The 72,089-nt window shown below is 36.9% G+C and overlaps 5 protein-coding genes across 12 annotated transcripts in view; 3 read left to right on the top strand and 2 right to left on the bottom strand.

Annotated features, from left to right (window-relative positions):
- LOC131440532 (MOB kinase activator-like 1) overlaps positions 1 to 2,852 on the top strand; it is a 20,666-nt gene extending 17,814 nt beyond the window's left edge. Inside the window, exon 3 of the mRNA XM_058611890.1 lies at positions 1,679 to 2,852. Coding sequence (XP_058467873.1) covers positions 1,679 to 2,151 — 473 coding nt within the window. The 3' untranslated portion in view covers positions 2,152 to 2,852. The remainder of the gene's footprint in view (positions 1 to 1,678) is intronic.
- Positions 2,853 to 26,258: 23,406 nt separating this feature from the next.
- LOC131440533 (retinol-binding protein pinta) lies at positions 26,259 to 28,495 on the bottom strand. Of its 4 annotated transcripts, none has more exons than XM_058611895.1 (5): positions 28,299 to 28,495; positions 27,383 to 28,126; positions 26,706 to 27,032; positions 26,551 to 26,646; positions 26,259 to 26,496 (listed from the first exon to the last, which is right to left on the bottom strand). In XM_058611895.1, exons 2-5 carry the CDS (start codon positions 27,613 to 27,615, stop codon positions 26,298 to 26,300), a joined length of 855 nt encoding a protein of 284 aa, XP_058467878.1. In that variant the 5' UTR covers positions 27,616 to 28,126; positions 28,299 to 28,495; the 3' UTR covers positions 26,259 to 26,297. The 4 variants fall into 4 exon arrangements, with proteins under 4 accessions (XP_058467878.1, XP_058467877.1, XP_058467875.1 ...); XM_058611894.1 differs by having other exon boundaries at positions 28,228 to 28,495; XM_058611892.1 differs by having other exon boundaries at positions 28,210 to 28,495.
- Positions 28,496 to 34,106: 5,611 nt separating this feature from the next.
- LOC131440534 (abscission/NoCut checkpoint regulator) lies at positions 34,107 to 43,832 on the top strand. 3 transcript variants are annotated; one of them, XM_058611898.1, is made up of 4 exons: positions 34,107 to 34,366; positions 34,422 to 34,564; positions 42,995 to 43,169; positions 43,261 to 43,435. In XM_058611898.1, the coding sequence occupies exons 1-4, from the start codon at positions 34,319 to 34,321 to the stop codon at positions 43,285 to 43,287; spliced, it is 393 nt and encodes a 130-aa protein (XP_058467881.1). In that variant the 5' UTR covers positions 34,107 to 34,318; the 3' UTR covers positions 43,288 to 43,435. The 3 variants fall into 3 exon arrangements, with proteins under 3 accessions (XP_058467881.1, XP_058467880.1, XP_058467879.1); XM_058611897.1 differs by having other exon boundaries at positions 34,469 to 34,564; positions 42,995 to 43,832; XM_058611896.1 differs by having other exon boundaries at positions 34,113 to 34,366; positions 42,995 to 43,832.
- A 13,548-nt stretch (positions 43,833 to 57,380) lies between these two features.
- On the top strand, positions 57,381 to 58,811 carry LOC131440535 (26S proteasome non-ATPase regulatory subunit 6). Its single transcript, XM_058611899.1, has 2 exons — positions 57,381 to 57,463; positions 57,525 to 58,811. Exon 2 carries the CDS (start codon positions 57,572 to 57,574, stop codon positions 58,739 to 58,741), a length of 1,170 nt encoding a protein of 389 aa, XP_058467882.1. The 5' UTR covers positions 57,381 to 57,463; positions 57,525 to 57,571; the 3' UTR covers positions 58,742 to 58,811.
- Positions 58,812 to 60,238: 1,427 nt separating this feature from the next.
- The window catches only part of LOC131440541 (protein FAM50 homolog), a 347,038-nt gene continuing 335,187 nt past the window's right edge, over positions 60,239 to 72,089 (bottom strand). Inside the window, exons 2-4 of one of the 3 annotated variants that reach the window (XM_058611911.1) lie at positions 61,491 to 61,555; positions 60,541 to 61,420; positions 60,239 to 60,473 (exon numbers count right to left, since the gene is read on the bottom strand). In XM_058611911.1, coding sequence (XP_058467894.1) covers positions 60,290 to 60,473; positions 60,541 to 61,394 — 1,038 coding nt within the window. In that variant the 5' untranslated portion in view covers positions 61,395 to 61,420; positions 61,491 to 61,555 and the 3' untranslated portion in view covers positions 60,239 to 60,289. Of the gene's footprint in view, positions 60,487 to 60,540; positions 61,421 to 61,490; positions 61,652 to 72,089 lie in introns of those variants that run through there. The other 2 variants (XM_058611910.1, XM_058611912.1) reach the window with 2 other exon arrangements.

Here is a 72,089-nt window from a genome sequence, read left to right on the forward strand (position 1 = left end):
AATAATTTTTTTCAAAATTCTGTGTAAATTTCAAATCTGCTATACCCCCAATTGTTATTTGGAGTATCTCATTGGACAGTCACAGAATCCATTACGAGAATGGCGGACATTGTATACAACTATCCTTGCAAACCGTATTTAAAGAATGTACAAAGCAGGATGAAGTCACATTCAAGAACTTTCTGGAAGCATGGTAATGATTTTTAGAAAAGATCGCACAGATTTTTCAATTGAAATTTTATTTAACTAGAACGAGCAGTAATCAATGTTCCGGTATCTAATTGCTTATTGCACTCTATCGATATATGGTTATATATCGGCTAGCGTTGGAATAAAGTCTTCGATTTCTATCCTGAAAATATCTAGTTCTAAAATACTCGAAAAAGTAAAACTAACTCCAATCTTCAATCATCGTAAACCGTACGATTTGTGACACTCATTACGGGTTCATGTCGAAGCGCTTCACGCCCAGAGATATTGCAGACGTACGTTGTCTATATCGATCTTTCCTATATCCTCTTTCGGTAAAATCAATTATCGCATTACACTTGTCCTGGATTGTCGGTTTAATGCATAGGGCACTGGTCTTACAAACCAGTCCTTCGACTGGATGGACCTGGAATCCTCACTGGATGGATGGATGTTATTCGCCGCTCTGAAGATGCGACCTTCCTTCAACGGCAATTGGTGGTTTGTGCTGAATTTTGAAAAGTCAAGCATATGTTTTTTTTTAAATTCGACAAATGCTTAACCATTATCAGATAGTCTTCTGTAAACGATTTTGGTATCTTTCTTGTGAAACAGGTAATTCGTTCGATTTCTTCGCCAATTACCTTGGAATAATAATCCTCATCAGGAACGGAGCTTTGAAAATCGCGGATTACTAATTGATCTGGACAGATGTACAACGAGAGTTATCCCTTGCTATATGAACAAAAGATGTTTTGAAGGATAGGATTGTCTGTCCCGTATAGCTACGTCAGTTAATTATTAATGTTCGTCCTGCCAATGGCCCCTCAACCTATGGTGGATAGGAACGAGAGCAACTCTCCTCCGAGAAAAAGGGTTACAACGAGATCCAGTAAAAAAATTTACCTTGATTTTATTTGCAACTAATGTTATATGATGAACCGGCTCTGTTTAGTTTTAGGATCTTGAGCCGCATAAAATAAATGTATGAATAAAAAAAAAATCGTCCTAGAGCTCTAGGAACTACGCTTTACCTAGACTACGTCGCACCCACTATGGAGTAAATGGTACCGTTATCGACATACAAAGGTCATTCAAATATCTATTTGCATAACATAAGCCAACCTGTTACTTAGTATTAGAAATTATCATTAGAACCATATTGTGAATGGTGATATTAAAATAAATTACCGTGGTATCCGACTTGTAAAGAGGAGCACATTTTATACAGATCATAATTGTAAAGCAAAATTACAGTAGGAAAACGGATGTATTTTGGCTCCTCTTATATATTTTGGTCCGGTGCATATATGGTTGTAATATATAAGAGTGGTCGAAATACTTCCGTTACCCTATAGCTCAATAATTTCAGTACAATAAAATGTTCTTGAAATATTCTACATCTTTTTACTTGAATACTTTTTACGTCTTTCCCATCAACAACAAAAACTTTATCTGATTATAATATAACATTTTGTCTCTATTACAGCTGTAGACTTTTTCAACCAAATAAACATGTTATACGGAACCATCACGGAGTTTTGCACTGAAGACTCGTGTAGCATCATGTCAGCTGGGCCAAAATACGAATATCACTGGGCTGATGGTCAAACGGTAAAAAAACCAATCAAATGTAGCGCACCAAAATACATCGATTACTTAATGACCTGGGTGCAAGACCAACTGGACGACGAAACGTTGTTCCCATCTAAAATTGGAGTTCCTTTTCCGAAAAATTTCATTCAGATTGCTAAAACTATCCTGAAACGATTGTTCCGAGTGTATGCTCATATCTACCATCAGCACTTTTCGGAGGTAGTTCGGCTGAGCGAGGAGGCCCATCTAAACACCTCGTTCAAGCATTTTATTTACTTCGTTCAAGAATTTAACTTGATTGATCGGCGTGAGTTAGCTCCTTTACAAGATTTAATCGATAAACTCATTACTAAGGACGGTCGATAAGTCTACGATCAAAACAAAAAGCTAACGTTTTGTTTTATTTAGAGATAATATGCCTACAATACAGTAACATTAACGATTTTTACAATCTACTCATTTTCCCCCAATAGGTAATGTAGTCTCTATGTATAGAACGTTTGTTCCAAGATCTAGAAATTCAAATAATTCGTCCACAGTTTCTTATCTTATTTTAGTTATTTAATTTGTTAATTTTACAATACAATATATTTTAAGATTTAATGTTATTTTTGTCGAACAAGCCAGCTTAAACGATAATCAATTTAAAAATGCATATGTAAATATTTGTTTCAATCACACATGCAAAAGGTTAATTTTACTTTAAAAGTATAACGCGCGCAATATGTCTATACAGTGTGATTTACATCAATTAATTTCACCGCCTCTGTTTGGAGTATTCGAGCTTTGCTGCAACGTCTGTCGAAATCTCACGGACTCAACAAGGACTGATCGGCTACGTTGTTTCGCTTTGTAAAGTCGTTCAATTTAGTTGCCTCGAAATGTACAATAAATACCAAAAGCTTAATTCTCTAAATATGACAGCGCCACAGCACACAGACATTAAAGTTATCAAACGTCATATACAACCTTATATATAACGATCATATGAATGATTTGATATAAGACGACTGATCATTGAATTCTGAAATGAAAATATACATTTGTAAAAAATATAATTCAACAAAGTACTTGTTGAACTTTTTATACGAACATAAAAGAATTCTGCTATAAATGAAACTTCCATTTATCTTTCGTTTTTCTTTAATAGTAACTTATGACAAAAAGAGAACCGGAATTTTCATTTTAAAATTCCCGCGCTTGTCCAATCGGAAAACTTTTATTCTCCGATTTGCTTCGCCGATTCAATGTTTTCTTCAGTAACAGATGTTGTTGGGCGGCCAGGGATCTCATCATGATCCAAGCTTGTACGACCACCTTTGAAGCGTTTATACCACTCGTATGCCTGTGTTTTTCCTAGACACGATTCACCAAAGGCCTTTTCTAACATTTTCAACGTTTCGGAACACTTAAATCCATTTGCAACATAAAATTTGATGCACGCACGTTGTTCTAAATTTTCATCCATTATAAAAATCGCCACACGAAATTTTTTCAACTTCTTTGTATAGGGGCTGTCCATAAAAGACGTCACGCCGCCAGGGGGAGGGGGGTGTTTCATAAAACGTGACCTTTTGTGACAGGGGGAAGGGTGGGGGGGGGATGGGTAGGTTTTTGGAATGTGACGTCCACTATTTTCAATGAGCGCATTTTTAAATACCTAATTATATTACTGCTTTCCCCTATTTCCTGGAAATTGCCCATTCTACAGGAAAACGTGTATTTGTTGATATAAAAGCTTCTTCTTGTAAATTCGGAAATGAATGATGCAGGAAATCATTTCTGTTGTGATCAGCAAAAATGCACGGAGGAGCGAGTAAATTAGCGAAATTAATAAATTTTGCCTAATATGAGTAAAAAAGAAAAAGATGTTTAACTTATGTTATGCACTGACATATTTTTCAGTAATTTCTAGCATTGATAATAGTATATTATAAGAATTTCTCTTATCTGATTCTGATGCAGTTTATTCAATTGTACTCCATTTGATAAAGGGCGGGAGATCAACGATTTCAGACGTAGATCATGTCATGTCTTATCTTGATCATATGCGATTTTCCTCCACCAACATCAAAGCTTATCGAATCATCCAATGATTGAACTTACATAAATCAACTGATCTTGAAAAGATTCTTCGGCAGTGATCTCGTTTTTATGAGGTTTTGATCTTTATTTTCTCAGCCCTGTATGGTACACTAAGAAAATATTATTCCTTAGCTTAAGAAATTATATATCTATGTACCTCATAGAAGGATTGAAACAGATGATTTAAATGTTTCATCAATTCCAATCAAATACTTTTGTTAAATTATATAATTAACATTAATAAAATAATTCCGATGATTTTGAAGTTTTAGGGATATTTTTTAATCTAATGAGAGCATGTAATAAATCGATTTTTCCCTCATATTTGTATGGTTTGTCATACATATTGAGAATGTATTGAGATGAATTTTATTTATTTTGAATTCGTGACATGTGACATACGAGGGGGGGGGGGGTGGGGGTCTTTGCATCTGTGACAATTTGTGACAAAGGGGGGGTGGGGAGTCAAAAATCGTCAAAAAAGCGTGACGTCTTTTATGGACAGCCCTATAGACGCCAAACAAAAACTAATCGTACGATATGCATCAAAATTTGACAGAATGTGTATAAAAGTGTTGCCAACGTCGAGAGAATAAAAGTTTACCGATTGGACAAGCGTAAGAATTTTAAAATGAAAATTCCGGTTCTTTTTTGATCATAAGGTATATGTATTAAATAGGGTGTACGTTATTTGGCATAAATTTTTTTGGCATAAATTTTTTTGGCATAAATTTGACTGGCATAACTTTTGATTGGCATAAATTTGTTTGGCATAATGTCTTTTGACATAAAATAAAAAGACATACTGTTTCATTTGGCATAACTGTTGTTTGGCATAATTTTCGTCTGGCATAATTTCAATTGTGCATATTTTCTTTAGATATTCTATTTATTCTGGGAGTATTTCCGATTAGTGCTCGATCCTTACTCTCGATTTTAAAGTGAATATCTTTGTTATGTGTTTATCAATGTGGCGCAGCCACATAAACGAAGCCAAGGAGGCTCGGTGGCACTCAGCCACCGAGGCGACGCCGGCTGAGTCGGCCGCCGACCCGCCGTCGGAAGCGGCGGCCCCCGCACACAAACCTGTAATCCACTCGTTTGCCCGGTCTATTCAAAGCTAGGAGCTATCCCTTGGCCTCGCATTAAAAAACCGCAGTACCATTTACGTTTTGAATATATTTTCTAGTTTTAAACCACAACGAGGACAAGGCAACCTCGGCGGCGCCAAGCCGCCGAGGTAACGCAGTCTGAGTCGTCCAATCACTAATCGGAACACTAATCGGAAAACCTATAATCCAAGTGTTTCAGGCCGTTATGTATTTCAACCTTTTAAATCACTCCCAGAATAAAACGAATCAAAAGAAAATATGCACAATTGAAATTATGTCAAATGAAAATTATGCCAAACAACAATTATGCCAAATGAAACAGTATATATTATTTATTTTATGCCAAACGACAGTATGCCAAATAGATTTATGCCAAACAAAAGTTATGCCAAACAAATTTATGCCAAACAAAGTTATGCCAAACAAAATTCGGCCAAATAACGTACACCCATTAAATATTAGAGCTGTGCGCCGCTGCGCCACGCCGCCGCCGCCGATAATTTCGACACGCCGCCAATTTAAGAAAAAGATGATCAGCGCGCCGGTTATCCCATTTGAATCGTGCCGCCGATAATATTACATCAGCCGAAAAAATGATTTTATCAATGTGGAAAATTGTTTACAGTTTTCATGAAAATTCATTGAAAATTACAGTACAGTCACTTTCTTCCTACTTATACTGAAAATCAGTACTACCGTTGTCAACCGTCATTTGATTCAAAGTCTATTTTCTGTCTTTATTTAAAAGGTTTTGAGCTATTGGCACATTATCGCAACATTATCGGTCGCGACATCTGAAAATGAAAAATGGAACCAAGAAAAGGAGGGTTCTTCCGAAAAAAATAAATAATGTTAGGTTTTTTCGGATTAACATTTTTTCTAGAAACCAGTGTAGTGTTGATTTCTCGGGTACTAGAATGTTTAGCGATCGAGTACCATTTATTTTGGATACTTTATTTGTTATTTCTGGGCATTTGAAAAATGGTATTGAACAAAGTTTCATGCTCCATTCTAAGTAAACGTTAGTTTTCGCACAATAAATTAAGATCAACGTTACCAACTCAAAGTAAAAACACTTTCTTCTATTTCTACTATGACTTTTCAAATGAATTTACCCGTTTTTATAAGAAATCTTTACAAATGTGAAGTAATTAAAATTTGAATTTGTTGATTTGATATTATTTTTGATATCTGAATGAATTTGAGCGCCAAATCGATTTTATGTTAATTACATACGTACGAAAAAGATATACTTATTTTTTGAGTTGATTAAACAATTTTTATACATGATAATTATCAACTATGTAAAAAGCGATTTGAAAAATAGTTCCGAATAAAACTTCATATTTCTTGCTCATAATAAAAAAAACCCTTTGTATATGATTGAAATATTTATTTAAACAATAGTCAACCATCTCCAAATAATCGCACTTATACTCATCTCAATTTCTCTTCTAATTCGATGCATTCGAAACCATTTACCATCTCTATTCACTACGTTGGCTTTAATGGATCACATAAACATTAGGATCTTTGATTGTAGGTTGACAAAACAATAAGATAGAGAAATTGTCCTGTGTGAATCAATATTAAAATTTTTAATATGTTTATAATTAATTACGCCGAATCGCGCCGCCTCCGCCGCCGATGTTTTCAGGAAATAGCGTCACGCCGATTCGCCGCCGCCGCTGGTCAAAAAGACGTTCCAGCCGCCGATGTTGACAATTTTGATCGGCGCACAGCTCTATTAAATATCCCTTTTCATGGTTAAAAAATTTTCTGTTAGACATTTGAATATTGTTGGGAACAGCAATCTCATAAAGAGCTGAAATTTAAAACTTGAGTCTCGCCTGAATTCAAATATTTTCAAAGTTCCAGAATCGATTTTTCTCTAGGCTTTAGCATAACCTTGTGACATATTGAATTCTACTTCTAGTTCTATTCAATATTTTCTTAAAATATTTCAGCAACGCATTTGCACATGATGAAAGGATCAATGTACAATTCCTGGGCGATGCCAGTGTTCAGTTGGTCAACATAGACTAGTTCGTCTGGTGAGGGATTGAAATTGTATATCCTGGATCGATAAATTGGCCCGGCTTAGAATTTGCGCTGTTCAGCTGCACAAATGGTAAACCCATAAAAACAAAGTTCCAGAATAGATTTTTTTAAAACAAAAAATGTTTCGAGACAACGATGTTTCGTGAATTTCTAATACACCTGACATCTAGATTTTTTTGTTTTCGATTATAGAGTTTTAACCGTAATGTCTGTAACCTCTTCGGGCCTGGAAAACTTTTTAACCCTATATGCGGGGTTGAGAATCGAACCCAAGCGAACTTCGTGGAAGGAATCGACTTGCTCATCGCCTAGTCCAGCACGCTATGCCCGTCCTCTATGGTATACGGTCAATTCGGCGACGGTCAATAGGCATAAAGTCATTAGAAATACGGTCAATTAGCATAAGGATCATTCGGCATAAATGCCATTTGGCATAAATGCTATTTGGCATAAGATCAAATGGCATAAAATATTAAAATAATTCAGACGGATCACAATAAATTAACATAAATTGGCGTTTGAGTCGTGATTTCATTTATTATTGTAAAATCAACAGACACATTATAGTCCTAATGATAATTTCTAATGCTAAGTAAAAAGTTGGTTTGTATTGTTTTGCGTGGAAGGTTGAAGTCAAATTCAGATCATACACGATTAAACGGTCTTTGCAAACCTATAACGGCACCGTTATTTCCATAGTTGATGCGACGTAGGGATAGTCGAAGAAAGACGTTACGGAGAGCACGAGGACGAACATTGATATTAACCTCACGGAGCAAAGCGGGACAATCAATACTATCATTCAAAATATCAGCTATGATCAAAGCACGCGACAGCTCTCGTCGTACTTGTAGTGTGTCAAGACCAATCAGCAATCTGCGACTTTCATAGCTCGGCATTTGATGTGGATTATTCCAAGGTAATCGACGAAGAACAAAACGAACGAATCTATGTTATATCTATATCTATGAGCTCCATTGAGGAAAGAAGGTTCCAGACTACTGAGTAATATTCCAGAGTAGAACGGACGAGTACAGTAGAGAGACCTCAGGCTATAACTATCAGTGAAGTGCTTAGCCATTCTAAATATGAATCCCAAGCAGCGAGAAGCTCTCGCAACAATGTAGTTAATGTGCTGTTGAAACGATAACTGCTCATCGAGCAAGACACCAAAATCTTTGACGCGTGTCGATCTACTAATCATGAATCCTTCATGATAATATTCGAATTTGAACGATAACTTTTCCCTTGTGAACGTAATGATTGAGCATCGGGGCTCACTATCATATGATGGTTTTGCATCAATCCGCAAAGATTGCCTATTGCCATTGAAGGAATACCGCGTACAATAAGAACATTAACCCCGGTGAACGACCAAAAGGTTAAAGCCAGGGTAAAATAAATGATATTAATAATTAACATCAAATCAATTTCTGAGATGTGATAGTATCCATTGCATGTCGTTTGCACCAAAGCCGAGTCGATCTAGTTTTGCAATTGAAATTTGTTGTCGTGATTTTTTTAAAAATTAGCCATATGGAGGAATGAGCAGAACTTAATCGTGAATATCTCGACTTGTAATAATGACAGCAACATAATTCTTTCACTATTTCATCAAAAATATAAGGAATTTAGGATAATATTTTGAACAGTGTAAGATAAAAAGTTAAAGAAAATAAAGTTTTTCGCGCAAGGACGACGATTTTGAGGTAGTCAAGCACATATCTTCAACTGAACGTTATAAAAGGGAAACCGAAAATCGATAATTTCTTCTTGTGCGTTGGATGGAAGCAGATGTCGGGGCGAGAAGACGCATTCAAACAGCGGCATCGGAGAGCGCACCTTCTGCGTGGTTAAAAATCTCAAATGCTCAGGTCGTAGTTCTCATTTACCTTCCATTAAACCAGTTTCGTATCATTTGGGACTGCGAGCGGATGTGTTGCGGTTTATACGCAAAGCTAATTTCAACTCAAACAAGAGCAATTGCATCATACAACAGAGCTGCTGGTCGTTTGGATTGGAGGGAAAGAAAACGAAAAGTGGAGAACATTATATAAAATCAGCCGTTCTAATGGCTCTGAATGTTATCTAAAGAACTATTAAGATTACTTCTTTGCAAATCAAAGGTAAAAATCATCAGTTTAGTGAAAATCCAAAATAATTTGATTTGGTCCGTGCACTTATCGCTGTGCGAGAATCGATCGGGAAAAATGTTCCAAACTGTGCTAAATACCGTAGAGAATTCCACAATTTGATCCTTCTAAAAGGCAGAAATGAATCCTGAACATCATCTTGATAGTTTCTTTCAATGAAATATGCAAATCCGAAATTAAATAATGGCATCAAAATTCTATAAGTGCCTATATGTGTGGCCGTTGGAGCCGCCCATTTGTAAAAAAGCTACAAACGAAATCACGTAAAAAGAAACCTCGTAAGCAAAATTGATTCAGTTTGGCATAATTAGCCACTGCGAGCGAATGTGTTGCGATTGTTCGCAAAACTAGTTTCAATTCAAACAAAAGCGATTGCATCTCACAAAGCTACTGGTCGTTTGCATTGGGGAGAAAGAAAACGAAAAGTGGACAACATTATATAAAATCAAATAAAATAAATCGCCCTTTTAATGGCTCTAAATGTTATCTAAATAACTATAAAGATTGCTTCTTTGTAAATCGAAAATTGAAATTAGCAGTGTAGTGCAAATCTAAGATAATTTGATTAGCTTTTTTGCGATTTTCAGTGCTAAATTCGCAACAGAGTTTGAAATCATTTATATCCAATCAGTGTTTCATATCTTAGAGAATTATACAATTTGGCCCTTCTGGGATGCCAGAAATGAATCCCTTACAGCATTTTGATAGTTTCTTTTACTGAAATATTGAAATCCAAAATGAAATAATCGACATCAAAATTCTCTAAGGTGCCATTTAGAACAGTGCTGTAGTTGCGGTTAGTCACAGTTAGTCAGTGACTAACCAGTTCTTGGAACTGCAACCGAAAATTTTGTTTTTGGAAATTTTGATAATGACTGATTCAAGTAACCTGAGGGGTGCAAAAGGAATAATAATACAATTGAAAAAGGTGATTGCTCCCAGGGCGCAGGGTGAAAGTAATCTTGATTATAGTGAAATATCCTTCTGAGGGCGCAAATCATTATTTATTTTCAATCTAAATAAATAACATCTTGTATGGATAATTTGGAAGGGCGCCTTGGAAATGATTCCAGGGCGCAGACTCACGGTAGGAGAATTGGAAAAGGCGCCCAAATAATTGCTTCCAGGGCGCAGGATAAAAGTAATCTTGATTATAGTAAAATATCCTTCTGAGGGCGCAAATCATTATTTATTTTCAATCTAAATAAATAACATCTTGTATGGATAATTTGAAAGGATGCCTTGAAAATGATTCCAGGGCGCAGACTGACGGTAGGAGAATTGAAAAAAGGCGACCCCATAATTGCTTCCAGGACGCAGGATGAAAGTAATCTTGACTATAGTAAAATATCCTTCTGAGGGCGCAAATCATTATTTATTTTCAATCTAAATAAATAACATCTTGTATGGATAATTTGGAAGGGCGCCTTGGAAATGATTCCAGGGCGCAGACTCACGGTAGGAGAATTGGAAAAGGCGCCCACATAATTGCTTCCAGGGCGCAGGATGAAAGTAATCCTGATTATAGTAAAACATCCTTCTGAGGGCGCAAATCATTATTTATTTTCAATCTAAATAAATAACATCTTGTATGGATAATTTGAAAGGGTGCCTTGAAAATGATTCCAGGGCGCAGACTCACGGTAGGAGAATTGGAAAAGGCGCCCACATAATTGCTTCCAGGGCGCAGGATGAAAGTAATCCTGATTATAGTAAAATATCCTTCTGAGGGCGCAAATCAATATTTATTTTCAATCTAAATAAATAACATCTTGTATGGATTATTTGGAAGGGCGCCTTGGAAATGATTCCAGGGCGCAGACTCACGGTAGGAGAATTGAAAAAAGGCGACCACATAATTGCTTCCAGGGCGCAGGATGAAAGTAATCCTAACTATAGTAAAATATCCTTCTGAGGGCGCAAATCAATATTTATTTTCAATCTAAATAAATAACATCTTGTATGGATAATTTGGAAGGGAGCCTTGGAAATGATTCCAGGGCGCAGACTCACGGTAGGAGAATTGGAAAAGGCGCCCACATAATTGCTTCCAGGGCGCAGGATGAAAGTAATCCTGATTATAGTAAAATATCCTTCTGAGGGCGCAAATCAATATTTATTTTCAATCTAAATTAATAACATCTTGTATGGATAATTTGGAAGGGCGCAGACTCACGGTAGGAGAATTGAAAAAAGGCGACCACATAATTGCTTCCAGGGCGCAGGATGAAAGTAATCTTGACTATAGTAAAATATCCTTCTGAAGGCGCAAATCAATATTTATTTTCAATCTAAATAAATAACATCTTGTATGGATAATTTGAAAGGGCGTTTTGGGAATGATTCCAGGGCGCAGACTCACGGTAGAAGAATTGAAAAAAAACGCCCACATAATTCCTCCCAAGGCACAGGATGAAAGTAATCTTGACATAAAAAAATATCCTTCTGAGGGCGCAAATCATTATTTATTTTCAATCTAAATAAATAACATCTTGTATGGATAATTTGGAAGGGCGCCTTGGAAATGATTCCAGGGCGCAGACTCACGGTCGGAGAATTGAAAAAAGGCGACCACATAATTGCTTCCAGGGCGCAGGATGAAAGTAATCCTAACTATAGTAAAATATCCTTCTGAGGGCGCAAATCAATATTTATTTTCAATCTAAATAAATAACATCTTGTATGGATAATTTGGAAGGGCGCCTTGGAAATGATTCCAGGGCGCAGACTCACGGTAAGAGAATTGGAAAAGGCGCCCACATAATTGCTTCCAGGGCGCAGGATGAAAGTAATCCTGATTATAGTAAAATATCCTTCTGAGGGCGCAAATCAATATTTATTTTCAATCTAAATAAATAACATCTTGTATGGATAATTTGAAAGGGTGCCTTGAAAATGATTCCAGGGCGCAGACTCACGGTAGGAGAATTGGAAAAGGCGACCACATAATTGCTTCCAGGGCGCAGGATGAAAGTAATCCTAACTATAGTAAAATATCCTTCTGAGGGCGCAAATCAATATTTATTTTCAATCTAAATAAATAACATCTTGTATGGATAATTTGGAAGGGCGCCTTGGAAATGATTCCAGGGCGCAGACTCACGGTAGGAGAATTGGAAAAGGCGACCACATAATTGCTTCCAGGGCGCAGGATGAAAGTAATCCTAACTATAGTAAAATATCCTTCTGAGGGCGCAAATCAATATTTATTTTCAATCTAAATAAATAACATCTTGTATGGATAATTTGGAAGGGCGCCTTGGAAATGATTCCAGGGCGCAGACTCACGGTAGGAGAATTGGAAAAGGCGCCCACATAATTGCTTCCAGGGCGCAGGATGAAAGTAATCCTGATTATAGTAAAATATTCTTCTGAGGGCGCAAATCAATATTTATTTTCAATCTAAATAAATAACATCTTGTAAGGATAATTTGGACGAGCGCAATAGGAATGATTCTAGGGCGCAGAATCACGGTAAGAGAATTGAAAAGGGAGCCAATATAATTAATTCCAGGGCGCAGGATTAATGTATTTTAAATACATTAAATAATCGTAGTATAACTTATTTTCCAGCTAAAAATATCTTGTAAGGATAATTTGGATGGGCGCCTTAGTAATAGTTCCAGGGCACAGAATCACGAGAGGAAAATGGAAATAGATTTCAGGGCGTAGAATGAGAGTATTTTTGAATACATAAAATAATCCCAGTGAGGGCGAAAGATTTTGTTTGTTTTCAAGCTTAATAAATAACATCTTGTAAGGACAATTTGGACGGGCGCACTAGGAATGATTCTAGGGCGCAGAATCACGGTAAGAGAATTGAAAAAGGCGCCCATATAATTATTTCCAGGGCGCAGGATGAATGTAGTTTAAATACATTAAATAATTGTAAGAAGGGGGTACAAATTATTACTTATTTTCAAGCTAAAAAATAACATATTGTAAGGATAATTTGGAAGATTGACTTAGTAATAGTTTCAGGGCGCAGGAAATGGGAAAAGGGCGACCTATACAATAGATTACAGGGTGCAAAATGAAAGTATTTTTGAAAACATTAATTGATCCAACCGAATGCGTTACTTATTACTTATTCTTAAATACATTAATTGATCCAACTGAGGGCGCAACTTATTACTTATTTTCAAGCTTAATACATAACATCTTGTAAAGATAATCTGAAAGGGCACCTCAGGAATTATTCCAAGGCGCAGAATCACGATAGGAAAATGAAGGAGTGAAGGATGAAAGTATTTTTAAATACATTAAATAATCCTAGTGAGGGCGCAAGTTTTCATTTGTTTTCACGCTAAATAAATAACATCTTGTAAAGATAATTTGGAAGGACGCTTTAGGAATGATTCCAGGGTGCAGGGTGGAAGTATTTTAAAATATATAAAATGATCCAACTGAGGGCGCAAATCACTATCTATTTTCAAGCAAAAAAAATCTTGTACGCCTAATTTGGAAGGATGCCTTAGGAATGTTTTAAGGGCGCAGAATCACGGTAGGAGAATTGAAAAGGGGCGTATGGTGGAAATCTACTTTATATAATTCTACTGAGGGCGCAAATCATTATTTATTTTCAAACTAAATATATAGCATAAGTAAGGAGTGCCTCAGGATTGACATCAGGGTGCAGAACGAATTTTTTTACCTAATACTACAAAGCTTTCGAAAGCATAAATGGAGCGCAAATTTTTTCTTTGTTTGTGAGTTATATAAATAGAATCTCGGAAGGAAGCAATGCACAAGTCAGTTTTGAGCAGTGTTGCCTTAACAACAATTTTTCTAACTGTTATTATATTCAAACATAAAATATAGTAGCAATTATAACTGTTTGTAATCTTCATTAACAGCTTTCAATAGTTTTCAGTTGACTTTATTGGAGAATTGGACAATAATGAAGTTTTGAATAAGAAATGATGAATTTCAATAATTTTGAACGAGATGAATTATTATAAATACTGGCATCTTTTCTTAAAACTCAGCCTCCCAGTAAATCCGAACATCGGACGCATCGTGCAAGAAAGCTGTTGATTGCGTTTCGAGCTTGCATAGTGTATCGGTAGAACAACAGAGTGAAGATATACCAAAGCAGAGAGCGGATGTCTGATTACTCAGGTGATGAGATATATCGGGGTTGGATTTCCAACCTCGAACATAGGGTCAGAGTTTTTCTGGCCCTAAGAGGCGAATGACCGAAAGGTTAAAGCCTCTATGATCGATACAAATGTTTAACAATCTTTCTCACCCTATCGGGAAGATGTCGGCTCGAAAATGCCTTGTTTGATATTCCTTCGCTCTGTTTCTCTAGCGATGCATAATGTAAACATAAAGCTTTTTTTATGTCGACGCGGTTGATGTAAATGGTGCAGAATTGTCCGATGACGGGCCGATTGAAGCGCTACGATCGGCCCTATATCGTGCTCAATCGGTCCGATAATCGGACCGATGATCGGACTTATGCGGGTCTACAAATTTCACTGGGCTTGTATAGTGGAAGGTCGGTATAGTAGAATTAATTACCACATAAATTCAACTGATGGGGGTTTCATTAGTATTTTTCAATTTCTTATATGCTTCTGAGATGAGACTTTATGAAATTTTATCATTTTGATTAAATACCTACTCAATACATAGTGAGGTAGTTCACCATTCGATAACATGAACAAAAGCATTAAATTCACTTGTGGAGAAGCAAATAACAGCAGACTTCTTAGACATTTTCATTACGAGGAAGACGGAAAACTTATCCTTTTTGATATATAGAAAGCTAACTAATACGGAAAATATTATACGTTATACTTCTAATCATTCTCATCAGCATAAAATGGCAGCTTTTCACCATGATTCATTGAATGCATAACCTAGCTCATGGAGAAAATGCGGTAAGAAACGAGAAAAAATACATTCTCGATATTGGAAAGCTCAATTAATATTCGGAGCAATTAATTCAAACAATTTTTGATAAAAAGAAAAGCTGTTGCAAATCAATCACTTACTACTTCAACCCAACCATCAGAAAAATTAAAAATAGTTTTAATAGATTTCAGCCATGATATTACACATCTGGCCAAAACAAAACTAAAAAGTTTTGGTCTGGATTTGGTATTCCGTAAGAATAATGATAGGATCTACATAAGATCATAGAGATACTTTGAAAAAATCCGGATCATATAAACAAAGTGCACTTCGGAGAAATTAGATAAGCTTATCATTCCAAGTCAAAAATAGCTGAACATGCTTAGAAAATTATGAGCTTACAACGAATCACATTAAAATATTATGTTAAACATCTAACCGATGGAAACTAAACGTAGCTTAAAGTTTAAGAATATATGTAAATATAAACATTTCATGTTACCATTTATTTAAATGTAACTTAGCAAAATGAGTTATCTGTAAGATGTAAAATGATTCACCTGTACTAGTACAACAGAGATAGCACCGCACTTTCCTCCCACTATTAGTATCTGTGTCTGTTACTATTTCGTGACATTAGTGGGAAATAGTTTTTAATATTGTAGAAATAAATGGAATTTATTTTCTTAAAAAGCTATCCACTAAGCGCTAAAATAAACATTTTCTTCTGAGTTTGATGTGATATTCGTATTTATCGGTTACTCAATTTGCTTAGTATTGGTCGCCTTAAAAGTTAAAAAATCAAAATCTGAAGCAGATAAATATTCCTATAATATCGAAAAACATACTGAAATCGAAAAGATATATAGAATTTCTTTAGTTGATAACAAAACTTATTCCCAGTTCAATTTTACTGCCAAATAAGAAAACAAAATTGAAAAGCATAATCAGTTACTGATCTGCTCTGACATCACTGAAAACACCGCGAACAAAGGCTAAAAATAGAATGGGCAGCAAAAAAACACATATCATCGGGAAATTTACATTTTAGTGATTTTATTCGCAACAACAAAAATTGTAAGATGGTGGTGTTCCCATCATAACCGGTTTCGAACTTCGATCTCCTGATTTTAGAATATCTAACACTTTTAGCGCTATAGACTATGATAGCCACTTGAAGACGCTATGATTTTTTTCAATGATATGACAAGCTGTATTAATTCGAAAAGCTGTTTGCTGGTTTTTCTGTCAATGTATACTCGTTTGTGTACAAGACGCGTAGTACGAAATTGCATACATTTAGGCAATTTGACTAAAATGGAAAATAATCAATCGCCAAAATCTTGATAATGAACTAGAGTAGACTGGATTATAATATTGTGCCGCGTATACGTTAGCTGTACCTAGCATGTATTAAATGACATTTTTATGAATAAAGTTGTCTGTAGATAGATTCTACGGGTATGAGCTCCATTTGTCGTTGCCATTAGGGTATGAATAGATACTGTATTTCATGGATAGTGAGACGTGCTTCTTGTTTTTCTCATTTTGAAAACTATGCAATAATTGCATCAACCATCTTTTAAAACGAGGTTGAGTTTCATAGGGTATCTGTACCCTAGATCATCTCAGGTTTACCACTAATTTAACATTTTAGGATCATTATTACTAATGATATCTGCTGTCTTTGATTAATACATTGCACTGTGGGGAACAAGGATGAAAAACGCGACTTTATTCAATAATTTCGTAGAAATCTTTGAAAATATTTTCAAAGTAGGTTTATCTTATGTAGAATTGACCGTAGAATCGATTGATGACAATTAGAACAGCCGCAAAATTCACTATACCATAAAAAGTAGATTACCAATAGATTCAATGACCGCACGAATCATGTTATACCGTGTTACTCCAATTTATCCTATCAATATTGGTGTGAAACGGTATAACATGATTTTAATTTTTAGTTCTTTCTAGTTCTTCTTTTTTTTTGACTGATATAATTTCATTCAACCGCAATAAGCCTCCTTTCGGAATGCGAAAGAAATTTTAACCAATGATTCGATTTATGAAATAAATTGGTGAAAAACGGATTAAAAGGGCTAGTACTACCAATCCTATTGTATGTACTTAAATTTCTGCAGTTTCCTATGTAATGTGAACCAATATTGATAGCTCGTATTGGATCTGCTTCTATATTCAATATTATGAAATAATTTATATAGTTCTTCGTGATAAAAAAGGAGGACGTATACGTAAAACTTTTTTATTCAATACGAGAAATTTTGAAATTTATATTAATGCAAATATAATGAACATTAAAACATCTGACACTACCAAAATCCAAATAAAAAAGTCGAGAAAAAATTCGAAAATTTATCAATTAGAATCAATTAAACTGTAAACATTCACTAAACTGGTTATATTCACTTCTGATTTGCATAGGTATTTCACCAGATAAGTATTTCTAATAGTTCTTTAGATAATATTTAAATCCATTAGAAGTGCTGATTTTGCGTAATGTTCCCCATCGCTTTCCACTTATTTTGTTAAATTACAAACGATAAGCAGCAGGATGACGCAATCGATCTTCTTTGAAGGGATTAAATACTGAACGCAATTGATGAAATATCGAACTGAATTCTTGATACTTGAACCTGAGCTGAACGAAATATATCAAGTATTAACGTTTTATACCTACCCAGGTACGAGAAAAACGTCATGACTTTTCTTCCGTTTATACCAAAAATTTCAGAACACTTTAATTTTGAATTATTTGTGATTATGTCATACAACTGAAAATGTTATCATAAATTGATGATGATATTTCTGAAGGCATGTTGCAAAAATTATGTTGATACGTTAGATACAACAAGAGATACTCAAGATCAAAAACTTATTACTCTCTCAGAGGGGAAATTTGTAAAAGGCACCTTTTAGTCGACGACAAAAGGGACCTTGAGGTAAAATGAACATGATAGCATTTAGTGCGGTCCTTCTAAGTACGTAGAATTGATTTTACTGACCATTTTACACCAAAAAATGCTTTGTGGTCATCTGCCTCCAAAAAGTCGTAACGTTTTTGATCCATTTTTCCCTACTGTGCATTGGTTCAAAGAATAAGAAGAAAATATATGCATTCTGCTCCGATTTTCACGTTTTCATAACAGAAGTATAGTTCATTTTCACACTAATTTTGATTGTTAGGGCTGCATTGGCGAAGATATTGGCTCCGAATGCATCATATGTGTGCTGAAGACCGAGTAATCGGATAAATACTGTGATGTCATGACTAATGAGACGACTATTGGTTCAACTGCCCTATATCATTTGAATTAGTCTAGATAGCAAAATGTTCGTGTAGGTGTGTGTCAAAATATTTGACAAATTTTTCACAATAATTGCTTTACTAATTTGCATAAATTTCAATTCAAACGAAAAGTATTATAACAGTTTAACTGAAATTTCAATTGAATTTTATCTGAATCTAACAACGGATTCCGGGATAAGTGTGAAATATTTCAATTTCCACGAATATTTTATTTGAAACGTAAAAATACGCAAAATCAATTTTCCGGTCTATGAACTAACATAGCTAAATACTATCGTTGAAACAGCTGTTGCGTTCTTTATTCATTTATTTCTGATAAATTTCCTAACCAAGAAGACTTCCGGATCCGGAAATATAGGGTAAAGTGGGTTAAAAATTTTATACCATCACTGAAAAAAAGGCGAAAACCCGTAAAAATTTTCTAATACCACCTCAAATTTTCTCCAATTGATAGTTTTATCAGTAGACGGTCAAACAAACCGTTTTTAGTTATTTTTTCAAGAATCGAAGAAAATTATTTTGAAGAATACTACAGTGTTATATATGATAGTATGATTGGTATGAGAAAGGCATAATTACACCAGTAGGTGGATTAAAACAGGTTTTTGGTATCGCCATCATCGCAATCACTTTTTCAGAGGTGGCCGAACCGATTTTCACTAACTTAGATTCAAATGAAAGGTCTTATGGTCCCATAGCTTGTTATTTAATTTCATCAGGAACCGAATTTCGGAGTTACAAGGTAATATGTGAAAATTAAAGAAAAACCTAGTGGTGTAATGATGCCTTTTTCATATTACTTATATTTTCAAAAACATGACTAGAAGATTCTGTCAAGTTTCTTTTTTTCAAACTTGAATAAAATCAAAAACTTTCTTCGGTATAAACTACCATCACCTTTTCAATTTGTGAACAGTTATGTCAGATTAACCAAGATCATCTTATTTAAATTAGAAATTAATCTTAAACACACAAGATTTATCTGGGGTAGTAGCAGATATCTTAGGCGAAAACGACATAGCAAAAAGTTTCATCGAGTTAATAACAATTGATCACAGCCTCCAAAGTTTCGCTTCTGCATTGATTGACCAATTCTTTCCAGCTTATATATCCCCCGTTCTTTCAAAATCATCGTCTCCGTTAGGGGAAAGCCAGTAAGCCAGAATAGTGTCTTTGATTTTTAGCAGAAAAAATTGGTGGGTAATGTCAAACATAACTGGATGACGTAAATACGAATAAAACTAATATGCTTTTTCTACATATCTGAATATCGACAATCACACGTACTAGTTGATTTGCCAACTTTCAATGCGTCACTTGCATAATTGTAACAGTAAAATTTTACGGCAGACCACATGAGAATAATATGACATTAATTACAATAACTTACTTGTCAAACCTGTTTCGAAAACACTAATTGTATAGCGAGTTGATAGAATGTCCACAAACCAAAAGCCGTCATTTGGATTTTATGAATTTTAAAATATAAATTATTAATAACAACTCGTCAAGCGCGGAAAAATGCCAATTGTAATTCCTTATAAAAAGATTTTGGGCCATGAACCGTGGAATTGAAACATATGCTTGATACAGTGAAGAACAATCCGGGACAGCTGCTAGGAATGAATGCCGTCTTCAATCTACAATCTACAAACAAAACAAAACTAAGACAAACTAAGATTGAAATAAGTTTTCACAAACAAACAAACAAACTAAGATTGAAATAAGTTTTCACAGAATTTTAAACAAACTAAGATTGAAATAAGTTTTCACAGAATTATTTTAAACAAACTAAGATTGGAATAAGTTTTCACAGAATTATTAAAACATGCACTATTTGATGCTTCACGCAAACTTACGTGAAAAACATGTAATGTTGTGAGTGTTGAAAATAATATGGCATGAAATTCAACGATATGAACAAAAAATAAAAACTCAGAGCAAACAATGGTAACTTCAACCAAGAATCGTTAAATGGCAAAGTATGTCCGTTAGTTGATTGAGTTACCCAAGCCGCTGATGAGTAAATGGTCCATACAAATTTATATAGTCCCACTTGCTAACCAAGGTCAAATTACAGTAAGAACAAATAAAATTCATTTCAATCCCACATTAAGTCATTACAAAAGGAATTTTTGTGTCATTTGACAATTTATACAGTAAAAAAATCTGAAAATTTCTCAGTTCAAAAAAATCTTGTGATTTTACATCTTATAAGATGCACATAAATGGAGCGTCATGTTTCAAACTAATTTATATGCAAGAACATGTAGAATTGTGTGATTTGTAAATTACATGGCTTGAAAACGAATGAAATAAAATACAAAATATCGATAGCAACTGCGCGAGACTTGAACAAAGAAGCATCAGATCTCAAAGCGCTCCAGTTAATCGACTGAGCCACAGAAGCACATATCGATGTGAATATTTCATAAGGGCACATAAACCAATGAGAGATTCTCTTTGTTTACTTTCTCTTCTGTTAATAACACCTAAATTTTCACGTTCACTTACCAAATTTGCATATAGAATGAAAGAAAATATCTCCAGCTTTGTAATAGTATTATACATGTTACGAACAATTTTGTAATAACGCAGATATAATCGAAAGAGAAAGTAAACAAAGAGAATCTGTCAATTGTTTTAAGGCCCTTTTGAAATGTTCACGGCAAATTACATTAAGAGCTAGTAAAATTCTGCTCGAGTGGAATATTGCGTCAATTGACATATTAAGTTGTTATGAATCGTATCGTTTGTAGAATTGTGCCACCTGTAAAATTTACAATTTTTTTCTGTGTTGATGAAATGGAATCTTAATGCTTACAAAAACAGTGAAAACGAAATCTGCATTAGACACAATTTTCCATTAAATGTTACATAAATTTCAAACAATCTATTCACATATTAATATTAAATTTGTTGTCGTTAAATTTTTTATGCAGAGTAAACATTAAAATAGATAATTCTCCATTTTTCTTTCTACCAGTTGTATTTTCATCATGATTGAAATGTTTAGCGCGTGAATTTCACTTACTGTTTCCACACGAGTAACTAGTACGACTGTATAAATTTATATATACGATTTACCCGACTAGCAGATGCGTGCTTCTGTGGCTCAATGAATAGACGGACGCTCTGTAATCAAATGGTTCTTGGTTCAAATCCAGTTGTTATCAATCGAACTTATCTTTTTTATTTCGATAATTTCTTACATCATTTTTTTCAAATCACACGTACATTTTTGTAATTTCTGATGGATACTTTTTGTTACATCTGATTCAATTCAATTTTACAGGTTTCTTCCAAACTGCGAAGTGGTAACGGTGCAAAAAGTGTAGCACAGGCTTAGTGCAATTGGCAATTGGTTTCAGTGCATCCTCTACTACACACGGGGCCTTTTACGTTATCGATGTACATCAGTTTAGGTTGCACGTTAGGCATGATCTAATATTCTCAAGTATCATGCATTTGGTGCAATATGCAATTTCAAATGGTTTTTGATGATAGACGGAAACATTTGATCACAAAGCACACCAGATAGTCGACTGAGCCACAGAAGAACATATCTGCTTGGCTGTAAATTAGTAAGAATTAGGGTAACAGAGGTATTTTGGCCACTTCATATATTTTGGCCCACCTAACAAACTTTATGGATTTAGTCGATGTTAAGTAACCCATGTTGCATCCATTTGAAGCTAATCACATTAAATAACCAATTGCGTAAGGGTTTTTCAAAGATATTACAACATTTGGTGGATATTTTTACAAAGTGGGCCAAAATAAAATCAATCCTAAAGTGGGCCAAAATACCTCTGTTACCCTATGTCACCTGTAAAATTCATAATTTCTTTCTGTGCAGTTTTGAAGAAGTAGATTTTGAACTCTATCTCAAAATCACACAATCGGAACTATTATTTGAAAGAATAATAAATACAGAAAGTGGAAATCTCAACACCTGGGTACTTAGAAACATTAACATTCAGATTATGATAACACTTATGTCTGTTGCAAATGAGTCTTCATAGTTGATTTGTGTGGCAATTGTAAAGCTTCAGGAAACTTACAAAAGAGTTAAAAATGAGTTATTGAGGAAAATACGGCGCCTCGCTCGCAACAAATAGGTCTGATACTAGAACTATATAACTGTTGTATACAAAAATGCGAAGATAAAGAAACAGTAAACCCCGTTAAAAAAAATCTAACTTCAGTCAATTGCAATGCGCCCCTGTACCACGGAAATCCAGGCGCCCCATCAACAAAGTTAACGACTAACCAATTAAATTTGAACAACTACGGCACTGATTTAGAACCATAATTTTATATCCAAAGAATTATGCGAAATTTTACTTCACTATACTGTATACGGCCCATTTTTCAACCAGTTGTAGTTTGTAGTAGAACTTTCTGCTGATTTACTATATAAAATGCATAGCACCGACTCAAAAGCCATTCATTTCGAATTTGGATGTTGTCGACGTGTTGATTATGGCTCCGATCGAGGCATCTCCAGGTGAAACACAAAGCTTGTTACCGCAGTATCAGTATCAGTATCGCACCCACGGATAACAGGTCAACTTGGAAATAGATGACGGAAGTAAGCGGCATCCATCGGAACTCGAACTCAACTTGTCACTCTCCATTACGAACGCCTTCATAAAAGGTTCTTTTCAGAACCACCATTATTTTATCATAAAGAACTATACTGATTATTTCGTAATATTTGTGTGTCAGAATGTTTATTGTAACTAATCTGTACTATAGTTTAGGTGTATCGTTTCAAATTCTAATAGTGCAAAAAGGCAAAACTTGCACAATTCACACAATCGATCAACTAATTGATATTTCGCAGTATAAAGAAAAAGTGTCAGTTTTGTTCGTACTCACGACATCCAGTTATGTCTCTTACATTACACTCCTGTAAATATGTTTTTCTTTTTTCTAAATATGTTTATTTCATAGGCAATATACATAAGTTTTTCTTTGCCGTGACATGTACAATACATAGTACTTTAATCCTAATACATTTCTAATATCATATTAGTTTTTTAGTATTCATTAGGTAATCTAAGCACTGTTTCTATCAAGCGATTTGCTATTATAAATTACATTAAATAAAATACATTTATTTTATACATGGTCTTATAACTATTTCAGGTTTGTTTGTATCAGTTCATCACTTTTATTCAATATAGTATAGCTGGCTATTGGTTGAACTCATGGAAGAGAAAGGAGTCAAAATTTAAAATGGAACTCTAATGGACTTAATGAAATGATGAAGAAGTTTCATTGTCGTGACCTTCCAAGCAAGAATGTCGCTAGTCTACCTTGAAAACGCAAGGAATTTATTATTTGAGATCTGACATCACGATAATCCAAACGACATGATCAATTTCGCAGTAACCTTCGCCACAAGCACAATGATTAGACTCTGATAGTCCAATTCAAAGGAGATGTGCATCTAACGTGTAGTGATTGGACATGAGTCTGGACATAACACGAATGAAATCTCTACTCACATCCAGTCCCCTGAACCATGCCTTTGTCGATATTTTAGGAATAATTGAGTGCATCCACCGACCCAGATCATCTTTATCCCAAGAAGCTTGTCAGCTGGCAAGTGTTCTTTGGCGAGACGCGCTATAGAATTCGTTGAAAGCAATCGGTCTCTCATAAATTTCACCCTCAATAGCACCACGTTTGGCTAAAATATCGGCTCTTTCATTGCCTGTAATGGAGCAATGAGCCGGGACATAAACTATTGTGATTTGATAATTATTATTCAATATGACGTCCAGACACTGTTTTTATATTGCCCAAGAAAAAAGGTTCATTTTTGCCAGCAGCGTTTGAGCGAATGGCTTCAATTGCACTCAGACTATCTGTGAAAAGAAAATAATGGTTTGGAGATAATGTGACCATTACACTCAAACTATAATGAACTGCTGCTAACTCTGCTATAAAAACAGATGCAGGTTCTTGAAGCCTAAATGAGACCGAAACATTATTGTTGAATATACCAAACCCAGTAGCCTCTTCAATTCGTGAACCGTCCGTGTAAAATATTTTCTCAGAGTCAATATGCCTGAACTCACTTGTAAATATTTTTAGGATTTCCAACGAGCGTAGGTGTTCCGGGATTCCACGCACTTCGCGCTGCATGGATGTGCCGAAAAATAAAGTTGAGTCAGGAACATTTAGGAGGCTGACACGGATAGGAATATATCTTGAAGGGTTGGTTTCCTGTGACATATGGTTAAAATATACTGTCATGAATCTTGTTTGAGTTTGAAGCTCAACTAGCCTTTCGAAGTTTTTAATAACCAGGGGATTCAGTACCTCACATCTTATTAGCAGTCGCGATGAAAGCTCCCAAAAACGATCTTCCAATGGAAGAACTCCCGCTAGAACTTCAAGACTCATTGTATGTGTCGAATGCATGCAGCCTATAGCAATTCGCAAATAACGATATTGAATTCGCTCTAATTTGATAATATGAGAGTTTGCAGCGGAACGAAAGCATACGCATCCATATTCCATCACTGAAAGTATCGTTGTCTGATACAATTTTATTAGATCTTGCGGATGAGCACCCCACCAAGATCCTGTTATTGTTAGAAGAAAATTTACTCTTTGTTGGCATTTTGTTACCAGAAACCTAATGTGTCCTCCCCACGTGCATTTGGAATCAAACCACACCCCAAAGTATTTGAAAAACAAAACCTGTTGGATCGTTCTTCCCATCATATGAAGCTGAAGCTGCGCGGGATCATGCTTTCTTGAAAAGACGACCAGCTCTGTTTTCTCCGCAGAGAATTCGATACCCAGATGAACAGCCCAAACGGACAAGTTATCTAAGGTATCTTGCAATGGTTTTTGCAGATCAATAGCTTTGGGTCCAGTAACTGAAACTACGCCATCATCTGCCAATTGTCTTAGTGTACATGGGGTTACAAGACAGCTGTCAATGTCATTCACGTAAAAATTATAAAGGAGCGGACTGAGGCATGAGCCTTGCGGTAGACCCATGTAGCTAATTCTGAATGTTGCCAAATCGCCATGTGAAAAATGCATGCGTTTCTCTGACAAAAGGTTGTGCAAATAATTATTTATAACCGCTGGAAATCCATGTTGGTGGAGCTTGTCTGAAAGAACATCAATTGAAACTGAATCAAAAGCTCCTTTAATGTCTAAAAATACATATGCCATTTGTTGTTTTTGAGCGAAGGCAATTTGGATGTCAGACGAAAGTAATGCAAGGCAATCATTCGTCCCTTTATTTCTACGGAAGCCAAACTGAATATCTGACAACAAACCGCTCGTCTCGACCCAAGTGTCGAGACGTCGCAGAATAATTTTTTCGAACAATTTGCAGGACAACATCGCATTATGTCTATATGAGTTGTGATTGGAAGCTGGTTTCCCCAGCTTTTGAATGGCGGTCTTCAGTCAGGTGGAGATGGGCAGCGCTTGATTATATGCAATTTCATGCACTGACTCGCGATGAGCCGGGACCTGTCTACCACATACAGCCAAGTTGTATACAAGACGTGGGAGCAAAGATTTTTGCGATTTGAGTAGCGCACGTATACGCATTGTGTAGAGTTGAACTGAATGAATTGAAATTGTGTCACTACTTTTTAGCACTTATATAGATTCCAAAAATGGATTTTTTTTCTGCTTTAGCTCCAATATCACGTATCTCGAATAAAATGTCATATGGATCTTAGATAATCAAAACTGTCGAAATCATGTGGGGCACTTCAATATTATACTCTGCATTTGGCATAAATACCCAAATACAACAAAATCATTATTTTCACATCACTGACTACTGAAGAAATAGGGAGACACGTGTATACATCACCAAAAATATATATTTATTATTAATATGAAAATAAAGCAATGTATTTATGATTGCAAATTAAACTTCTCTGTTTCAGCATACCAATTTGCATGATCTTGTACTTGTTTCTTCCAATACACAGTGAGATCGTGATACGAGTCTCCAGATCCACCTAGCTCTGGGGGCAAATTGATAACCTTCGATACATGTGTTATTCTTCTAGATATCTTCACACGTGACTTCATTTTCGTACTCATGAAACTCCTACAATTCATGCGATAAATTTGTTGAAGTATAATAAAATGATCCGATGTTTACCTAAAAACATTTAGGACCACATTAACATGAATGGGGGCATTCACGAATTCCAAAAGTTGTGGTCGGCAAGGATAATTTTCCCAGCTTTCAACAGTTCTAAAACAAAATAGATATAAGTATAATCAAAATCACCTAACTAATCGATCAATCGTTACCTTTTAATTAGGGATGGTGGCAGTTGTAGAGCATGACTTAATGTTACATTTTTCATATCAAAAATTGCCACAATGCCGTAGATAGATATTGTTTCGTCCAAGTGTAGAATCAAATCTAGAATCATTTTGTCTACCTTGAAAACATTATCTTGGCTGTGGTATTTTGGATTGTGCGCAGCGGTTCTTATAATCACTACCTGACGGTTGTGGGCATCTTTTTGTCGTAGTGGTAGAAATACACCAATATCGAGCAATTCCTGAAGTTCGGGAAGAAATGGATCACGATTTTGAAACCATTCTACGCGATCCGCACGAATTTTGTGATACCTGGAAATACGAAAATGCTGAAAATATCAAGAGGCAGATCCAAAAAGTTCCTATCCTTAGTATCACCGCAAATGATCGATTGTTTGCATTGCATTTTTGTTATAGGCAATTTTCAAATTTGAATGAGCGAAGAATACGTTACAAAAATTAATATCTACCGGTATTTAAGTAGGTATACAGTGTAACTTGAAATTTAGAATTAACGTTTAACACTTCGAATTATAAGTGTATATGGCAAAATATTTTAAAAAGAAATGAAAAGACATTTAGCGTAGTTTGCGGTAGCCCATGCTAATACATATTTCATTGTATTAAAAATGAATATAATTTTTACGATTGCAGGTACTTACATAGCAATTTTCCGTTTTGCCTTTTCGACATCAAACTTTGTTGTTCGTAGAAAATAAATAATGTATCTTGCCTCGTTCTGCATACAAATGTGTGGCTGTTCATTGCACAACCATCGTTCTATCTCTGTTAGTCCATTAGTTCTGTTAACGGTCGTCTCTCCCAGAAATTCCTCGGCATGATTATAGCACAATTCATTTAAAGACGGTACGTACAGTCGCGTCATGATTCTCATCCACAATAGGCGAGCCAAACTTGCAGCGACAATGTCTAAACTCACATTTTAATCGTTGATTATTGTTGAGTTCATACTTATGATTGCACTATAATTCAGAAGCTATACAAGTCTAAGGCATTGCTATCGCCGTAGTATGATAATCAAACTCGCTCAGCTGATAACGTTCGCATGGTGCACGTCATTCGACATATTTGCCATTATTAATTATTGATTTTATATTTATTAAGTTCTGGTCAACGGAACCAGGTATACCGATTTTTGTCCTCAAAACCTTAATAGAGATATGTTCTAACATACCGATAATTGACTGCTCACAGATTTTTGTTTTTGGTTAAGATTGACAACAAAAGGTGGAGATAGAACCTTCTTCTAGATCAATAAAATAAATCATGATTTCCTAGTACATATGTAGTAGAGATTTTGGTACAGATAGATTTAATATTATGACCTGTCAAATCTGGTTCTGGTACTCATATTGTAAAATGTAATGATAAAATCTCCATTATACCTATAGGTAATAAGAAATAAGATTGTCATACAGAGAACATGATTTTATGTAATTGGTACCACAATATTTTTTAAATACATTACAATTATTGTAATTTCTACCAATTATTAAATAACAGCTGTTTATCTTGTAGGTAAATGCGATGTGAACACCTACTAAACGCAATTCTTACTAGATTAAGCATTACGATAGTTCCACGACAAAAGGGCCTAGCTGTAAATGAGAGCCGCTTTTCATTTTCTCTTATGCTTATTACGGAACCATTACTGCAATTTCTTGAAAGTTTCCAATATAAATCGAAAGCTTGTGTTTTTAACTTAAGACACGACCTGACAACTGAAGGGCTGCCACGCTTATAAAAAGTTACTCAAAGTTTGAGTACTAGTTACTCATTTTCAAATGATACATGGAAACGTCAAAAATTGAGTAGTTCACGCTTAAAAATAGTTACTCAAAAATGAGTAAGATCTCACTCATCTACAGAAAAAGTGGAACAACTCTAATTTAGAGTAACTCCGAAGTTACTCAAATTTGAGTTCTTCCACTGGAAACGATATTTGGGTAAAATCTACTCATTTACTGAGTAATACTTTATTTGTACATGTACCAAAAATAGAGTAACTATCACTCAAATTTTGAGTGAAATTTTATTTCACATATACCAAATTTGCAAAAAAATTGCTCCTTTTCTGAGTGTATTGTATTAAAATATTAAGTAATTGAACTGAATACTATATCAAGTGGTGGTTGCTTGGAGTAGTGTGTCAATCGCAAATTAACATCCATGTCAGTTATGGTCAGGCACCAATCATACACTCATTCCTCATAAATGACATTTGAGCATATTCGGTTCCATTCTAAAGCACAACACGGAGTTTATCATTCCGGTTTTTGCAAACACAACACCGTTTGTGTTGAGCGACTCACCCTCGAAATACGCGATCTCACTAACAAAATATACAACCTGTTGCTACAAATGGTTAGTACAACTTTTAGACTGATCTTGCGAATAGTAACAAAAAACAAGTTATTGCGTAAAACTCAAATTTAGAGTAGGAGTTACTCAATATCATTGACGATACCCACTTAGAAAAAAACGTTCAACGGTGGTCCTTCATTGGTCCAATACGTTGTATCATTGGTCCAATGAAAGTCCAATCAATCGTTCAACGGGAGGCCAACACGGGTCCTTCGTTTGCCGATTTTGAAACAGACCGTTGAACCGAATGCTATTTTTTTCGTTCAACAAACCCGGCAGACAGAGGTCCATTGTTGAGCCATTTTTAACATGAGGAGTTGGAGCCCCGTTGGACTAGTTTTACTGCAGAATTTCTGAAGTTTTCTCCACTCATTTGTTTAAACTAACAATACATACCTGCACAATACTTCTACTTCACGTAGAATAACAACAAATTTTCTTTCTATGTAAAGGTAAAACTTAATTTTCACACTATTTTTGCAAGAGAAAAAACAACAACAAACCGTTCCAGAAAATTGAACGAATATTTCGTGCAATATATCGTTCAACAAGCGATCAAAAATCAACAAAATTGAACGGCCTGCTGAGAGGGTAACTACTCAATTTTTGACGTTTCCATGTATCATTTGAAAATGAGTAACTAGTACTCAAACTCTGAGTAACTTTTTCTAAGCGTGTTGATTGATGATAGTTGATTGATGATAACATCAATGATATTGAGTAATTCCTACTCTAAATTTGAGTTTAACGCAATGACTCGTTTTTTTGTTACTATTCGCAAGATCAGTCTAAAAGTTGTAATAACCATTTGTAGCAACAGGTTGTATATTTTTTTAGTGAGATCGCGTATTTCGAGGGTGAGTCGCTCAACACAAACGGTGTTGTGTCTGCAAAAACCGGAATGATAAACTCCGTGCTGTGCTTTAGAATAAAACCGAATATGCTCAAATGTCATTTATGAGGAATAAGTGTATGATTGGTGCCTAAGCATAACTGACATGTATGTTAATTTACGATTGACACACTACTCCAAGCAACCACCATTTGATATAGTATTGAGTTCAATTACTTAATATTTTAATACAATACACTCAGAAAAGGAGCAATTTTTTTGCAAATTTGGTATATGTGAAATAAAATTTCACTCAAAATTTGAGTGATAGTTACTCTATTTTTGGTACATGTACAAATAAAGTATTACTCAGTAAATGAGTAGATTTTACCCAAATATCGTTTCCAGTGGAAGAACTCAAATTTGAGTAGCTTCGGAGTTACTCTAAATTAGAGTTGTTCCACTTTTTCTGTAGATGAGTGAGATCTTACTCATTTTTGAGTAACTATTTTTAAGCGTGTGCTGATTTTGATACAATTTTATATTAGAATCAAAGCTGCCAACTGTTTTTTTTTTTTTCAAAAATTTGTATTTGTATCTATCTCCAAAAAATCAAACATCGATTTAGCGAAAAAACTGATTTTGCGAGCAAAAAAAAGTCGCTCAATCTGGTTTACCCCTATGGAACCAACTACAAAAACTGAAAATCGATATTTATCTGCATGAGAATTGAAATATCGGTATTTTGAGCGAGCACATCTGTATTCCTGTATCGAGTCCATAAATCGGTATAGTTGGCAGCGCTGGTCAGAATGGACCAGTCTCTGATTGGCTGATCTTGATGTTGCTACACATCCCTCTCAGCAGGCCATTCAATTTTGTTGGTCTTTGAACGCTTGTTGAACGACATATTGCACGAAATATTCGTTCAATTTGCTGGAACGGTTTTAAGTGTTACCTTCACATAGAAAGAAAATGTGTTGTTATTCTACGTGAAGTAGAAGTATTGTGCAGGTATGTAATGTTAGTTTAAACAAATAAGTGGAAAAAACTTCAGAAATTCTGCAGTAAAACTAGTCCTACGGGGCTCCAACTTCTCATGTTAAAAATGGGTCAACCTCTTTTTTCCGGGTTTGTTGAACGAAAAAAATGGCATTCGGTTCAACCGACGACTCCGAAGAAAAATTGGCAATGAAACTGTCTGTTAATGATTCACCGCCAGTTACCGCAAATATAACGACCCCTTGATAATGATAAAAATAATCTTCTTGAGCAACACTGTTTAGGTTGCTACGAATTAGTTACCAAGGAGCTCTAAAATAAATAAACAAACAATTAAAAAAAAACGCAAAAGATACGCGAATGGTACACATTTTTACAGATTTTGTTCAATATTTCAGTAACTTCTATTGTGAAATCCAAAGAAGGTCATCTTTCCATTGTACGCAATGAAAATGCTAATCAGTCAACATGTTCTAGCTGCATGCGGTGGTGGACTCGCAAAGACAGGAGTTGCAAATGGTTTCGTAAAAAGTCAAATTCATGATCGAGAAATATATTTATCGATCGAGCGTTTTTTAATGTTCTAACGGTAATGGTGTAGAATACGGATACAAAAATAAAACATAAATTTGTTCCCGACGGTCTGGATTGAATTCTCGAATATATCTAGGCCAGCCTGCACCCTGATTCAAACATAGGTGCCCTCATTCTCGTTTGGTAGAATGGCGCTCCAATTTCGGGAAGGTCCCGGTACGACGGTTATTCAGGGTAGAACGTGTACGATCGCTATCCTCCACAATACGGCCACTATGACCGGTACACGCTTGACAGTAGCTTCAAAAGAGCTAGACGCATCGATTGGCGTGATTCACGAAATCACGTTTCGCATCATCGTACATAGTAGGTCCAAACATTTCGACTATTTAGTCGTAATCAAGGGTTTGCTTCAGGAGCAGAACCTCCGCTTGAGTTCCCGGTTTGAATACGTTAACGCACAAAATCTACTTCATTAGCTCGTGCGCCTCGATGATCAGCTGATGTGATTCGCTTTCAGTCACGATAACAAGATGTTCCGAATAGGGTTTTTTCGCATACGAATTTTCTTCGCTTTTCTCGGCGAGCGAAATAAGACCAACGGATTCATTTATACCGAAGTATTTCTTCTGCAATGGAGGGTAAAATAGAGTTAATGTCCTTGGTAAATCGATGATTCATAGCTAGTACGAGCGAATATGCCCTGCTAACAACTTTTTTCTAATCTATTCGCGCCCCGAATTTCTACCGCCAGTTCACCATGCGCTAGTCAAATAGCTGCTAACATATATGTCTGCCTTTTCGGGGTGTTTTGGGCGAAGGTCAATGTTAAGCTGGTCCTATTTTTTTTTTGGTTCACAGAAATCCGCATTTTTTCTGGTTCACAGAAACAATTTATTTTTGTTTTGAGATTATTTATATAGTACGCTCCATTAAAAAAACATACGTAGCCATGGTTCTGGTAACTGTTATCTAAAATCAACAGTTTTCGACCTTTGTTGCCAGTTTCAATAGATTTTCAAGCAACTTCGTTTTGACATTACCAGTTACTGAGGGGTAGTTAAATTTTCGATACAGTTTAGATAGACGAGTGGCAGGTCGTGTCATCGGTTCAACCAAAATCGGCAAACGAAGGTCCCGTGCTGGCCTCCCATTGAACGATTGATTGGACTTTCATTGGACCAATGAAGGACCACCGTTGAACGTTATTTTCTAAAAGGGTTTGAATCGTACTTAAGATCAAAGATGCCAGATATTTTCACAGAAAATCTGTATTTCTTTGTATAAAAAATCTGTATTAACCTGTATTCACAATAAAATGAAATTTTTACAACAAAATGATGCTAAAAGATGTTGTTTCATTGCCGCACTCACAAGAATATTCAACAACAAAATGTCATAGTTTTTTTATCCACAACAATTGAATTATAATTCCATATGTTTATCTAGTTTGAAAATGATGACTTTATAATTTGACATGAAATTTCAACGCCCAATATGCAACGTCAAGTCAGGTCATACAACTCTCAGTTTGACAGTAAAGTTTCATGATGCCATTACTTCCTTGAATATCAGGTCAAAGTGGTTTCAAATTATAATATAAATGGTTTTCACAGCAGATTTCCATATTAATTTTGTGATTTGTCCATTGATTGATAGACTTTTGTCTCGCCACTGGAATCAAATACTAAAAGATAGTTCAGACAGAAAAGTTCAATTTTTTTCTTTCTACTTTTCATGAGATCTGTAAAAATCTGTATTAAATTGAGGAAATCTGTGTAAAATCTGTACTCTGTATTAAATCTGTATGAGCAAGTAAAAATCTGTATAATACAGATAAATCTGTATAAATGGCATCTCTGCTTAAGATGCTAGTTGTCAGCAGCGTTGCCAGGTTGCCAGATTTTTCTCGATTCGCCAGACGCTCTAACTAACCAGATTTTACAAATTTTCCACATTTTGTCAGATTTTCCAGTTCTTTACGGGGTTTGGCCTCTATACAACTATACGATAGGGGGCAAGGTCATTTTTTTGCTCACTGAAAATTAAGCCCGATCAAAATTTCCTTGTATATAGTAGACCCAAACAAATCCAGATAAATTTTGAACAAATAACCTGGCAACTCTGATTGTCAGGCCTTGTCTAAGACCACGATGTAAAATACCCTGGTGATCACGTTTTTCTATGTGTTAGTGCGGTTGTCATTTTATTTTGGAATAACAGAGAGACGTGAAGAAGAAAAAACATAAACAAATGACGTTCCGGGAGTTGCTTTTATGAAAATATTTAGAGTTGGTTCTGTTTGCGAAAATATTGACAGTGAAATTCGGTGTTTTGTTCCGGGATGTTTCAATCGTTTTCATCACCTGCATTTGAAATTCTACTCACTTCACAATCACTCCATTATTCATGATAACTGTAATAGATACCACAGTTCGATCCGCCAAATCCTTCCTCCAACGAAATGAACAGAATCGGATGTGTGTAAAATTTTCTATATTTCGACGTTACCTTGCAAGCCCTTGAAGAAAAATGTCCAGCTTTTCAAATAGTGCCAAAAATTCGCCAGGCTGCGCGACAACTGGAGTAGCTTAGAAGTGAAATCCCGATCTGAACTGGTCGTTTGTTTATGTTTACGTACTTGAATCATGGCGCGCCATACTTAATTTCGTGAGAAAATTACCAACACAACCAAAACTGTCTTATCACGCCACCAGTGTATTTTACGTCGTGGTCTAAGACATATTTACCACTTATTTGTTTTTCTTTCACCGCTAATTCTTGGTTCAAAAATCAAAATCAGTAACAATTTTAGTAGTTACTACAAACCAATATATATGTATCAATGACGTGCAATGGGTGTACGAAGCGCTTTGGACTGTTATCGAAAGAAGTAATTGTTGGCGTATATTAATTTATTGATAATAAAATCCTGTACTATTTTTCAGTATGGTTGCTCTTCTTGTAACTATTCGTTTTGTTCAAAATGCTTAAGATTTAGAAGCAAGGAAGGTAGCAAGAACAATTCCATATGTTTGCGGTGTCACGAGCTCTTGAAAAATGACCAGAAGGGAGTAACTGTGTCAAAGTGGTAAGAGTAAAGCCTTTCCCCCTCCGATTCACGTTCAGTTTTTAATCAGTTTAAGTCAAAAATTGTACCCATTAAAAGCGCCTGAAGTTCGTGACGAAGTTTATTACGTTTCCTAGGTGGACTCCGCTTCAAGAGCAACAACCAATCTCTAGCCATAATCGATTGTGTTGACCTTGAATTGGAATCCAGTTAAAAATCGTAATGATTTTCTTATCGAAATTACAATTCTGTTTCGACTCAGATTGACTTTCCATAAAAATGAACCTGAATTAGGCCCTTAATATTTAAAAAGCTGCTTTAATCTACACACCCTGATAAAACCCATTCTAAATTCATCTAGTTATGTACTGATGCCCTTGTATCATTCATACAGTCTCATTCAAACATTATTGGCGTGAGTACCTTTTAGTTTACTGTGGTGTGCCTTTTTAAAATTCGTTCAGCAGCAGCATGGAACTGAATTTTGTAATAAATTCTAGAACCGAATTCTAATTTTGGGACTTCAATTTTAGAATTGATGAACGATGTTCAGCAATTAATTCTAGTACTGTATTCTGAATTTTAGATCTGAACTCCAAACCTGAGTTTTAGAACTGACTTCTGAACCAGAATTTAGTTCCTTAATTCAGCTTCATAAGAAAATCCCCAAAATCAGTTTTAGAATTCAGAACCTGTATGCTGTATGTTTGACCCATCCCAAGTTCCACGGTCTGGTTTACAGAAAAAATATGTTTTCATGTGGTTTGTTTATATATGCAAATAACTTTAGTCCAGGAGGTGTTGATCTAATCGAAATTTCGTATACAGGGAAAATCGTATTCCGAGATCACCGTTCCATGGAAAAGCCCCGCCTAAATGGAATGTTCGCATCAAATGGATTCAAACATTAAAGAAAGACTTTCAATCCATGGAAATTGGCAAGAAATCGACGCGTATTTAGTTTGTTTTTCAATTTTGTATGAATAATTAACATTTACTAATCTTACCAATACTCGAGTTTGCATTCCATGTTTCGAAGCCTTCCAAACCTTCAGTCAATATGATGCACACTTCTGACCAATGTTGGTGATTGCCGATAATTTGACAGAAGCTGCTCGATATTTTTCTATATTGTATACAACTTTTTCAATCCGGTAGAAGATGCTACAAGAACTCGTGTCTCTCAATGCATGAACGTTGAGAGAATTTTTCTACATTCTCCGTTTCACTTCATACTCTGAGTATTTCATGGCCGTTAAAAAATTTTAGTCTGATAACGATCGGTGCTGTGTGGAATTTACCAAGGGAAAATCGCAAGCTGACAATTATCGCAGAAAATCGAATCGATGCTTCGACTTGATGATACTCATACTAGGTTGCAATAATTCAAAACCCTTGTGTGGAGCATTCATATACATTTTCATAGACACAACTTATACAAAGGTTATATGCACATAGTTAGAATAAGCGGCTATAGTGAAATGATTCTTTCGCAATTATCAACTGCCCGTAAAGAATCGGATCGCGAAACGAAAATAACCTTACCTTACCTTACAGCTATAGGCCTGGGGTGTCCTTTGTTGTATCAAAAATACGTCTCCACATAACTCGGTCCATGGGTGCTCGTCGCCAGCTTATGACATGTCCAGCCCATCGTATACGTCCGATTTCAGCTGTCCGTACGATAAGTGGTACCCCTAGCAGCTGTTGCAATCCGTGATTCATACGCCGTCTCCACGTTCCGTCTTCCATCCGCACTCCGCCAAAGATTCTCAGCACCTTTCTTTCAAAAACACCGAGGGCGCGATGGTCCTCAGCCAACATAGTCCAGGTCTCGTGGCCATAGAGAACAACCGGTCTAATTAACGTTTTGTAGATGGTCAATTTCGTGCGGTGGTTTACTTTTCTCAATCGAAGGGTTTTTCTAAGTCCAAAGTACGCACGATTCCCTGCCAAAACACCTCTCTCTATTTCTCTGCTGGTGAGTGTCATTGTCGGCGGTCACCAGTGAGCCCAAATACACAAACTCGTCAACCATCTCTATATCGTCACCGTTTATCAATATTCGCGGTGGGAGGCGTAGTGTTTCTTCTTAAGAGCCTCTTCCTCTCATGTATTTTGTTTTTGACAAATTTATGGCCAGTCCGATACGCCTAGCTTCAACTTTCAGCCTGATGTAGGTTTCCGTCATCTTCTCAAGGTTCTTACGTGTCACAATATCAATATCGTCAGCGAAGCCAAAAAGTTGTACGGACATTCGGAAGATCGTGCCACTCGTGTCGATCCTCGCTCTTCGAATCACACCTTCCAAGGCAATATTGAACAAGATACAAGAGAGTCCATAACCTTGCCGTAGCCCTCTCCGAGATTCGAAGGGACTCGAGAGCGTCGCAGATACTCGGACGTAGCACATCACTTTATCCATTGTTGCTTTGACCAATCACGTCAGTTTATCCATAACTGTTCGCGGTGCAGGGAATCTGTCGTCGTCTGAGCGTGCACCCAGATTGATTCCTGTGTCGTTTTCTGTATCTTGTGCTTCGCCATTCAGAGGCTCGTCATAGTACTACTTGCACCTGTCGATCACCTCACGTTCGTTCGTGAGAAGGTTATCACTGGTATCTCTGCACATTTCGGCCTGTGTCGTGTAGCCTCTACGTGAGCGGTTCACCTTCTCATAGAATTTCCGTGTGTCATTTGCGCGGTATAGCTGTTCCATCGCTTCGCGGTCTTGGTCTCCTGGTGGCGCTTTTTCCTCAGGAAAGCCATGTTCTGTCTGTTCCGTGCCTGTCTGTATCGTTCCTCGTTCGCTCTAGTGCGATGTTGCAGCATCCTCGCCCTTGCTGCATTCTTCTCTTCGACCAACTGCTGACATTCGCCGTCAAACCAGTTATTTCCTCAATTCGATAACCTCGTACCAAGTACGGTTGCAGCAGTGCTATCACGGCGGACCTTGTATTCTTCCAGCCGTCTTCAAGAGTCGTCGCGCCAAGCTGCTCTTCCGTTGCTAGCACTTGCTCCAGTTGTTGCGCGTATTCCTCTGCAGTACGAACGCTACGTAGCTGCTCGAGATTGAGTCCCGGCGTTCCTGTGCGACGAGTGTTGTGCACCGTCGATAGTTTTGAGCGCATACAAACCGCGACAAGGTAGTGGTCAGAATCAATGTTGGCACTGCGGTAGGTACGGACATTGATGACGTCGGAGAAGAATCGCCCGTCGATGACAACGTGGTCGATTTGATTTTCCGTATGTTGATCATGTGATCTCCAGGTGGCTTTGTGGATATCTTTGCGGGGGAAGAAGGTGCTTCGAACTACCATTCCTCGGGAGGCTGCAAAGTTCACGCATCGTTGACCGTTGTCGTTTGTTACCGCGTGCAGGCTCTTCAGACCGATCACAGGGCTGTACATTGCCTCCCGGCCTATCTGAGCATTCATGTTGACGATGGCAAGTTTTACATCCCGCCGTGGTCAGCTGTCGTAGGTTCGTTTCAACTGCGCCTAAAATACTTCCTTCTCGTCATCGGTTCTCGTCTCATGTGGGCAGTGCACATTGATGATGCTGTAATTGAAGAAACGACTATTGATCTTCAATACGCACATCCTATGACTGATTGGCTGCCACCCAATCACGCGCTGGCGCATCTTGCCCAACACTACAAATCCCGTTCCTAGAACGCTGGTTGTTCCACAGCTGGTGACCGCTCGATGCCCACTTTTCCACACCTTCTGTCCCGTCCAACAAAGTTCATGCAGTGCTACGACATCGAAGCTGCGGATTTGAAGCTCATCATGCAGCATTCGGTCGTATCCTGGGAAGCCAAGCGATTTGCAGTTCCATGTGCCAAGCTTCCAATCGTAGTCCTTATTTCGTCGTGTAGATCTTTGCCGATTATTCCAAGTCGTATTTCTTCCTTGATTATGCGTAACAAGTGTTTTCCGGGCAACTTGTTAGGCCTGTACCAACCTCCTTTCTCGCGGGAGGGTCATCGTGTCAGCACTGTTTAGAGTCCCACACTGACACAAGGACGGTAATCAGCCGCTCCTAACATGGAGAACAGATGATGTTTCGAGCCGCCCCAACATGCGAAAAAGACGCTCGGGTAGGCTTGTTCTCTGTAAAGAGAAAGCAAGTCCCCCCATCCTTCCCTGTCAGCATACAACCAAGGTCCCACCGGGGTTGGTTACCCGATCTCTCCTATGGTTACTCGTACCCCAGCCGGCACCGCAGGGAGGTAGGGATAGGAGTTACTGGACAAGAGGCTATGAACCACATTGGGGCCTAAATTGCGCATTGTCCAGTCGTTTACCAACCCCGAGAATAAGTGACCGTTTGTTGCTTCAGAGAGAATTCCCACAGCCAGCGTTGCCAGGTTGTCAGATTTTACTCGCTTTGCCAGACACTAACGAACCAGATCTTTTGCCAGATTTTACAAATTTTCCCAGATTTTGTCAGATCTCACTAGATCTTCACGGTTTTGGCCTCTTTTAAGGAGGTGCGACCTTTTTTTTGTTCACTGAAAAAGAAGCCCGGTCAAAATTTTCTTTGTGTATAGTTGGAGCCAGCCAAATCCAAATAAATTATTGAATCAGCAACAGATTTAAACAAAAATGTCCTGGCATACCTGCCCACAGCAGCGTGCTAACCCGCTTGTGAGGAATTCTGGCAAAAATGGCTAGCAGACATAGCCAGCCGTCTGGGGGGAAATCTACCCATCACGTACAATTGGGAACCTTTGGTTCTCAGACAGGTCATCGAGAGAAATTCGCTCTCGCACTGGTGTCCATTTTATGTTTCGTCATAAATTAAGTAATTTATTTATGGTTAAATGAACCATGCCGGTTTTTTATTGCTTCCATGATATCTGTGATGGCACTGATTGAATCGTGTGAAGAGTTGCTAGTGAGCGTTCTTTGATACGATAAACGATCCTTGCTTCTAAATACAACACTTATAATAAGAATTGAATTATACACAAAAAGTTATTTTTATATATTAGACGTCCTTGCTTCATGCGTCAAATTGCTTAAAGATAATATGCAGAATGCTAATTTGAAAATTGCGAAGAATGCTGCAGACGGTTTTCATGAAAACATGTTGACAATTTAAAGTCACATTAAGCGTTTAAATACACTTCAGCAAAAGGACATCATGGCAAAATACTTCACCTATTTGAAGGTTTTTTAAATAATTTTCGCTAAATCCGGAACCTGTGGGAGGCTGGAGTAAGATCGCTTAAACACCATCTATGTCGCACAATTGGAGAAGCCATATTAACTTTTGAGGAAATGACCACAATTTTGACTAGAATTGAGGCTACATTAAACTCTCGACCGTTATGTGCCCTCTCTGACGATCCTGCCGATTTTAGTGCTTTAACGCCTGGTCATTTTCTCATCTTTCGGCCACTAAATTCTGTTGCCGAGCCCAACTTGACTGATCGTAATTTACACTCGTTGTCCCGATGGAATCGAATCACACACTATGTGCAACATTTTTGGAATCGGTGGAACGTTGACTATATTCATCAACTACAGCAGCGTTCTAAATGGCATACTAAGATTGAAGTAGCAGTTGGGCAACTAGTGATTATTCGTGAAGATAACGTACCACCGCAGAGGTGGCCTTTGGGCAGAATCGTAACACTGTTTCCTGGGGACGATAATCTTGTGCGAGTTGTTGCAGTAAAAACTTCAAAGGGTGTATACACGCGGTCATTGGCCAGGTTAAGCTTTCTACCCATAAGCGATAATAGTCTTCCAGTGCCCGCGATCAACGAGACGAAACAATTAAGTGAAGTCGCCGAGCCAGTTGTCCCGAAGAAAAATTGAGTGTTGAAAGCTACCTTTCAACAAGGGGGAGTATGTACAAAACACAACAAGGTGCCGAGCAGAATCCACGCAATTACATCACAACAATTTTATTGACGACCCCTCGAGGAAACATCGAATTTGACTACAAATAAAGGTTAGACAAGTTGTACTTGAGGTTGTGTGGCTTCTGCGATTATAAAAGCAGATTGATACTAGATATAGCTCTCTTTTTTCCTGACTATCTACGCTGAGTAAGATCGACTAGTATTACGGTTGTAAAAAACTTCCAATGTTCCGAGACTTGTGCCGATTAAAGACAAAGAGTGTACAAATTCATACGCTGTATCGATTTAGTGATAAAAGTCCGAAATCCCTTCATCCATCCGTGAATCAGTTAAACTTTGATAATACAGTCCACTATTATGTTTCTATTGTGTCGAACAGACGGTGAGACAATTATTGCAGAACATATCGGCACAGTGAATGTGATATCGGTAGTTAATGGTAAACAAATTGATTGTACAATCGAAAATGCCTTATTCGTACCTAAATTGCGTTGTAATTTGTTTTTGGTGATGAAGGTCGAAAAAGCCGGAATGCGTGTCGTATTTGAATCTGGAAGAGCTACAGTATATCGCGGTTCAAAAATCGTCGCGATAAACTGTATTTCGTCAAGATAAACTGTATGAGCTTGATTTTTACACTGCAAAGCAAAAGACTGATGATGCTTTGTTATCGTGCGGTCGAATTCGGAAAAACTCAGAACTGTGGCATCGACGATTCGGTCACCTCAATGAAAATAGTCTGAAACAACTAATACAAAACGAAATGGTGTCGGGAATGAATGTGAATTTCGCAAGTGACAATCGCGACATGATCGTATGTGAATCGAGCGTTGTCAGTAAGCAAACAAGATAACCGTTTTCTTCGTCGATCGGTAAACGCGGATCGCGGTCCTGTTACGTCGGTTGGGCTGTCAGGAGAGAAATATTTTGTGACATTTACGGATGACTGGAGTCACTTTACGGCTGTATATCTGATGCAGTCCAAGGATCAGGTGATGGAATATTTCAAAATATTCAAATAGGCCTGGGTTACCGCGAAATTTGGACAGCGATTTTCACGTCTGAAATGCGACAACGGAGGAGAATATAAAAATAAACAATTTCTGAATTTTTGTGAAAGCAAAGGAGTTAAAATAGAATGGACCGTTCCATATACTCCTCAGCAAAACGGCCTGAGTGAACGACTAAATCTAACGTTGGTCGAAAAGGCCCGAGCGATGTTAGCGGATTCAAAAGTCAAAAAGTCAAATTCGTGCGCGCCAAAATAACAGTACAGGCACCAATACAACTGACATGATATGTTGAGTGTGAGCCGTGCGATGGCGTTGCTGAACTGAAGATTAATTTCGCTCCAAGCTGACAGGGTCAGAGGTGTACATTGCAAAATTTATCAATTTTTTCCAAAAAAAAGTCTACGATATTATTTTTTGTTCAGAACAAGATCTACGAATATTGTTACCTTCATCATTTCAAAATTAACTGTATCCATTGATATCCATACTACCCATTGTAAGTGCAAGAAATAGTACCATCTTTATTGTTGTGGTGTGGGGTGTAAATCTATGATATACGTATCAAATATGAAGTACGTAATACACAAATTAACGACCACTACTAGTCAAACATGAACTTTATTAGATTTTTTATCGTGACGTCACAAAAGAACAAGCAGCCATCCTTGACAGTTCAGCGGTACTGTTTACCAACAAATTTTAAAAAATCCGACGAGCACATCTAATACAATCATCTCTATACTTCGCAACTAGTCACTTTTATTCAATAAATCTTTAAAACGAAGCGAATGGAATCGTCTACAAATGTTTTTAAACTCTATTTAGGCGTAATGGACCGTGAACGGTCTCATCCGTCTGTCAAAAGACAAAAAAAAACTATTTACAAACAGTACTGCTGAACTGTCAAAATGTGTTTATCCGATTGAGGTTAGCAGTGACGGTTAAAACCTAATAGCATGGAACTGAATGGAATGATGCGAAATGAACATATAAACAAACCCCTGATAGCTGTCAAACGATGTTCATTCGGCTCATTTTATGAGGTTATGTAATTTTCGTGCAAAACCTAATTATGTTTTTTATCGTGAATGATCAAGCACTCATTCTTGACAGTTCAGCATTACTTCCTCCATGGGCCTTGCCTTATGTCTGTCTTATGTGAACCAAGTTGCCTTGCGAACTTGTAAACAGTACGGCTGAATTGTCAAATAAATTGAGGTTTGCAGTGACCGTAAAAAGTAATTATTAATGTCGTTTTCGCTTGATGTCAAATCTAACTCAGTTTCTATCCTAACTGCTGTTAAACCGTTTGTTTGAAGCTAGTTTCGAACCTAGTTTTAACGTTGTTGAACTAAAAATCGATTCAGTAGTGAACCTGGTTTTTATATCAGGTTTGCTCAAACCTCCGTTGTTAAGTGCGAACCCAACAAAGTTTCGTGAAAAATGTTTGTTTGATGAAACTACCCAGGGTTAGTCTCAGTTTTCTCAAGCGAAAACGACATAAGTGCATTTATAAGTTTACTTCAGCATTTAAGTATCTGCAAACTTTTCTATTTACAGCGAATCATACATTTTAGATGCTCCGATTGAGTCGGGTACTAGTAGTGTGATAAAACCAACAGTTGCTCACATGGGACCTACCAATGATTCAGATGTGGACAGTCAAATTCGAAAGAGGCTGCTGTGTTTGAAAGAAAAGACGCATGGAAATGAATCTACATATTCGGCAGCAACAGTAAGTGATATAGAAAAACGACTCGCTGAATTAAAGGGAATAGAATATAAGGATTACACTGAATCTAATAAAAGATTTTTATTACAAAAAGATAACCGAACTCAAGAGGAGCAGATAAGAGATATAATGAAACAGTTTACCGAAGAGCAGGACATGCTTAATGCTGTGAGCAACTATCGATTGACCGAGATCGATGAAATTGGAAAGCGTTTAGCTCAATTGAAAGACGACTCGTATGTGAAAATCAATCCGGCACATAATATAGCACAGGAAGAAAGTGAAGATGAAACAATCGAAACATTAACCAGGAAATATATAGAAGAAGCAGCAATCGACGCCAAAAATCATAGCAATATTGACGATGAGTTGAGCACCGAAGATATCCCCGAACCATTGGACCCATCCGAATTAAAAGAGCTACCTTGGTGCACAATTTGTAACGAAAATGCTGATGTTCGATGCATGAGCTGCGGAGGAGACTTATTTTGTCACAGTTGCTTCAAAGAGTGTCATAATGACGACGAAGAGTATAGAACACATAGAAAGAAATCCTTTAACGCTTATCAAGAAAATAATTCTTAAATTGTATATCGATTGAGTTTGAAATATAGTGCTAAACTTTTCCTTGATTTTGTATATAGGGAAACGGTTCTCTCACCGGTACTGGTTCTTCTCAACTTCATTTCATCTGATATAAGAAATCCATTAGCCATTCACCTTAAGGGTAACATGAAAACAGCTACATTCGCTTCGAAATTTTGCGTTGCTATAATAGCAGTATTGCAAAATTATCGAATTGTTTTTTTTTTGTTATTAGGATTGGCCTTTTACCACTAATAAAACATTATATTTTCTTATGGCTGGATCTAGTTGTCATCTTTTTCCTAGGAGAAGAAACGTTTTCATTGCCATCCAACAATTTAAGGGGGAGCAGTGGATCGCTATTCTCGCTCCCATCCATTGGTTTGGCGTCACTGTTGTTGTTGGAATCATCGTTGTTACTTTTATTTGTCCAGGTGTTGGTGCGTTGTTAGCTGCTACTGGTGTACCTTTTTCTGCATGAGTTGCGACTATAGGTTTTGTTGAGGAGGATGCTTCAATGTTGTTGATGGCTGTTTCGGGTGACCTGTTTTTTTGGGTTGGTGTAGAGGGCGCGCTGTTGTCCTTTGGTGCAAATGTCTTCTTGTCCAGTTTTACTCATGGCTTACCATAGTGAACAGCTTTTTGGCAATATTGACATGTGGCCAGCTGATTGTCATAGGTAACAAATGATTTGCACGGAATTCTTGTATGTTAGCCGGAAATCACACAAGAAGGTATAGCCTTCTTCAAACGCATGCATAACAAACGTACGCCATTTAGAATACCGGTGAAAAAGTTCTTCCACTTTTCTTTTTCGATGGAATCTCTCCATACTGGGACATAGTTTTGCGATATAAGGATCACAGATGCTTGAGGGTAGATCATGCACACGCACTTCTCTAGCACTATCTTCCATATTTGCTGGTATATTGTACTTGATGTTTTCATGTTCCACATAGTGCACGTTGTTATTGTGTTTAGCGAATTAATTAGTAATTAGTGTTAAGGTTGAGTTTGTTTACTTTTGTTGAGCGCAATAAGTATTTCAAAATTATCATTGTTAAATTCTCGTTTCGGAACCGAGAACCCGTGAATCGTTATTGGAAGACTCTTCGGAACAATCCTAGCGTGAAATACCACCTGGTTGTGTTGTATCTAGCCAGAAATCCCAGTGTCATTTTTGATAAAGTGCCTGGTTATTTGTTTTCGTTTACGCGCCAAGCAACTTCATTGTTCTCATCTGTATCTGGCTTCGTTAAGTTCTTACTGTCTCGCTATCTACCATCCGTGTATCACGAAGCAGTGGAGACAACAAGATGGATAAAAAACAATGCGGCGAATGTAAACTCGATGTGAACGACATCGAACCGATGCGCTGCGGCTTCTGTGATGCCTACTTGCACATCAGCCAAAACTGTTGTGGCATAAACACTAGAGGTTTGCGAGATGCCTTTACCCAAGGTAAGCTTATTCTCTTGTGTACCGCTTGCAGAGAAGAGATAAATGGTAAAATTTGCACCTATATTACTGAGACTCAACAAGCACCAACCGTGTTGCCGGACTCGCATAGCGATTTAGTCCAGTTGCCTAACGTAGGTTGAATGCGGGGTTATACAAAGCCTACGTTATGCGGGTACAAACTGATCTTCGCCGGAATCCCAAAAATTTTTGGAATTTTGTGAATTCTAAACGTAAATCTTCATCAGTTCCTTCATCTATTTGTTACGATGGTGTTGTATCCAAATCAACAATGGAGTCTTGCGACTTGTTTGCAAAGTTCTTTGCTTCGGTATTTGCTGGAAATACTGCATCTGATATCGAAGCTAAGGTTGCAGCGTTGGATGTTCCTGAGAACTTAGTGCACATCGACACTTTCGATATTACTTCTGAAATGGTTGTTGCAGCGGCAAAGAAATTGAAACGTTCATTCTCGATCGGGCCTGATGGTATACCAGCAGCAGTCTACAGCAATTGTACAACTGTTTTAGCCGTTCCTCTCTGCTTGATATTCAACAGATCATTTGAGGAAGGAATCTTCCCGATAATTTGGAAGCAGTTTATATGTTTCCCGTGTACAAAACCGGTGATCGTAACAATGTAAGGAACTACCGTGGTATAACGAATTTGTCTGCTGCTTCAAAACTCTTCGAAATAATAGTGAGCAATGAGTTGTTCTCTCGTACAAAACATTACATCTCAGTTGATCAACACGGCTTTATGCCCGGGCGTTCGGTCAGTACTAATCTTCTGGATTTTACCTCGACCTGTATTTAACGTTTGGAGGAAATGTACAAATTGATGCCGTATATACTGATCTAAAAGCGGCATTCGACCGAATTGATCACCGTATTCTTTTGTGCAAGTTATCGCGCAACACAAAAGTTCATTGACTGGCTTTGCTCTTACTTAAGTGGTAGAGTCTTACGAGTCACGCTTGATTCCTGTATGTCATCCTCGTTCTCGAACATATCTGGTGTACCTCAAGGCAGCAACTTGGGTCCACTTCTGTTCTCGCTGTTTTTTAATGACGCTATTTTGTTGCTCGATAGTGGCTGCAAATTAGTTTACGCCGACGATTTGAAACTTTACCTTGAGGTACACTCTATTGACGACTGCGTGCGTCTTCAAAAGCTTCTGGATGAATTCGTTACCTGGTGTCGAAGGAACTGGCTTATCGTCAGCATAGCAAAATGTCAGGTCATAACATTCCACCGAATTTTGAATCCATTACTTTTTGACTATAAAATTGACGGACAAACGCTTCAAAGAGTTGATCGTGTTAATGACCTTGGTGTTTTGTTGGATTCCAAACAAACTTTTAATTTACATCGTTCCACATTAATTACAAAAGCGACTCGACAATTAGGATTTATTGCTAAGATCGGACGTGATTTTAAGGATCCACATTGTTTGAAGGCATTATACTGCTCGCTAGTTTGGCCTATACTTGAAAATGCTAGCATAGTTTGGAGTCCGTATCAACTAGCTTGGAGTTTACGAATTGAACGTGTGCAGAAAAGATTTGTTCGATTCGCTCTAAGGAATCTACCCTGGCAAAATCCGCTAGATCTTCCACCGTATCCCGATCGCTGCCGTCTGATTGGTTTGGACACACTGGAACGGCGCAGAAAAATTCAGCAAGCAATTATTGTTGCGAAAATAGTAAACGGCGATATTGACTCTTCGAAGCTTTTATCGAGTCTTGATTTCCGTGCTTCACAACGATCGCTACGTTCTACTGGTTTACTTCAACCGAGATTTCACCGAACGACGTTTGGATTCTATGAACCGATAACAGCATGCATCAGAACATTTGGGACTGTTGTACATCTCTTCGATTTCGGCGTACCTACACATAAATTTGCGCAGAGAGTGTTACGTTCCACTATTTTATAACTTGACTACATTATATTCATTAAGACCTTTTATTGTCGGATGAATTAGAGAAAAATAAATAAGTAAATAAATAAATTAAATTGCATCCAACTTATTATAAAACTGGATGTAAACAACATTATTTGTCTTGTTGCATTGAAGTAAATGCACACGTTTATTATCAAGATGCATTTGCTCCTTGAGCAAACCTTCAAGTTCTCGTACCGAAGGTCGAATTTTGCACTGCCTGAAGTCAACAATAATTTTATTCTTTCGTAGCGGTGGTAGCTTTTGTTCGTTTGGTTCACTTATTTCGAGATCGTTCTATTGTTTACTATACAATACTGTTATTGGTTTCTTCCGTCTCCAACGTAAGCGGTTTTGTTTTATCGACTGACTTGGATGAGATGTGAAAGCGAACTGAATTGTTTTTTTTTTACAGTATTGCTTCTAAGAGCTGAAGATACCCAATAAATTCGAACGTCGGACGCACCGTGTACGAAAGCTTTTTATTGCGTTTCGAACAAGACTAAAGCTTACATAGTGTATCGCTAGAAAGTGCCCGATATCAATACGTTATCGGAGTGACCTCGGCTCGATAATGCCTTGCTTAGCATCTCTTCACTCTTTTGCTCTAGCGATACATAGTTTAATCGTAAATCCTTTTCAGGTTGACGTGGTTGATGCAGAATTGTCCGATCACAGCCCGATTGAAGCGCAACGATCGGGCCGATTACATGCTCAATCGGTTTAGGGGAAAATGTTCGATTGCCGGCACCCCACCGTAACTTTTGAATACCAAAGCATACGGACGCTTGTACTTTTTGGTGCGCTTAAACAAATTTTAATTGCCTGAAAATCAACACAAAAGTTTTTTATGACTTTTTTCATAGTATCATAAATTGAAAAGCATCAATCGAAAAGGTGAGTGGATTGGATATTTATGAGGTGAAATCGATCTATTTCGTGATTTGATACCGGATGCAGTGTTGGTGATTGCCGAAAATTTGACAGATGCTGCTCGATATTTTATAATATTGTATACAACATTTTCAATCCAATAGAAGATGCTATAATAACTCGAGTCTTTCAATGCATGAACCGCGAAAGAATGTTTCTCCATTTCTTCGCTCCACTTAATACTGTAAGTATTTCACGGCCCTTAAAAAAATTACAATCTGATAATCATTGGTGCTGTGTGGAATTTACCAAGAGAGAATCGCAAGTTGACAATTATCGCAGATAATCGAATCGATGATTCGACTTGATGATTCTCATACTAGGTTGCAATATTTCAAAACCCTTGTGTGGAGATTTACAATCTGATAATCATTGGTGCTGTGTGGAATTTACCAAGAGAAAATCGCAAGTTGACAATTATCGCAGATAATCGAATCGATTATTCGACTTGATGATTCTCATACTAGGTTGCAATATTTCAAAACCCTTGTGTGGAGATTTCACATACATTTTCATTGACACAAATTATACAAAGGCTATATGCACATAGTTAAAATAACCGGCAATAGTAAAATGATTCTATCGCAATTATCCGCTGCCAATACAGAATCGGATCGCGAAACGAGAATAAGCGACCGTTTGTTGCTTCAGAGAGAATCCCCACAGCAGCGAGCTAACATTTGATTCTAAGGCAGGTCATCGAGGGAAATTCGCTCTCGCACTGGTGTCTATTCCATGTTAAATTAACCATGCCGGTGTTTTGTTACTGCGATGATATTCGTCTCTCTTTGATGGCACTGATTGAATCGTGTGAAGAGTTGCTAGTGAGCGTTCTTTGATACGATAAAAGCCATCCTTGACCGGATGCTATCAAAATTATCGCAACCAAAGTATTTGATCGTCATTTTCAAAATGTATGATTTTTTTTAAATCTGTTAAAATCTGTAAAATCTGGCAAAAGATCTGGTTAGTTGGAGTCTTATGAAACGAGAAAAATCTCTCATTTGCCAGATAAATCTGGTAACCTGGCAACGCTGAAAGTGAGTACAATTTCACTCACTTTCGCTACCTGTTTGTGAAAATCCTGGCAGCCGGCACAAACCTGGTAAGATTCCAGCAACTGTCAAAATTTTGCAGGTGAAATTGTGTCATTCTCTCGCCACGTGACCAGCGAAATCAGATCTACGGAAATCTCCGTTTCACCTCAAATTCTTCCTGTTATCAAACACTTAGAAGTATCTGTGCGAAGTTTGATAGCAATCCGTTCAATAGTTCCGAAATTATACAGTTACAAATATTACACTCCCTTTTTAAAGGCTCTTACTACATCCACCCCCCATACAATCATATCTATGATATGCAAAATGTATCTATGGTCTTCATAAAATATCGCCTGGGACGGGTATAGCGAGATGGGTTAGTCGATGCCTTTCACGCAGCCCACGCTTTCAAGACGTTTTTTAAACGAGGAGGAAGAACTCCTCAGAATTTTGAAAAACTCTTGATTTTAGAAACCAAGTACAAGAACATACTTCGGGCCAGGAAATGTAGCTATTGGAGACATTTTGTCGAAAGTTTGTCAAGAGAAACCTTAATGAGCACTCTCTCGAATACGGCCAGATGAATGAGGAATCGTAACGTAGGAAATGAGAGGAATACTCGAACCGATGGATATTTGACTTTGCGAGGAAAAATTTTCCAGATTCTTTTTCAACGCATAGCACTATTAGGGAGTCTTCTCCAAATAATGGTTCCATTGATACCCCTTTTTCAATGATGGAATTTTTCATAGCACTTATTTCTTGTAACAATAACGCTCCTGGGTTAGACAGAATTAAATTCAACTTGGTAAAGAATCTGCCCGACCTTGCAAAAAGACGTTTGTTGGAATTGTTCAACAATTTTCTTGAGCAAAATATTGTGAAGGCAAGGCAAGTGAAAGTTATCGCCATTCAAAAGCCGGGGAAACCAGCTTACAATCACAACTCATATAGATCCATTGCAATGTTGTCCTGTATCAGAAAACTGTTCGAAAAAATTATTCTTCGACGTCTCGACACTTGGGTTGAGACGAACGGTTTGTTGTCAGATACTTAGTTTGGCTCCCGTAGAAATAAAGGGACGAATGATTGCCTTGCATTACTTTCGTCTGACATCCAAATTGCCTTCGCTCAAAAACAACAAATGGCATCTGTATTTTTAGACATTAAAGGAGCATTTGATTCAGTTTCCTTTGATGTTCTTTCAGACAAGCTCCACCAACATGGATTTCCAGCGGTTATAAATATTTATTTGCACAACCTTTTGTCAGTAAGCGCATACATTTTTCACATGGCTCATGTCTTAGTCCGCTCCTCTATATATTTTACGTAAATGACATTGATAGCTGTCTAGTAACCCCATGCAAACTAAGAAAAATGGCAGATGATGGCGTGGTTTTATTTACTGGAACCAAAGCTGTTGATTTGCAAAAACCATTGCAAGATACTTTAGATAACTTGTCCGTTTGGGCTGTTCATCTGGGTATCGAATTCTCTGCGGAGAAAACAGAGCTGGTCGTCTTTTCAAGAAAGCATGTTCCCGCGCAGCTTCAGCTTCATATGATGGGAAGAATGATCCAACAGGTTTTGACTTTCAAATACTTCGGGGTGTGGTTTGATTCTAAATGCATGTATTGCGGTATGCAGGTCGATAATCGGCATGAATAACGAGAAATCGATATACCTGGCAACGTTGATATAAACAGACGTGCCAGATCTCGAGATGTGTCTGTAATTTATATTAAGTCAGCTGCCGACACTATGGAAAACTGTTTTTTGCAGACATTTGCTAAAATTCAATGATTTTTAAAATTGGCCTACTTTGTTTTTGTTCGCTATATTGAAGAATCCAGTCAACTCTTCTGCGATCGCGGCGATGCTCAAGTGGCGACTTTTGAACTAAACAATGGTGATAATTTTCAGATTTTGTTTGAAGATTCGACATAAATGACGGGTTTTTATTTTTTTTTCTTATCAATCGAATACTAACATACAAAAACTTGTGAAAAAATCTATCTTCAATAATTCAGTAACTTTCTGTGGACTGTTTTATTGATATTTACAATGATGCACATATTCTTCGTGTAACTAATTCATTCACCCTTTCTCGCTACAATTGGACTGTCTTCGAATATGGCCGTCTCGTACAACGTTGAACTATTCACTGCACGAAAGAGAGAAGGGTGAAAATAAATAAACAATAATCGTAGATAACCCGAATCTACTCATACAATCTTCGCTGCTGGTATACATCATGCATGTTCGTTTTATACATTTGTTTGTCATTCGTTGATTCACTTTAATCTTCGACTTGCTTCGAAAAGCGTCACTGCGATGAATTTTGGATTCCATTCTTCGCGAAGCATTCTTCATATAATAAATTCATCCTATCTCGTGAGGTAGCAGCAATAGGGGAGTGCTGGGATATGCAGGGGAAACGTCTTAATTTGCTTGTTTCAAAGACAGCACGAGCGATCATCGCGAATGAGGGTTTGACGATGATCGTTGCATGAATATTCGTTCCATATTCGCGTTAAGTCATTCAGGGGTACGATCAATGCGAATAACAACTGCAGGGAATAGATCGTCGTGCGAGCAACAAAGCAGTGTCGGCTTGTTGCACCAGAATATCCGGACAAGTCCGAATATCAGAGCGAATATCGAACGAAGGCGAAGGAAAGCGAACGATGATTATTGGCGTTCGTTGCATTTTTGATATTCGAGCAACATTCGATATTTATGGAGAAATCGTGAGATGCACGTAGAGAAATAGAACACATTAGATTCTAATATATTGAGTCTTTAAGTGAACTTCAAACAATTGTTTGAATCAAATAAAATTATTTTTGAATTTAAATTTTAAATCAAATAAAACTCTTTTTGAATCCAATTTAGCGTGGCAATGTATATAAGATTCAAATATATTGAGATATGGATTTAAATTTCAAAATTTTATTGAAACGAATCAAAAATTTTTTGATTCAAATGCTTGTTACAGTACATTAAATATATTTGAATCAAATATGTTGTTGGATAGACTGAAATTAAAAATTTTGTTGACTCTTGAATTAAACTGAATCAAATATACTGAGTCTTAGCTTCAAATTCATGGGTGTTGATTAAAATTTTTCGTTCCTGGATCAAATGCCAGAGATTATTGATTCTAAAGCATGTTCATTGAATCAAACATTGGTACTAAGTGATTTTGTGATATTTAATACAACTTTGGCTAAGATTTCATTTTGTTACATTATTCAAACGGAAAATGTACGCAAGTAATAACTTTCGAAGCAATTGATGAATTTAAACTATCTATTGAAATCGACCGAATTGTGCGATACTATAGTGAGTGCTTTCATAGGATAGGTAGGTTATGAATTATGTATGTAAAGTAAAATCACATTTATATTCATTCTAGAGAACGGTTTAACAGCAGAGCTTTTGTAAATTATTGAACGAAAGGAAGAAGATTAGTCAATACCGCAACCGTACTCAGCTGAGCGCACAAAATGCATTCAATAATAAATAAAATTTAATTTACAATAACTAGTCAAAAATTCTTATTAAATAATAATTTATTGAATTTACATAAATCCATCATTAAATTTGAAAGAAATCCATCATTGAATCTACACACAGTCGCACGAAAGCCTGATTTTAGAAACAAAACTAATTTGCTTTGAATTAAATAAAAATTGTATTTGATTCCAAGTGAAATGAAATTCAGGTAGAAATGAAATATATTTGAATTCAAATCATAATATTTTTGAATTTAATGTTTCTTTTATTTATTCCTTATAATAATTTGCTTTGATATAAATATCAAATGTATTTCAATCAAAGGAAAACGAAAACAAGCGCTGATTAAAAATAAAATATCTTTGAATTCAAATGGTAATATATTAAAATCTTAAAATATTTTTTCTGTGTGTGAAATATCAAATTCGAAGAAGTGAGATTGGGTACTGTTTTCATATCTGGAAAATTCTTTGTTTTTATGGTTGGATATTGAGATTAATTGATAAATTAGGATCAAAAGTTGTTTTACTCGTCTATTTACTCATGTTTCATCATCTAAATCAAATCTGTATGTGAACTGAAATTTTGAAATTTCATCCGAAATTTTCAAGTGTATAGGACAATTTTAAATCATATGTTTGATGACACGTGAATATTCACTTTTTTGTCGTGAATACGACTTACTTTACTATGGGGTGCCTTTTCAAAATTTACCCTCTGAGAGAGTGATAAGTTTTTGATCGTGAATATCTATTGTTGTATCTAATGAATCAACATAATTCTTGCGACATGCCATCGGAAATATGATCACAATTTTATGATAAAATTTTCAGTTTTGTGACATAGTCTCAAATAATTCAAAAATAAACTTTTCTGAAATGTTTGGTATAAACGAGTATCAAAGAGGATAATTCATAAGGCGCGTTTGCCTTTCTCGTATTTCTAAAGCTCATAGCTCAGTGATCTGTAAAAAGGATTTATATAATCTAACTACCAATAGAATCGAAATTTTTCAATTTAAACGTGTATAGCAAAAGCATTGAAGTATTTCAATAGTACACTATTGAAAAACCTGTCTCATTTGATCCATGTCAACACCAGCCAATCAGAACGCGTTCTAAGGAAGAAAACAAAATATCTGCTGCTGTACAACAAATCGTCCGGGAAAAATGTTCCGAAAAGTGGTGAATATCGCAGTGAGTTCCTCAATTTGGTCCTTGTGAATGCTAGAAACGAATCCCTACAACATATTGATAGTTTCTTTCAATGAATTATGCAAATCCGAAATGAAATAATCGACATTAAAATTCTGTATGCGGCTATTTTTATAGCCGTTAGGACCGCCCATTAGTGAAAAAGCTACAAACGAAATCACATAAAAGGAAATCTCTTAACAAAAATTCAATCAGTTTGGATTCTATCGCCACTGCGAGCAGATGTGTTTTGTGTCGTCTGCAGAGCTAGTTTCGCTTTCGACAAGAGCGATTACGTCACAGCTGCCAGTCATTAGCATTGGGAAAAAACAACGGTGGAGAGCATTGCACAAAATCAGCCGTTCTAATGGCTCTAAAAGTTTTCTAAAGAACTATTAGGATTTGTTGTTCGCAAATCGTAGGGAAATATCCTCAGTTTACTGCAAATCAAGAACAGTTTGCTTAGATTTGTGCACTTTTCGCTGTGTGAAATTCACAGTAATCGAGATGAAGTGAAGCCTTTTTTCGCGAAAAATGTTCCAGAGTTTGATGTCGTAGAGAATTAGGCAAGTTGACTCTTCTGAATGCTGGAAACGAATCTCTACAGCATATTGATAGTTTCTTTCAATAAATTATGCAAATCCGAAATATTATAATCGACATTAAAATTCTGTATGCGGCTATTTTTATAGCCGTTAGGACCGCCCATTAGTGAAAAGGCTACAAACGAAAACAGGTAGAAACAAGCCTTTCAACAAAACTTGAATTAGTTTGGATTGTATCGCCACTGCGAGCAGATGTGTTTTGTGTCGTCTGCACAATTAGTTTCGCTTTCGACAAGAGCGATTACGTCACAGCTGCCAGTCATTAGCATTAGTGAAAAAACAACGGTCGAGACCATTGCACAAAATCAGCCGTTCTAATGGCTCTAAAAGTTTTCTAAAGAACTATTAGGATTTGTTGTTCGCAAATCGAAAGGAAATATCCTCAGTTTACTGCAAATCTAGAACAGTTTGGTTAGATTTGTGCACATTTCGCTGTGTGAAACTCACAGTAAACGAGATCAAGTGAAGCCTTCTTTGTTTTTGCGAAAAATGTTCCAGAGTTTAATGTCATAGAGAATTACGCAATTTGACCTTTCTGAATGCTAGAAACGACTCCCTTCAGCATATTGATAGTTTGTTTCAATAAATTATGCAAATCTGAAATGAAATAATCAACATTAAAATTCTGAATGCGGATATTTTTATAGCCGTTAGGGCCGCCCATTAGTGCAAAAGCTACAAACGAAATCAGGTAGAAACAAGCCTCTCAACAAAAAGTGAAGCCTTCTTTGTTTTTGCGAAAAATGTGCAAAGGGGAATGCTTGCATAATTCATACAATTGATCAACTAATTGATATTCGGAAGTGTTAAGGAACATGTCAGTTGTTTTCGTATTCACGACATCCAGTTATGTCTCTGACATTACCCACCCGCCTTTTTACCCATATTTGTAAGGTTTTGCCGACGACACGACCTGCCACTCGCTTTTAAAACTGTATCGTAAATCGAGATACCCCTCAGTAACTGGTAATGTCAAAATGGAATCGCTTGAAAAAATGTTGGAACTGGCAACACAAGTTGGAAAATTATTGATTTTGAAAAACAGTTACCAGTAGCCTTGGTAACCACAAAAAAATGTAAACAAAAACAAGAGATTCTCACTTAAAACGAAACCACTGAGTGTAGTTGGACCGCTGGCAGGTATTAAATTTATTCTTTCAGAGATCTGCCATAGCTGCATAATCTGCAGCTTGGCAGCTGCATAATCTTCAACTTTGCAGCTGGCGCGTTGTATTCTCGACACTTTTGGAGTACTTGTCTCATAACGAATATGTAATTCGTAGTGGCGTACCGTACCGGCCACGCAAATTATTCACTACTAAAAATTTGATTTTGGTTGTTTAAGGCAATAAAAAACTTCTCGTGTGTTATCTTCAGGGGGAATATATTCATTTAACTAAGCAAAAAAACTAAAACTAGTCCACCAAGCCGAATGAATGTAGATTTTTTGATAACTCGCTCCAGGCGACTTGTAACTTCACTAGTAATGATACTAACCGAATAATCATAATCAATCATAATTTCTTGGTGTGAGGGCAGTTTTGAACGCCGTTAATAAGGCGTCGACTTGCACTATAAGGAATTGTATAAATGTTTCCCCAGCTTCATACGATGCCAACTCTTCCTCAGCGAGGTTGTGATTGTGATTGATAAATTGGTCAACCCACGGATGCAAACGAGGTTTAAAAAATTTTTTGCACGTGTCTGTTCAACGTCACTAGTTTGTAATCGCCCTTGCTGGATTGAACTTTGAAGTGCCGATTGGGCTAGATCTATGTAACCGGTAGGTAAACCAGATTTCAGAAGTGATTTCAAAGCATTTATGAAGTCTAGTTCCAAGCAACTAGCAGCGTTATTAACAACAGCACACACTCCGTCTAGCGATTGCGTTCCACGTTCCACGTCGAATGCACTTCCGAATAATGAAAAAATACATCATCCAACATGTTGGAGCATTGCTGCCCCGTTTCAATGCTGTACAAAATTATCGCTTTCAGGACGCTTTCTTCATTGAAATAACGCTCTAAAAGTAAATATGTCCCAAGAATGTCCTGCATTTGCGTACTCAATCGGGACTTTTCAATCAACTCATTTAAAGAGAACTTTTTTCGAGATCGAACTAAATGCACAAAGCGATTAGAAAATCATTTATACGAATTAGAATATCATTTACACTTACCAAGCATCGGCGTTTGACAAACTTTATATACAATTCAGCCCTCGAATGAATTATTGTTATTTTTTGCAGTTTTTTGTAAGATTTTTAATAACCATGAAATGTGGAATTATTCCACAACTGTTTCAAACTGTTTGTTTATTTATTCTGGTGCTCCTTGGTAACTAGTTCATAGCAACTTAAACAGTGTTGCTCGAATAGTTAGTTTTTGTCATTTTCAAGGGGTCGCTAAATTTACGGTACCTGGTGGTAAATCGCTCACGAACACTTTTCATTCCGATTTTTCTTCGGAGTGTCTGGTCGTGTCGTCGGTTTTGCCATCTGCATTCGTTCAAACTCAAGTAAATGGGCGTTAAGCATCTTGGCGTCTATAAAATCTGTACTCTGTATTAAATCTGTATGAGCATGTAAAAATCTGTATAATGTGAATGACCAAACCTGCATCGGCCAGAAAAAGTCGAAAACACGTTTTCGTTCGGCACGTCAGTATAGACATTACATTTCGATGCAAAGAAAACAAGTGTTCTGTAAGTAGCAGAAACTTTACGTCTGCTTAGCGGTTCAAATTGAACTGCCGAGTTTTGCATAAAGCAGTTCAATTTGAACTGCTATGCACTGATGAGTCAAAAACGAAACGTAATCATATCAAAATCGGTTAACCCCTGAATGAATAATACTGGTTTCCTATGAAAATATCTGGCATCTCTGGTCGAAACGAGGAAAATCTGACATTTGCCAGATAAATCTGGAATAATGGCAACGCTGTCTCCCGACGATGTTAGAAATTACCTGGCATCTCTGAATTTGAATGATATTGCTCATTTTGAAGTTATCGACATACGGAGTAAGTCTGAAGTAATAAGAATATACTTTTAAATTGATATTTCATTACGTATCTCTTATAGTTTTTGCATTTTCGAATACCACACTGCAAAAGCACAAACAACTCGAAATGCCGATCGAAAATCTTGAAGAACAAGGCTTAGAGAAGAATCCAAATCTTGAGTTGTCGCAGATCAAATTTTTGCTAAGCTTGCCAGAATATAGTCAGGATAAATTACTGGTCGACAAATTGCAAACCGCGATAAAAACAGACCAGATGGCTCCTTGGTATGAAGAAGTGTGCAACGAACTTGGCTGGAATATTGACCAACAATTGCTTTCTGATATGAAGGAAGTTAATCGGAAAAAGTTGGATGAATTAGATGCTGTCATTGAAGATGCAGAAAAAAATCTTGGAGAAATGGAAGTCAGAGAAGCTAACTTGAAAAAATCGGAATACCTTTGTCGAATTGGCGATAAGGAGGGAGCCATTTCGGCGTTCAGAAAAACCTATGATAAAACTGTTTCCCTAGGACACCGTTTGGATATTGTGTTCCACAACATACGTATTGGTCTTTTTTATCTGGATCATGATCTTATCACAAGAAACATTGAAAAGGCTAAAACCTTAATTGAAGAAGGCGGAGATTGGGACCGGCGCAACCGCTTAAAAGTTTATCAGGGAGCATATTGTGTTGCGATTCGAGATTTCAAGTCGGCCGCAAATTTCTTTTTGGATACCGTCAGCACATTCACCAGTTACGAACTGATGGATTACGCTTCTTTCGTGCGGTACACTGTTTATGTATCTATTATCAGTCTCCCAAGAAACGAACTCAGAGATAAAGTGGTAAAAGGTGCTGAAATTCAGGAGGTACTCCATCAACTTCCTGATGTAAAAGAATATCTATTTTCTCTATATAACTGTCATTATTCGGAGTTTTTCAAGAATCTTGCGTTAGTTGAAACTGTTTTGCGGAAAGATATTCTTTTCCATCCACATTATCGTTTTTATGTACGTGAGATGAGAATTCTTGCTTATACCCAATTATTGGAGTCTTATCGTTCCCTTACTCTCCAATACATGGCTGATGCATTTGGGGTAAATGTAGATTATATTGACGGCGAATTATCAAGATTTATTGCTGCAGGACGTCTTCACTGTAAAGTGGATCGTGTAGGTGGAATAGTCGAAACTAATCGACCAGACAGTAAAAACTGGCAATATCAAGCCACGATCAAGCAGGGTGATATACTACTCAACCGTGTGCAAAAACTTAGTAGGGTCATCAACATCTAGAAAAGTATCTTACTTATGTATTAATTATATTGCATCAAAATCGATAATAAACTCATTTTTTTTACGCAAATGCTTACGGTTTTGTGAACTATATGAACTGCTTAATCATACCCGAATTAAAACACTATATGCACTTCAATGCAATAAAATAAATAATGTTGTTTAGATCCAGTTTTATAAAGAGTTGGATGCAATTCAATTCGTAAAAGACAATAACAATAAGCACTATGTGGAGCACGAAAGCAATAAGTACAACATTCCAGTATATATGGAAGATAGTGCTATAGAAGTGCGTATGCATGATCTTCCCTCAAGCGTCATCGATCCTTATATTCGTGAAACTATGTATTATACGGAGAGATTCTCTCTTTTTTAATACAGAAAAGTGGAAGAACTTTTTCACCGGTATTCTAAATGACGTACTAGCAACGAAATCAACAACAATACCACCGATGCGGTGATGGATGACGAGACGAACCACGAACAAACTGTCCCTCAATCCTCGCAGTAGGGAAATGGAAGCTCCTCTCCCATTAGAAAAAGGGTGACAACGAGATTTAATACAAAAAAAAATCTAAAACTCAGCTCAATCGGCCACGTATAGCTTGCACGCAAATAGGCCTGAATAAAAAATATCTTTTAAATAAATAGGGAAGGTACAAGTGGAAACATTGATACATATACAATTTTATATAAAGCACTATATATTTATTCGGTTTTAAGAAAGGTCATGGTCCCTCGGTATGGATAGGAAGAAGTAGAGACGCTAACTCCCCATTGTTAAAATTTAATGTTAAATGTTAAAGGATATTGAGCGTATTCTATTCGCCACTTAACGGAGCTATTTTATATGTTGTTAATATGTTTACGTTTCGTCTTTGACTCATCAGTTCAAATTAAACTGCTTTATGCAAAACTCGGCAGTTCAATTTGAACCGCTAAGCAGACGTAAAGTTTCTGCTACTTACAGAACACTTGTTTTCTTTGCATCGAAATGTAATGTCTATACTGACGTGCCGAACGAAAACGTGTTTTCGCCTTTTTCTGGCCGATGCAGGTTTGGTCATTCAGGGGTTAGCCAATTTTTGTGCTAGGGCACATAACCGATTTTGATATGTTTACGTTTCGTCTTCGACTCATCAGTGCATAGCAGTTCAATTTGAACTGCTTTATGCAAAACTCGGCAGCTCAATTTGAACCGCTAAGCAGACGTAAAGTTTCTGCTATTTACAGAACACTTTTTTTTCTTTGCATCGAAATGCAATGTCTGTACTGTCATATAATGTTGTTTTAGGAAGGATATTTTGGAACGTTCCCGTAATGTGTAAGCGTAATTGATCGTTCCGAACTTTTTCTGAACGTGGAGCAAATGCAAGTAAGACCGGAACAGTAGATGTTTAAATGATGTCTCGTGTGTTCGGATAAGGTATCCTGGATTAAATCGAGGAACGTAAATCAAGATTTTAAAATTTTCATGACATCATATTAAACAAACAGTTTGTTGTACAATATTTATTTAAAAGATTACGGAAGCTTAATTATACGAAATTATTTTTTACATTTATCCTTAATCGTATATTTATCGTAAATTTTTGCTGGGTCGTATGGTTCCCATCGAGAAGCAGGAAAAATATGTTTATTTCTTTCATACCAAGAACGCAAAAGGACTTTTCCTGCGTGAGATTCTTCCTTTTCGACAGTTGCGTCGCTAATCATCCGAATGTCGTCTTTGCTGTAATGAATTTCTTAGTATTACGTTAGATCATAGAAAAGTTGAAATGCTTATAATTATGACCTACACATCGAAATTGAATAAAGGGCCACTTTTTCCACGAGCTTTCGTAACTATGAAATCGTAAAAAGTATAATGATGCGGAAGAATCAAATCTTCTTTAACATACATGAGTTGATCAGCCATAACAGTTTTCAACTCACTAAATTCTTTGCGAAGCATTTCCAGACATTTTTGCAAGAATTGGTATATTGAATTTCCTTTTTTCATAGTGACACATTTTCGATGCCCCGATCCATCCCAATAACTGAAAGTGATCATTATTTCTTGATCTTTCAGCGTAGCCTGCTTCATTGCCCATTCCTGACGAAGCTCTTCTCTTAACGTATTGTCCATTTCTTCACGTTCGCGATCTGGGAGAAATGAAGTATCGACATCAGGATTCTTTCTTATCTTTTTTATTTTATGTTCATTGCGTTCCTCGGTTTGCCATTTCTTTGGCTTGATATCAAACGCATCATTTTCTTCTAATTCATCATCTTCGCCATCGCTGGGATTAAATGACAAAGCTTGAATTTGTCGTTTCTGACGATCTTTTTCAGCTTGTTTTGCCTCCAGAGCGCGCAACTTTTCGCGATCTTTTTCTTCCTTCTTCTGGGCTAGTTTTTTCTCACGTTCCCGAACGATATCTTCTTGCTTTTGTTTCATTTCATCTAAGGTTACCAAACCAATAGTCGAAGTTTTAAGTTGTTGTTCGACGGCGTCATAATGAGTAGCGAATTTGTTCTCAATATTACTAACTTTTAAATCTTCCTCAATCTTTTTCTTACGAAATTCAATCTCTTGCTGTGCAATCTCTCGTTTTTTCATCAATTGCATAGCACGGCCGCCTTCACTGGCAGCACCTTTGTAATAAGCCATTGTTGAATTTGATTATTTCCTCAGATCTGTGGACATTACAAATTTTCCAAGTTTCAATACAAATTTCCGGGATTTATTATATCAATCAATATGTACCTGTACGAGCAATCAAAATATATCTATGGTAGTGTTTATACCTCACTGATTGTTGATATAGCAATTATTGTGAATCGATTATATTTAATATTAATCTAACAATTCCGTCACTGCGATCTTCAGAGGTATTCAACAACAATGCAATATTGATTTTTCTGACAGTTCACTTACCACCACCACACTGCAAATGAGATTGGTTTTTTTGTTACATGGGTTACATGCAGCGTTGCCAGGTTGCCAGATTAATCTGGCAAATACCAGATTTTTCTCGCTTAGCCAGACACTCAAACCGACGACACGACCTGCCACTCGACTATCAAAACTGTATCGCAAATTTAACTACCCCTCAGTAACTGGTAATGTCAAAACGAAATCGCTTGAAAAAATGTTGGAACTGGCAACACAAGTTGGTGAATTATTGATTTTGAAAAACAGTTACCAGTAGCCTTGGTAACTACATATGGAATGTAAACAAAAACAAGAGTCTCACTTAAAACGAAACCACTGAGTGTAGTTGGCCCGCTGGCAGGTATTAAGTCTATTCTTTCAGAAAGTTTGGAGTCATTTTTGCTCAATTTTGATTCAATTTGCATCTTTAATTTTTATTAAAAAGTAAAAGTTATTAAAGCATAAAAATATATATATATTGTAAATAATTCAAGAATATCACCAAATTAACACTAGCATCTTCGTGAAGTCGAAAGTGATTTTAACTTCAATTTACTCTTAATTTCGTTTGGTATTCAGTGGACATGTCTTACGATAGTTTTTCATTTGCTTCTGTATCTGTATTAAATATAAATTAAATATTAAATCGATTTGCGGATATGATTGCATCTCTTCAATTAACGACTGTATAATATTTACGTACCATGGAAGACTTAGCGAATTAAACCAGATTTCCACTAAAATATGGAATTTCAATTTTTCCGTTTTCGATCGCCTGTCGTTCTTGTTGGTTTATTAAATAGAGTGCATCCTTACGATTTCAACTATAATTGCTCATGAAAATACGGATGACCCATTCCCATATCAGAACTATATCAATAAATTCCGTAAACTACAAAAAGATATGAAAATATACAATATTACTTTATTTATGCTCTTATTACCTCCCATTTTTGTTGTACTGGGGCCATTTTTTTCTTCCAGGAAAAAGATACAAAAATTCAAATCGGTGGAATTATTCCACAACTATTTTAAACTGTTTGTTTATTTATTCTATGGTGCTCCTTGGTAACTATTTCATAGCAACTTAAACAGTGTTGCTCGAATAGTTAGTTTTTGACATTTTCAAGGGGTCGCTATATTTATGGTAACTGGTGGTAAATCGCTCACGAACACTTTTTAATCCGATTTTTCTTCGGAGTTTCTGGTCGTGTCGTCGCTCAAACTAACCAGACCTTTTGCCAGATTTTCCAAATTTTCCCAGATTCTCCAAATTTTCTTAGATTTTGCCAGATTTTGCTAGATCTTTACGGTTTTGGCCTCTATACAATAAGTTGGTTTTTGTTCACTGAAAATGAAGCCCGGTGAAAATTTCCTTGTATACCCGTAAAAATATAAACCATTGATTTTACAGCATAAACAATTGATTCATAATACATTTCATTGTATCTTGACAAGATTTTTTTCATTTCCAACGATTCAATATATTGTTCCTACGATTCTACAATAGAATTTATTGTACACGTGGTGTTTCAAACAATATGCAAACTGTACATTTTATTGTTTTCCAAGAAAACATGTATGAGAAAACTTTACGATTTACGATGCTTAACAACCTATACATTCTATTGTAAAAAGCATATTCACAATTGATTGAATAGTGTATAACAATACATTAAAATATTTTTCAATGGTTAAAGCAAAATTGTGGCAGGTTTTGTGACAGCAAATCGTATTGTTTTCCAACAATATTTTTTATTCGGGTATAGTAGACCCAGACAAATCCAGATAAGTTTTGTAGTTTTATCAGATTATTGAAAAAATAGCCTGGCAACTCTGGTTAGATGGCTTAGGCCGAGATGCCAGGTAAAAGTTTCAAATATCTTTAATTCACCGCCGTAATGCCCCGTTTACACTTCTGCTGGCTGCCAGCATGCTGGTGTCAGTGTACTGCCCTCTTACGAAAAAAAACGTTCAACGGTGGTCCTTCGTTGGTCTAATACTTTGGGTCTATAAGAGGGCAGGACACTGACACCAGCATGCTGGCAGCCAGCAGAAGTGTAAACGGGGCATAAATCTGCCTATACCATGCCCACCAGCTGAGACAAGAACCTTTTCAGAAGAATATTTACTAAACAGCTACCGCAGCGCCATCTACTTCTGATAAACAAGCCCCACCCCACCAGCTAAGGGAAGTATTCAGTAAAAATTAATTGTAATCGAAAAAAGTCAAAATTAACCCCACCAGAAAGAAGTGAATGATGCGAATTTGACTTCATATTTCTGGAACCGGAAGTCAGGTCCAAACAACATCAAGGATGGCTTTTATCGTATCAAAGAACGCTCACCAGAAACTCTTCACACGATTGAATCAGTGTCATCAAAGAGAGACCGATATCATCGCTACAACAAAAACCCGGCATGGCTCATTTAACATAGAATAGACACCAGTGCGAGAGCGAATTTCGTTCGATGACATTTCTGAGAATCAAATGTTAGCACGCTGCTGTGGGGATCCTCTCTGTAGCAACAAACAGTCGCTTATTCTCGTTTCGCGATCCGATTCTATACAGGCAGTTGATAATTGCGATAGAATAATTTTACTATTGCCGTTTATTCTAACTATGTGCATATAACCTTTGTATAAGTTGTGTCTATGAAAATGTCTGTGAATGCTCCACACAAGGGTTTTGAAATATTGCAACTTAGTATGAGAATCATCAAGTTCAATCATCGATTCGATTTTCTGCGATAATTGTCAACTTGCAATTCTCTCTTGGGAAATTCCACACAGCAACGATCATTATCAGACTGTAATTTTGTTAAGGGCCGTAAAATACTCAGAGTATGAAGTGGAGCTAAGAAATGCTCCACACAAGGGTTTTGAAATATTGCAACCTAGTATGAGAATCATCAAGTTCAATTATCGATTCGATTTTCTGCGATAATTGTCAACTTGCGATTCTCTCTTGGGAAATTCCACACAGCAACGATCATTATCAGACTGCAATTTTGTTAAGGGCCGTGAAATACTCAGAGTATGAAGTGGAGCTAAGAAATGTAGAAAAATTCTCTCGCGATTCATGCATTGAGAGTCTCGAGTTCTTGTAGCATCTTGTACCGGATTGAAAATGTTGTATACAATATAGATAGCAATATAGCAGCTTCTGTCAAATTTTCGGCAATCACCAACACTGAACAACATCCAGGAATTTGGTATGGGACCACAAGACTTTTCATTTGAATCTAAATTTGTTAAAATCGGTGCAACCATCTTTGAGAAAAGTTAGTGCAAAAGAACGTTACATACACACACACACACACACACACACACACACACACACATATATATATATATATATATATATATATATATATATATATATATATATATATATATATATATATATATATATATATATATATATATATAAACAAAAAAATACATTTTGCGTACTCGACGAACTGAGTCGAGATGTATATGAAACTCAGCCCTCCGAGCCTCGATTCAAAAGTCGGTTTTCAGAGAAATTGAAACGAAATCTTTATGCTGTAATATTTTATCTATATAGTATCCAATTTTGAGCTCCCCGATATGGGTCAGACCAAAGATAAAGTTAAGACTACGAAGTCCCATATAAATCAAAGAAAAAAGCATGTTCAGTAATCGTGAACCCGTGAACTCTGTAATAACACATGGATCAATAAGTCCCGAAACTAAAGCAGAGATGGCGCTTGTAGTAAACAGGTAACCACGTCTTTCTAGAGTACTAACCTTTGCTTGAAACGGGTCAAAATTTTAAGTTGATCCGACCAGAAACAGCTGAGTTATCGAGGTTGGAGTAAAGTCGTTTTGTAGTTTGTTTAAAACATGAAAAAAACCGAGTTTCGTGTTTTGATAAAACATTGTTTTCAATGGGTAAAAACACCGTGCAAGCGAAACAATGGATTGCAAAAAGGTATCCGTACTCTTGTCCATCAATAGCAACGATTTGTCGGTGGTTCGCCGAGTTTAAACGTGGTCGTACCGACACAAATGACGCGGAACGCTCGGGTAGACCTGTGGAAGCCGTTACACCAGAAAATGTGAGTGAAGTGACAAAAATTATAATGAAAGATCGTAAAGTGAAGCTCCGTGAGATTGCTGAGATGACACAGATATCATATGGAAGTGTATTTGCTATCCTTAATGAAAAATTGAGCATGAAAAAGGTTTTTTCCAAGTGGGTGCCGCGATTGCTTTCGATGGAACAAAAACAGCAACGAGTCGATGATTCAGAAAGCAGTTTATCGAAAGAAAAAAACGTTGGAACCATTGTATCACCCTAAAAGGTGATTATGTTGATGAATAAAAAAAAAATTTGCAAAAAAAATGTTGTTTCCATTGTTAGTCTCGGGACTTATTGATCCATGTGTTAGTATACTTTTATTAATGCCTCGTTTACACTTCTGCTCGGAGGGCTACCCTCTTAGGAAAAAATGTTCAACTGTGGTCCAATGATCCAACGTATTAGACCAACAAAGGACCACCGTTGAACGTTTTTTTCCTAAGAGGGCAGTACACTGGCACCAGCATGCTGGCAGCCAGCAGAAGTGTAAACGGGGCATAACGTCGATAAACATAGAAAAGCGTCCCAGAAATACCATGGTTACGCAACAATACCGAAAGAAAATAAACAAAACTTAGCCAATTTTTCGTAAAAGATTTCTTGATATGATTGCTTCTAAAGTGAATTAAAACGTCTTACACTAATTAAATATTTGGCTAGTTGAGTATAATAAATTATTTCTACATTCGAATACAAAGAACCGCGGAAAGTGCTGCGAGATTGTTCGATATCATGCATATTTGAACACGATTTGTTACTAATACGAAAACAAACAATAGTTCAACTAATCATTGAACTGCGACTGACGGTGATTCGAATTCATCGAGGTGTTCTAAATGAATGGTACATGAAAAATAATTGACTATTCCATCAAAAAGAGGTACTTCCGAAACCGGAATCTGGGAACCGGTATAATCGAAGTTGGTTTGAGAAAAGTGGGAACTGGGAACCATTTTTGAGTTTGTTTAAAATGGCAAACAATCTTCGGTCATTCATCAACCATGACTACCGGTTGGAATAGTTTTGAGACAAGTTATTTTACTTTTTATTTCCGGTGCTTCCGGAATCGGGAACCGAAAACCAGCATAGCCGGGATCATGTTGTTTGGTTGTCTATTGACAATGGCTGCCGATTGCAATAGTTTCAATGCCAATTTAGATTTTTTACGTGTTTTGACTCGCCGCTTCAAGTGACGGTATCCAATTTCGAACACACGTCAACCTATACTATAATTCCGAAACCGGAAGTCGGATCCGGATGAAATTTGGAAGTATTGTATGAGATCATGCGACCTTTCATTTGAATATAAGTTTGTTGAAATCGGACACGCCATCTCTGAGAAAAGTGAGGAAGTAATTAAAAAAATATTTTTTTCACTAATCACACTGTAACTCCGGAACCGGAAGTCGGATCAAAATAAAACTTAGGAACTTTGTAAAGGACAATTGTACCTTTAATTTGAATTTAAGTTTGTGAAAATCGGATCAGCCGTCTCTGAGAAAAGTAAGTGCACTTATTTTCTTTTTTTGCACATATCACCTTGCAATTCCGTAATCGGAAGTCGAATTGGAATAAAATTCAAGAACTTTGTGTGAGGTTACAAGACCTTTCATTTAAATCTAAGTTCATGAACATCAGTTCAGGCATCTCCGAGAAAAGTGAGTACAAAAAAATGATAGATACACACACACACACACACACACACACACACACACACACACACACACACACACACATACACACACACACACACACACACACACACACACACACACACACACACACACACACACACACACACACACACACATAAATACACACATACAGACAGAGTTGGTTGGATTCTTCAATAGATTTTGATGCTCCGGTAACTAACAGGTCAGCTTAAAACTCTCGGCGATAAATATTTTGGCCCAATTCGAAGCGCTTGATTTGTTGATGAATTGGCCACATTTAACTTGATTCGAGAACATTACTTCGATATTGTACGCTTAAAAATTAATTCATTTGTCGACGGGGCGAAACACTGCGCCTCCCACCACGAATATTGATAGACGGTGACGATATCGAGGTGGTTGGCGAGTTTGTGTATTTGGGCTCACTGGTGACCGCCGATAATGACACCAGCAGAGAAATTCAGAGACGTATTTTGGCAGGGAATCGTGCGTACTTTGGACTCAGAAAACCTTCGATCGAGAAAAGTACGCCACCGCTCGAAATTGACCATCTACAAAACGCTTATTAAGCCGGTTGTTTTCTATGGCCACGAGACCTTGACTATGTTGGCAGAGGACCAAGGCGCCCTCAGTGTTTTCGAAAGAAAAGTACTGAGGACCATCTATGGCGGAGTGCAGATGGAAGACGGAACGTGGAGACGGCGTATGAATCACAAATTGCAACAGCTGCTAGTAGAACCACCCATCGTACGGACAACTAAAATCGGACGTCTACGATCAGCTGAGCATGTCATAAGGATGTCGGACGACATTCCAGTGAAAATGGTTCTTGAATCTAATCCCACTGGTACAAGAAGAAGAGGAGCGCAGCGAGCAAGGTGGATCGCTCAAGTAGAGGGTGATCTCAGAAGCATCCGTGCCTGAGTGGCTGGCGACGAACAGCCATGGACCGAGTTATGTGGAGACGTTTGCTTGATACAGCAAAGGACACCCCAGGACTATAGCTGTTAGGTAAGGTAAGGTAAGGTAAGGTGGTCGACGGGGTCGTGTGCACACTGGACTCTTCATTTACATGCGATACGGTGACTTGCAAATGGATTCAGTTCAATATTGCGTTATGAATATGATCATAGATACATCTTTTTCCTTAAATATGCCAAAAACACAATTAAATGTGTTTTAGCATTACCTAATAACTACTATTATTGATCCAAATAATAATCATGTAATCTAACTTAATGATTAGAAACTGACATGGTCCGATCAAGTAAAATCCAAACTAAGTGTAACAAGAACAATAAATCGTTATGCAGTACCAATTTGATCAAGTTGTTATTCCACCATATAACATATCAAAGATAAACTCAAGATAAGGTGATCTGCAATTTTACATGTATCATTTGAATAGGACCCCTCGAGAAACTCGCTCCAGTTCAATTATCATTTGCATCAAAACAACGTGCGTTTAATCGCTTCATGCGTTGTAACTATGACAATATTCTTTCATGTCACTAGTTTTTCGTTGGAGTTGTTAGTAGAATATTGTCACTAATAGTACTGTTGTTGTACCGTTTAATTCTACTATGTGACGTCATTACACTCTCACAAAGTCACTATTTTCACAAAAGTGTATCAAACGTTATACTACGCGAGTAAAGTCTAACATAAAAATGAGAACGAAATGAAATCTGATTATGATAGCAACATCAGATTGAAATCCTAATGTGATATCGACTAATCAAATTTTCAATTGATATCACATTATGTTATCACTTTGTTATTCGCTTTAAAAAAAACCCTTCTTAATACACCTAGTGGTGTGATAATGCCTTTCTCTTTCTTCAGAACAGTCTCATAAAAACATTTTTTATCTTTTTATTAAATAATTTGTGACACTAATTTGGGCTCATTTTTGGCACCAATTGATTCAGATTGAATCGAGTAGTTCACAAAAGCATTCTTCAGTGTTTATATAACATAGTAGGCATCATTTTTAGAATCAAGCGCTTGACATTTGCGTTGCCTTAGTCCACTTAGTGGAATTTTCATAGATCTTGAAAAATCACCATAGGGGGGAGTACATGAAATTTCCGAAATCGAAAAAAAAATTTTGATGCCAAAAGTCATAGAATTGCATGAAACGTCGAGATTTAGTATCATCTCAAAAAAACAAAGTCGATATTTTCAAAAACAATTTTTTTTGGGATAACACTAAATCTCGACGTTTCGATTACGGAAATTTCATGTACTCCCCGCTATAGTGCTTTTTCAATATCGAAAATTTTCAACATTTAACCGTTGGGCAGTACCCCTTACCCATGTCCGATTTAGCTCAAATTTTGCATGAGGACTTTTTTCGAGGTGCTTAAACTTTTGAACAATAGCGCTTTACGAAATTAGAGGTGATCCCAAAACATTGGCACCCTTATATACATTAGAGCGGTAAAAAACAACGTGTTTTGCCGGTTACGTCAATTATACCATTATATCTCCAGAACCAAAAGTCACATTCATTGGATCTCTAAACTTGATCAATAACTCGACAGTAGCTTTCAAATAAACATAAGTTTGTTAAAAGCGTTTCCGCCATCTCTGAGGAAATTGAGCGCGTAAAAATACAAATAGCCTATGAAATACGCGGTTGAAGATCGAGGAATTGGCCTAAATAATTTTCTTTGGGAAGTAAATGACTGGACAAAATCAAAACACATTTCAGAGCCAGCATTGATGCGCTCTTTCGGAAATTTTTTAACCGGAATTGCCAAATTATGGTTCACAAGCAATAAGCACAGATTTTCATCGTATTCTGAACTTATTTATAATATAAATGCTACATTCCGCCACCCAGATATGGACCACTACGTATTGTTGGAAATATTTCAATTTTATTTGGATATGGAGCATAGATTAAAAAATCTAACAAGACCGGCCACAGAAATGGAAATTTTTCGAGCGGTACGGCGAAATCTTCGCGCCGAGTATAAGCTGGCGCTGATCGGTCGGAAATTTACAAATCTATTTTCGCTACAAGTTGCTGGTCAAGAGAACTTATCTTTTTTTCAAACCTCCACAGCAGGCCCAATCCAATATGATTGAGAGTTCAGAAAGGCAATCAGCACAAAATAACAATAATAGTTTTTGAGGAAGAGGCCAGTGGATCAACCGCGTAATTGTAATTCTAACTCATCATCATCAGTCATCAGAAAGGATCAGACATACAGAAAAGCTTTAACGAAGGGGAAGGGGAGTCGTCTCATAATCCACGAAATAAAACTAATGAAAACGGTACAGAGCCGCAAGTACGCAATCACGTGCCACTGAATGATAAATTTATTAGTTTCAATTGTCGCAGTCAAAAACACTTGACCGCGCAATGTAATCAGCCATATAAACTTCATTACCAAATTTCTGGCTTCCTCGGATTTCCTACTTACAAATGCCCATTCTGTTGAAAAAACGAGCCGCGCCTGAAGGAGAACGCCCCTTCAAAGTAGGCTCATCTCAAGACGCTCACGAGATTTCAACAACCATCGTTTCTAATTTGCCTGCAATAGGTTATTCTTCAATGTAGAGGAAAATATCAGTGATTCATCACCAGATCTGATAGAGCTTAGCACCGAAAAATTCGCGGAAATAGAAAGGCTGAGATCTCTAATCAAACCAGCGGTCCCAAGCCAACTCGAAGTTACCTCTCTGATTCAACACAAAATAGAGCTGAAACCAGAATTTATAGACGCCCCATTCAAATTTCTCCGTTTCATTTTTCAGTCAAAATCCAGAAGGGCTTAAATGAAGAATTAGATCGATTACTTACTCTAGGTATTATCAAGAAGTCACATTCGGATTGCGCGTTGAATGCAGCACCAATCAAAAAACCTAACGGAAGCATTTAGTACTCATCGAGCCCCCTTCAGAACTCAGGAAAAATTTAGGAAAATGATCCCTTCTTTCTCGCAGATAATACCCTCAGCTTCGTTGGCTCTCTATGTATTAGAGAGCGATAGGTTAGCTATAAGGTAAATACTCCCTAGGTGATGTTTAGTGGTCTTCTCAATGAGAGGAAAGAAGAAAAAGTGGTTCAGTTCGGTTTTACATCTCCTCCAAGTCAGTCGATAAAACAAAACCGCTTACGTTGGAAACAGAAGAAACCAAGTACAGTAGTGTGTAGTGAACAATACAGGGTCCGGCACTCGAAGTGTAACCAATTAAAAAGGCCATAAATTCAGTTTGGAAAATTACTTTTACTTAATTCAAAGTACAAAATGTGTAAAAATAATACAAAATTCAGAATCAATTCACTTTTGCTCGATATGACCACCTTTTGCCTTGACTTGATGACTTGAGAGAGCGAAGGAGTTGCTTCGTTTGGCCGAATGTGACTTGCAGGTATTTTGGCCCACTCGCGGACAATAACTTTTTTCAGCGCCTCGAGACTGGTGTATCTTTTAGTTCGGACTTTGCTCTCCAAAATGGCCCAAAGAGAATAATCCATTGGATTCGCATCTGGTGAATTCGAGAGCCATTGTGTGGACGTGATGAAGTTCGGAACGTTGTTTTTCAGCCATTCTTGGTTCACTCGAGCTTTGTGAGACGGTGCCGAGTCCTGCTGAAACGTCCATGGTCTGCCACCGAAATGTTTGTCTGCC

This window comes from Malaya genurostris, chromosome 1, assembly GCF_030247185.1.
Source record: "Malaya genurostris strain Urasoe2022 chromosome 1, Malgen_1.1, whole genome shotgun sequence".
Taxonomy (NCBI): Eukaryota; Metazoa; Arthropoda; class Insecta; order Diptera; family Culicidae; genus Malaya; species Malaya genurostris.

Coding starts and splice junctions, on each gene's coding strand:
- LOC131440533 (XM_058611895.1), bottom strand. CDS start 27,615: ATGAGAATCATGACGCGACTGTACGTACCGTCTTTAAATGAATTGTGC. Junction 27,033..27,382: donor GCAAAACGGAAAATTGCTAT/GTAAGTACCTGC, acceptor TCGTATTTCCAG/GTATCACAAAATTCGTGCGG. Junction 26,647..26,705: donor CCACCATCCCTAATTAAAAG/GTAACGATTGAT, acceptor ATTTTGTTTTAG/AACTGTTGAAAGCTGGGAAA.
- LOC131440534 (XM_058611896.1), top strand. CDS start 34,319: ATGACGTGCAATGGGTGTACGAAGCGCTTTGGACTGTTATCGAAAGAA. Junction 34,367..34,421: donor TTGGACTGTTATCGAAAGAA/GTAATTGTTGGC, acceptor ACTATTTTTCAG/TATGGTTGCTCTTCTTGTAA. Junction 34,565..42,994: donor GGAGTAACTGTGTCAAAGTG/GTAAGAGTAAAG, acceptor TTCTATTTACAG/CGAATCATACATTTTAGATG.
- LOC131440535 (XM_058611899.1), top strand. CDS start 57,572: ATGCCGATCGAAAATCTTGAAGAACAAGGCTTAGAGAAGAATCCAAAT.